General features: G+C 39.4%; 4 protein-coding genes across 11 annotated transcripts in view; 2 read left to right on the forward strand and 2 right to left on the reverse strand.

Annotated features, from left to right (window-relative positions):
• fip1l1b (FIP1 like 1b (S. cerevisiae)) overlaps nt 1-3,686 on the reverse strand; it is a 10,722-nt gene extending 7,036 nt beyond the window's left edge. The window contains exons 1-5 of one of the 2 annotated variants that reach the window (XM_037764711.1): nt 3,380-3,686; nt 2,998-3,052; nt 1,372-1,438; nt 1,070-1,191; nt 8-69 (exon numbers count right to left, since the gene is read on the reverse strand). In XM_037764711.1, coding sequence (XP_037620639.1) covers nt 8-69; nt 1,070-1,191; nt 1,372-1,438; nt 2,998-3,052; nt 3,380-3,458 — 385 coding nt within the window. In that variant the 5' untranslated portion in view covers nt 3,459-3,686. The remainder of the gene's footprint in view (nt 1-7; nt 70-1,069; nt 1,192-1,371; nt 1,439-2,997; nt 3,053-3,379) is intronic. The other variant, XM_037764713.1, reaches the window with a different exon arrangement.
• Nucleotides 3,687-16,557: 12,871 nt separating this feature from the next.
• kitb (KIT proto-oncogene, receptor tyrosine kinase b) lies at nt 16,558-37,015 on the forward strand. Of its 2 annotated transcripts, XM_037764704.1 has the most exons (22): nt 16,558-16,612; nt 19,460-19,738; nt 19,830-20,114; nt 22,696-22,835; nt 23,395-23,563; nt 25,023-25,212; nt 25,294-25,409; nt 25,507-25,621; nt 26,523-26,713; nt 26,970-27,076; nt 27,718-27,844; nt 28,582-28,686; nt 29,719-29,829; nt 30,508-30,649; nt 30,753-30,820; nt 30,924-31,015; nt 31,646-31,768; nt 33,319-33,430; nt 33,673-33,772; nt 34,900-35,005; nt 35,315-35,474; nt 35,509-37,015. In XM_037764704.1, the coding sequence occupies exons 1-21, from the start codon at nt 16,558-16,560 to the stop codon at nt 35,456-35,458; spliced, it is 2,877 nt and encodes a 958-aa protein (XP_037620632.1). In that variant the 3' UTR covers nt 35,459-35,474; nt 35,509-37,015. The 2 variants fall into 2 exon arrangements, with proteins under 2 accessions (XP_037620632.1, XP_037620631.1); XM_037764703.1 differs by having other exon boundaries at nt 35,315-37,015.
• Nucleotides 37,016-38,725: 1,710 nt separating this feature from the next.
• On the reverse strand, nt 38,726-59,435 carry LOC119485258 (circadian locomoter output cycles protein kaput-like). Of its 6 annotated transcripts, none has more exons than XM_037764710.1 (24): nt 59,311-59,435; nt 55,951-56,042; nt 55,254-55,406; nt 54,655-54,743; nt 53,447-53,506; nt 52,890-53,038; nt 52,166-52,257; nt 51,147-51,236; nt 50,823-50,943; nt 50,122-50,235; nt 49,881-49,999; nt 49,686-49,768; nt 48,773-48,879; nt 48,516-48,663; nt 48,218-48,293; nt 47,640-47,778; nt 47,348-47,445; nt 46,985-47,155; nt 46,057-46,215; nt 45,179-45,382; nt 43,874-44,067; nt 43,130-43,259; nt 42,304-42,438; nt 38,726-42,090 (listed from the first exon to the last, which is right to left on the reverse strand). In XM_037764710.1, the coding sequence occupies exons 4-24, from the start codon at nt 54,669-54,671 to the stop codon at nt 41,806-41,808; spliced, it is 2,691 nt and encodes an 896-aa protein (XP_037620638.1). In that variant the 5' UTR covers nt 54,672-54,743; nt 55,254-55,406; nt 55,951-56,042; nt 59,311-59,435; the 3' UTR covers nt 38,726-41,805. The 6 variants fall into 6 exon arrangements, with proteins under 6 accessions (XP_037620638.1, XP_037620637.1, XP_037620633.1 ...); XM_037764709.1 differs by having other exon boundaries at nt 42,304-42,435; nt 43,874-44,115; XM_037764705.1 differs by having other exon boundaries at nt 43,874-44,115.
• A 9,722-nt stretch (nt 59,436-69,157) lies between these two features.
• On the forward strand, nt 69,158-71,901 carry si:dkey-245p14.4 (uncharacterized protein LOC563576 homolog). The gene is made up of 3 exons (XM_037765111.1): nt 69,158-69,659; nt 69,882-70,066; nt 70,877-71,901. The coding sequence occupies exons 1-3, from the start codon at nt 69,539-69,541 to the stop codon at nt 71,144-71,146; spliced, it is 576 nt and encodes a 191-aa protein (XP_037621039.1). The 5' UTR covers nt 69,158-69,538; the 3' UTR covers nt 71,147-71,901.
• The last annotated feature ends 6 nt before the right edge of the window (nt 71,902-71,907 follow it).

The raw sequence follows: 71,907 nt of genomic DNA on the forward strand, positions 1-71,907 counted from the left end.
TAGATACCTCCATAAGGTCTGGAGCCTGTTGTCTTTATGTTGAGATTGACAGGTGGAGCTCCATAATTTCTGGGAGGAAAAAATATAAAAACATGTCATTGATATCACATGGTCTATATCTATCTATATATATATACAGTATATATATATATATATATATATAAAAAATACCATAGGCAAGTAAAGAATAGGAACAGTCAATTCTGTGGTGAATAAGCTTCTTGTGTACAATGACAAGATCAATGCCAGCTTCAGTTACTTTTGTATGTTGCAAGCTTTAGCATCCTCAGACCAGAAGAGCTATTTTTGCCTCATGTCGAGGCACCAACAAGCTTATAAAGTACAATCAGAGGAAAGATTTTCTGCTGGTCATGGACAAACATCAATGGGTTAACAGTGTTCTGAGCCCATTTCTGAAAACTACCTAAAATTTTAGTGTGGAAAAACCTTGAATTCTACAGTACTGTATGTCTAAAGGTTCTTTAATTTGTGGAGGTTATATTTATTTGCGCATGTTATTCTCATCCATAAAAACTACAGAAAGTTTTGAAATCACTTCATTTTGACATCAGAACATTTGAATTTGAATTTGAACCCACACATGATCAGCGGTAGTCGTTCTGTGCCGGCTGTGCCATTGTTTTCCTATGGGGAGAGCGGTTCCGCCCGACTAGGCGGAAGCACTACCCTTGGTGTGGCACACTGCTTGAAACTGCCACCGAGCGCTGCACTCAATGTTAAAATTATTTCAACTCTGATCTCGGTTGCCGCTGACCTTTCAAAGTGCAACCAATGAGAACAGCTGCAACTGTTGTTGTTGCCCAGAAACAGTGAATGGTGTTCCTTGCGCTCTTTTTGGTGACATATTATAACAGCTGCCTCTGCAAGGCTCTGCGCCCTACCTCGTGGTGAGTTAAGAGCAAATTTCTTATCATGTGAAGGCAGCTTTAGAGCTTAGCTTTATGAGTCTGGTAGGAACACACAAGTTTTCTTTGTTTATAACCAAAATTCAAATATGAAGTTTGTTTAAAGTAACCAATGACTGTTTAAATAATCTGCAAAAACCTACGTGTACTGTGGTGCTCCAGTTTTAATGTCTCCAATGGTGACGCGGACATCATCATCGTCATCATCACTGTCGCTGTCACTGTCGACATCCTCAGCACCTGCACCTTCACCATCACCCGTCGCCTGACAGACCGGAAAAAAAAAAAGGGATGAGACATGAGCATTTCTCAGAGGGACAGAAAACAACTGTAAGAGGAATGAAAACTGTGAGCTGAGCAAGCACATAAACAAAAACAAAACAGACAAAAAAGCACAGCACAGGTCACAACACAGACTGTGACTGTGTGCATGCACGCTACCTACCTCAGAGGCCACTCCATTTCCTGTAGCGTGTGCAGCTCCATCCTCTGTTGAGGCATCAGCGGGTGCACTGTAGATGAAATGAAGCATTAAACATAACATTTCTTTAAATTACAGACAGCAACATATAACAACCAAATATTCACATAACATCCTCAAACAACGCAAATGAGTTAATAAACACCCAGAAAAATAGCCTCCATCTAAAAGGCACATGATGTCCACATCAAAACTGTGTAGGAATGGGCTTTCAAAGACCCAGTGAAAATGTATTTTAACCAGTGCTTGAACAGCATATAAGCACAGAGTACAAAATGTGTTGCATATCAACACCTGCATGCTCTTAGATCTCTATAATTTCCCGGTCACAATGCAAATGTAACACAGGATTAAAAGGTACGACTCAACACAAAACAACAACTTAATCCAGGTATTTTTATCCAGTTATTTCTTTCTGGTGCTCTTAAAGGGTTGCTTACACCTGCAATTATCAAAAAATGATCTAATTATATTAGATAAGATAAGATAGAACTTTATTAATCCCGAAGGAAATTATCGTGCCAGAGATTGCTCAAAAATACAACAAGTTCAAGTGTATAGAATAAAAATGACTATTTCTAGCACCAGTGCCTAAAAGAATAACAATTAAGTAAGATACATTTAGTAAAATTAGTAAATAAGATAAGTAAAATAAAAAAGGTAAAGTAAGCTAAAAAACAGAAAAGGAAGTAATATTGCATGTGATGAGAAACGAAGTAATATTGCACATGTTGGACATTAATATTGCACACAATGAACAGTGATATTGCACACGAGAATGGAAAAAGTAGTGTTGCACATGATATTATTGTTGTTGTACAACAATATATGTGTATTCAACTGTAATTTGTATATGTTGATAATTCATCAGTCAGTCCATCAATGCATTTTTCCTTGAAACCTACAAATGCATACCTATGAATGTGTAAATTAAGATGGGTGGTTTTATGCTTCTTTGAGGTTTCTCTTTGTGCTGCTATGAATTAGCACACCAGAGGATGTAAACAGGTGTATTCTGAGTTTTTAAAACCACTTCAGAATCAGAATCAGAATCAGAATTGTGTTTTATTGCCAGGTGTAAGAGATTTACACTAGGAATTTGCTTTGGTTATGTTGGTGCAAGTCAAACAGTATAATAACAAAATAGATAAAAACTTTAGAATAAAATAGAATTAAAAAAAATTGAAATTTTAAGAATATACAATATACAAAATAAGCTTTAAACAAAATAAACATGATATATACAGATAGTGCAAATATTGCCGGAGTGCAAACAATCAGGTATCAGAGGGAGAGAGAGGGATACAGTAGGGGGTGTTATTTAGAGTGTATGAAAGAGGGGGAGAGCCAGTGTCGGCGGGGCAATAGTGTGTGTGTGTGGGACGGAGAGAGTCACAGGGGGGCAGAGGGGCTGTTGGAGAGCCCCACTGCCATGGGGAAAAAACTGTTTTTATGGCGTGAGGTTTTGGTCCTGATGGACCTTAACCTCCTGCCAGATGGCAGAGTCTGAAATAGATGGTGACCAGGATGGGAGGGGTCACTTACACAAAGGCCAAGGTGTTTATGTGGGTGAACACAGATGTTAAATACCTGACTGCAGCATTCAGTTTGGCTTCCTCGTCCTCATCTTTGCTCTCAGACTCATCTGAAAGATGAAAAAGAAAACGCATATATTATTATATTTCAAACAACTCATTCATTAGCTTCTGTGCACAAATCACAACAGAGAACAACAGGTGCAATTACCTCATGTTAAAGGTAAATATACCACGTGTTTAATATGTGACAGAGACACATTTAATACATTTTGTAAAGTTATATTGAGCTGCAAAAGGCCGGGGAAAGCACTACAGCTAGCTTAGCTCCCAGGCTAACTCTGTAATTAACAGTGTTGCTGATTAGCAGCTCATTAACAGAGCAGCTCACACACACACTGGTCTCTTTCTGTCAACAGGAGGAGAGTCTGTTTTACCTCCATACAGCCATTCCTCCTCCTCGTCTCCAGCGCTCGCGTCAGTGGTTTTGTCTGCTTCCTCCGCAGCAGCAGACATGTTCAGCTAACAGCTAACACGTTAACACGATGAACTCACTAAACACACGAAACAGCAGCTTCACACCACAAACACAGTGTTCAACAGAGCTTCTAGATGTAGATATGTATCCCCTTCAGCGGGGAAACGCGGTTCTGTATAAATATTAAGCTTTCTTTAGACTCATTAGATTCATCTCCAAACCTCTCCAGTTAAGAGTGGAACCCGGAAGTGGTTGTTTGTTTGTTGGCGTCCCGCTAAGAGAGCTGAAGGAGCTGCAGAAAACACAGCGCCCCCCGGCGGCCTGGACACGTCATTACAGCTTCATACACATCATCAATACTGAGATAATAAACAATAAACACGCATTAATCGTCGTTATATATTGTTTTGTATATTGTGTGCTTCGGTACATATCATCAACTAGTGGGATTCCTCACCATGGATTTTATCATTAATAAATAAACCCTACAGTTAAGGTTAAGGTGCACATTAAAAATGGATATTAACCAGCGTCAGAAAACGTGCTAAATCTGTTTAATATGATTTACATATCTATCATAAACAGAAAAATAATAATAATACACAGAACCACATCCTTATTGATAAAGTATGAACATTCACATTTATGTGGGGTTTCTTAAATCTGGATTGAAACAGCAAGATGTTTGAACTGGATGGGAAGTTAAGTGCTGACTTGACGTGACTAAATGCCCAGAATATGTTTTTTAACTTGGATGGTGGGTACACCGTACTGTAGGCCTATGAACACAAAAACAGCAGAATAAAGAACAACATTGTTGGACACTGAACCAGTGTATTACTATTATTATTTTGTGCATTGCTTGTTTGATTATGCAACCCATCAGGCTTCACAAAGGCTGCTGACAGTTAACTCAGTCAAATTTAAAATTTCATACGAGCCTGCTTTATCTCCTTGTCTGTCAAGTATCAAACTAAAAAAAGGCACCGATTCCACTGTTGCTGTCACCTGCTCCACAGCGACTAGCTGGTTTTAAATCTTTTAGTTTACCAGTAATGTTGAAAAACTGTATGAAGCCGTAGGTTTAATTTTGATGACGTTTCTGAACTGCTGATAGTGAAAACATATCGACCCCACAACGATGATGATTTTAATATCCAAAAATCTGTTTTTAATTATGTGGTTTTGGTAGAAGTGAAATTGCCTTGTGCACTAGAGCTGCAACGATTAATCAATTAATTAGTTGTCAACTAGTAAATTAATCGCCAACAATTTTGATAATTGATTAATCTGTTTGAACAATTAAAAAAAAGTCATAATTCTCTGATTCTCAGCTTCTTAAATGTGAATATTTTCTGTTTGTTTTTTTTACTCCTCTATGACAGTAAATTGAACATCTTTGAGTTGTGGACAAAACAGGCGTCATCTTGGGCTTTGAGAGACACTGATGGGCATTTTTCATCGTTAGTTGCAGCTTGGTAGTACACATAAAAACATAACCTTTAGAAGAGGAGGTGAAAATAAAATACACAAAACACACTTATCTAAATATTTCAGTATACAGATCAGTATATGGTGCAAACCCTTGGTGACAGCATACATAGACTATGTACAGAGACACAGTAGGTGGTGGTGGAGGCTGTCAGTAAGGGCCCACAGCTCAGTATTGCATCAGGACGCCTGAGTGGATTCATCTCATGGATGTATTAAGATTCATCCGGCCATGGCCACGAGAGTAAGGTCGGGCACTGACGAGCAATACTCTACTCAGAGTGTACCTAGGACACGTTTTGAGACTCGGGGAAATCGTGCTTTCCAGTCTTCAGCCCCTTTGGAATATTCTCCCAAAAAGCTTGAGGTCTTTGAACTCTGTGGACTCTTTTAAAAAGCTGCTAAAAACCCATCTTTTCAGACTGGCAGCATGTGGAATTTCATGTTTTAACTTGTGTCTTTCTTTCTTGTATATTTTATCCAGTGTTTTTATCTTTTATTTATTTGATTCTATTTGATTTTATGTGACTTTATTTCTTTGACTGTGAAGCACTTTGTGACTGGTGTCTGTAAAAGGTGCTATATATATATATAAAACGTATGTAAAACTTTGCCTGCTTTGCTTGAATTTGGGCGATAACACTTGCAGTGCAGTCCAATTCATCCCAAAGGTGTTGTATGGGGTTGAGGTCAGGGTTCTGTGCAGGCCAGTCAAGTTCTTCAACACCAAACTGAGAAATATTGCTTTATGGACTCACTCACAACAGAAAAGGGACTTCCCCCAAACTGTTGCCACAGAGATGGAAGCACACTACTGTCTAAAATATCATATATGCATGTAGTATTTAGTATCTCTTAGGAGTGCAAACTATAAAAAGCAGCCCCAGGCCAAAAGAAGACAAAAGTATGTGCATGGTATGTAAAACTTTTAAATACAACAGAGAGAGAGAGAGAGAGAGAGAGAGTTAGAGGAGTGCAGTTGTGAGTGAAAAGTTACAGGGTTTAATTGCTAAGGAAGCATGCAAAGGAAATGAAGAAGGCACTCCACCCTGCTCCAGTGGCCAGCATTAAGACATGTGGTTGTTGGATTTACTGAGCAGCAACAAGGTGTACTAATCAATATACTGTAGCTCTATGACTATAGAGATATCTATAGCTGTGTAGATTTAAAGCAGGGCGTTGCTGGAAAAGAGAAAACATCCTCAATATATAATATAGCCTTTAATAACATTATTTGCATACCACTTCTCTTACTGTAACACACTTACAAAGTGATTAAGCAGAGACACTAATAAGATTATACAAATAAAACAAGACTGAATGAGATGAAATGATAGATAATAATGCAATATAATCCAGGAGATATGAAATAATGCAACTAAATGCCAGTTTAAAATGTGTATTTTTAGCTGTATTTTGAAAGGAAAATAGAATAGTGCGGCTTGTGAGCGTTATAGTATCACGAAAGCGAACGCACGGTCACCTCAGGTCGCAAATCCAGACTTAGGAGCTGAGAGAGGAGCTGTTTCTGACCTAAGTACACCCTTGCATGTATCGGCTTAGTGGGTCTCGGAGCTTGGAGCCAATCCATTTAATGCATTATGAGTGAATCTCAGTTTAATGTCTCTAAATGTACTGAATGTGCTGACTTTCTCCACCAGTTTTTGCCCAAAGCCCACACATTCCACCCATCCTGCCCGAGGTTCAAATTGTTTATTTTGTTCTCACTCACAGAGAGCCGTATAGTGCATCCTATATCAACTCAAACTCATCATCAGCAAACAGATTGCTGTTGTGGTTCTGTTTGCACAAGAAGTCACCCCCGTTAATGCAAAGAGAGGATTGTTAATGCATTTATGGCCTTTGACCATGTTAAGTGGAAGCCACTTTCACTTTGTCAGTAAACGACGAGGAAATCTGTGGATTCTCTCGCTCTGTCTTTTCTCCACCACTTTAGCTATTATCACTTCTGTACAGTGGTGATTATTACACAGTGGCGTGGACAACATTCACACATGCTCTGATGGATCTGATGCTTAAATGAAATCAATAAGGAAACATGCACATACACGTGGGTATAGATGCAATCATGCATACACACAGTGGTAATTCTATATTTGTGAGCACATTGATTTCTTCCCACATAGGGGTTCATATCACAAGGATCTACTGTATCATATCATGCATTTGAGCTTTTGTGTGGATCTCCATATGTTCACAGCACACACACACACACACACACACACACACACACACACAGACACACAGAGAGAGAGACAGTAGAGAGAGGGGATGCCAATGGTCTCATTTAAACTAATCATGGAAATTGCATTTATTTCATTCACTCTGCCTCCCCTGACCTCATCTTACTCCTCTCTGTCTTTTACCCCATCTGCTTTCTGATCACAGACCCTCCCCCTTTTCTCTCCACCTCTTTTCCCTCATTTGATGCGTTTTTCTTCCATCTCTCTATTTAATCATCCCCTCTCCCTCTTCCATCATGTGTACTCAAATGTTTCAAATTCCAATTTGTTAGATTGGCCACCCGATTCGATTCGATTCGACAGTTGTCAGGCTATTAAATAAGCGTAATCAGTTGCTATAAACACCATAGATGTGGGTCATTAGGTGCCTACTACGCCTACTATGTTGTAAAAGTGAAAGTGAAACATTTAAAACTGAATGAAATGTCACGTTATAAAACATAAACAAAAAAGCTTCTTTGGGTTTAGGCAACAAAACTACAACTTTTTAAGGTTTAGGCAAAATAAAAACAGTTAAGTTTAGGGAAAAACATTGTGTTTTAGGTTAAAATAACTATGAACACAAAGACAACTACACATTGTTGGTTTCACATGTGATGCAAACTCCGGTCTCCATCGTCCCCAACCTCCACCCCTTATGGAGTTTCATACTGTCTATACCACAGCGTCTGACTTCCACTTCTGCTCCTGTCATAATTACTACGGTCACTAGAGGTTGCTGTTGTGTTCTTTTATACCTTCTTTTGGTGATTTACCATGTGAATAGATAATAAAACCTACTAGTGGGTGTAGTAGGCCCCTATTGACCCACATATATGGGGCGTATAGCGACTGATAACGCCTATTTAATAGCCTGACAACAGTCTAATCGTCTGGATTGGCGTAGCCATAATTGCTGCTGGCTTTTTGGTAAAGCATATTGTACAAGGTTGACATTAAGTATAATAATTCCGACAACACAATAACAAGACAGGTTAAAACTGAACACAGCATCTCCACATTTTGAGATTTTGAGTGAATCAGATAAATTGAAGGATTAAGTGTTTCTTTATGCAGAATTCAACATTTTTTTTTCACTTGCCCAGTCGGGCAGGTGGGTCAGAAAATTACTTGCCCAAAGTACATTTTTACTTGCTCCTATACAAATTGTTTTATTTATTAGAGGTTATCAAATAACAACAAAGAACAAAGTTAATTGTCAGGTTTAATCTTTATTTAAGTGAATGAATCTGGGGTTTTGCCCACATTCTCTAACGCCACCTAACCAAACTCATGTTTTCAGGATAATTGAAATGCTCGTTAGAAACATTCATACTGTAAATCTTGAACAAAATAAATCACTTAAAATCCCATTGGATTATCTGAAAAACGAATTATCTAATTAACTTGTGAAAAGTTGACATTTTGGAGATACATGGTTTTCACAGGACAGCAACACTATACTATACAACACTATACAATCACATCACCACAAGGTAAACTACAATGTAAGAAAAGTATTTTTGCAAACAAATCGTTGAAATAAATTAATATGAAAAGGTATGTTTAACAGTTTAACAGTTTATTTAACAGTTGACGGGTGACAGGTGTTTCTACTACTTTGTCCACCCCATTTATATCATTGAGGGTAGACCAAATAACAGAAACTGGACATTACAACCTTCCTGAAGGTAGGATTTATTGCTGGACTGTATGAGTTTTAGCTATAAGTGTACCTAATAAACTGGCAACTGACTGTACAATACAGCAGAACCGTGCAGCCCAGAACAACAATTTAATGTAACGGTAATGGTGAGAACCAAACAAGAACAGAGGTGAAAATCAAAAGAGGAGTTCAGTACAGTTTCATGTGTTGTCCCTCTGGTACTCCCTCCAGCTGTGACCTGCTCTGACGTACGTTTGCTGCCTCTCATCATTTCTTTTTCCATGACCTCTTCCTACCTCTTCTCTCACTCCACCCCTGTATTTTACCCCTCTGCTCTCCACCCTCTTGTTTACCTTTTTTCTCATTCCTTTCACCCTCCGTATCATCCCGTCTCTCTCCGTGCTCCCTCCCTCCCTGCGTCCATCCCTCTCTCCTTACGGTGGATTAGGGCTTCTTACAGCCTAGTCGATGCTAATCAGGTTTATCCAGACAGAGGGCGATCATTGGGCTATCAGTAATTACACACGCATCATATTAGCTCACTCAGATATTGTGCCTTGGCACATTTTCAATCCACATCATCTCTTTGGATCTAACATATGGTTATCACAACAGCGTGATGCCATACGTGACAGCTTAACAATTAACAGTTTCTACTCTTTTGTTTTGCAACACAAAGATCCATCTGTTGTGAAAATAAATAAATGCTTGTTTGTTTCAAGCTAAAGCCTCAGAATATGATTTACAAATGTGATTACAGAAGCTGTATTTCTTTTTCTACTGATGTGCCATTAAGATTATAAATAATTGATTTTGCTCTGTTGTTTATTGCAAAACAACAATTTAAACAGCTAACATAGGATGTCCCTCTATGATAACGTTTAAAGGACCAGTGTGTAACATTTAGCGGGACTTATTGGCAGAAATGGAATATAATATTAATAAGTACGTTTTCTTTAGTGTATAATCACCTGATAATAAGAATTGTTGTCTTTTCGTTACCTTAGAATGAGCCGTTTATATCCACATAGGGAGCGGGTCCTGGCCACGGAGTCCGCCATGTTGCACCGCCATGCACAGAACTGACAAACCAAACACTGTTGACTTTTCCTGCTTGGGCCGGAGTCGATAATGTTACTCGCTGCCGTCGCCGCCGCTCTCTCTCTCTCTTGCTTCACCACTCCCTTCCCACATACTCCAAATGGCTCCAGAGAGGGCTCTCGCGTCGGCGACCGTAGCTCTCCAACGCGCTTGGCACACGGGAGAAGCTTCGGCTGGTTGCAATCTCCTCACCTCACCTCACCACTAGATACTGCCAGATCCTACACATTGGACCTTTAAAGCTTAAGTTCAACATTTTGGGTAATATGCTTGTTTGCTTTCTGCGGAGAGTTAGATGAGAAGACTGATATCGAAGCTACAGCCAGCAGCTAGTTAGTCTAGCTTAGAATAAAGACTGGAAACAGGGGGAAACAGCTAGCCTGGCTCTGTCCAAAGATAACAAAATCCACCTACAAGCCCCTCTAAAGCTCACTAATAAGCACGTCTTTGTTTGTTTAATCTGTACGGTTTTACGGGCGTTATTTGAGGGACTATTTATTGGCTCTGAGCAGTTGCCAAGGCAACCAATGGATACTCCGAGAAGTTACTGCCAAGAAATAGTCCAGCACTCACATTGTCTTTATTGTACTTTTTTTGTAAAGATTAGAAAAATAAACAGATGTGACAGTGGTATCAATCTTCCATTTAAATCTGACAGAAAGCAGAAAATGTCAAACTATTCCTTTAAGGTTATGAATATAGATCTCTGGATTCAATCAAAGTAAATGACATTAAAGTGACTCTACCTTGTTTCTCTGAGGAAACGGTCTTTATTTCTTTTATTTTTCTGACCCACGTCTTAGTCGGATCTGTTCAATGGGTCATAATTGATGTGTGAAACACCACAATTGAACCATGGATGGACACTTAACAACCACACAGAGTGGGTCAAAACAAGCTCCACTGCACTGACTGTGTTAAAGGAGAGGGGAGACAAATGGACACAGATATCAGGTTTATAATGCCCAGTCAGCAGACAGAGAACAGTGTTGGATTGCATCTGAAAAAAAACAAGGTTATGCTAAGCCTTTGGGCCAATCACTGAAAGGAGAAACGATGAGGTATTCTTTGAGTTTAAATGTGCAAGTGTGTGTGTGTGTGCGTTTTCCTGTCTGTCTCCTGTGGTTTTGTGTGGAAACAGCCAAAGACGGCGTTCGTACGTGCTGCCTGAGGGTGTGAAGATCCATTTGTAGGTGATTGAGTTAGGATATGTGTGTATGTGTATGTGCGTCATTAAAAAGGATGGAGAGAGAGAAGAGGGAGAGAAGGGAGAAAGGGGAAGGTGAAAGAGAACGAGAGAGAGAGAGAGAGAGAGAGAGAGAGAGAGAGAATGATTTTCATTACGTAATCTAATCTAAGTGGCTATTTTTCTTGTATAAAACCTCCGTTGCCCTCTATGAGACCGCTGTCCTCATCTGTCTAAAAGCACTGAGTGAGTCATGCTGTGGGTCCACACACACACACACACACACCGAGTCACAGTGAGTCAGCCAAGATCTGCTATAGACGCTCACCTCAGTGATGAATAATGTAAGAGGGAAAGGCATATAAACTGCTCAAATGACATGTGAACTCAGTGGACAGCGGACATATGGGATGATCCTGATGGACGCTCACATATAAAACAAACACAGTGACATCTTCATAGAGCAGCTGGACTGTGTGCAGGTGAACAGGTGGATTGTACTTTGACACCTTGAGGTGCAGGTTTCCTTTGTCCGCGTGCAGAATATTCAACAGAAGGTCTGCTGCTGAAGTTAATCGGTCACTGAAGCAAAAGTTCAACCTTTTGGGAAATGGGTTTATTCACTTTTTGGTGGAGAGTTAGAGGAGAAGATTGCAGCTGGTTAGCTGGGCTTAGCACTAGGGGTGTCGCGAAATACCGGTTTTGATGATAACCATGATGTTTTAATTCAATTCAATTTATTTTTATATAGCGTCTAATCATAACAGAAGTTATCTCCAGACGCTTTTCATGTAGAGCAGGTCTAGACCGTACTCTATGGATCCCCCAGGAGCAACAGTGGCAGGAAAGAAATCCCCTTTAATGGGTAGAAACCTTGGGCAGACTGATATTTTAAAAAAAAGATAATATTAATATGATGTTAATAATACACATATGATAATATTCTGTAAACAATCCAGCACACTTATGTTCAGTTATGGTTACAGACTCTCTCTCCACCTCCCTACACTTGTATTTTGAGAGTAATTCATTTGCCAAAAACGAGATGAAACGCACAATAAACAAAGTTAAAGATGAATTTGACAAATTTTCTAAAGATATCACAATAATATTGTTATCGTGAATTCTTTTGGCCACAATAATCGTGTAGTGAAAATCTGATATTGTGACAGCCCTACTCATGCAGCACAAAGACTGAAAACAGGGTGAAACAGCTAGTCTGGCTCCGTCCAAAGGGAACAGAATTCCCCTCGCAGCACCTAAAGGATAATGTACAGCGAGCCGGTCATTGTGGCGAAATAAACCCCGCCAGGGTGATGCGAGACCCCTCCGCTTTGCGTCAGGGTCTCGCATCACCCTGAAGGGGTTTATTTTGCCACAATGACCGGCTCGCTGTACATTATCCCACTTATTACACGGCTGCTTACTTAAGAAATCAATAATTTGACCTCAGAACTGCGTCCATAGCAACGGTCTGTTATACATAGCAACGGTCTGCTATAAAGAAATAACAGACCGTAGAACGCCGTAATTGACCAATCAGAATTGAGTATTCAACAAAGCCGTGCAATAAAGTTCACTAATTAACACCTTATATCTTGTTTGTTGTTTTTACGGTTGCTATAGGCTAGCAGTTTCCCCCCGTTTCCAGTCTTTGTGCTAAGCTACGCTAACCACTGTAGCCTTACAGTATATTCAACACATCACCAGAATATGAATAAGCTCATTTCCAAAAATGTGAAACTATTCCTTTAATGTTCATTTTACTGAGGATAAGACCAGAATGATAAACATTTGGGTCAAGCTCTCAGGCTGCATGTCCTTATGAGCTTTTAGATCAGAAGCGTGACCCCATTTTGGGTGAAAAACAACTAAACGTTTGATGGTGCAAATGTGGAATACCCCTTTGAGGCATAACCGTCTGTTAAAAACATCTTTGTCATGCACAGGGTTGGTCTGTGAGAACCCTCCCTCACCCCAGGCTCCTCAGTCAAAACCCTCCTCCCCTCCCTCTCCCCTCTACCAACATCACTCTCCAATAACTCAGATTATTTCATCATAATCAAACAACGTCCACAAATCAGTCTATTTAGCACAATTTCCCTGGAAAAAAAATAGTGCTGACCCAAGTACAGGATCTAACTGGACTGTGGTTTCACTTATCTTTATTAAAAAGCAGGCAGTTGGTCCTTTTTGCATAAACACGAGGAAGAAAAACTGTCCAAAGGTCTTAAAGCTGAGCCCCAGTCTGAACGGGTGTGTGTCTGCACAAGTTCGTTTTTTTTTAATAGATCTGACTGAAACCATTATACCAGTCACATTTTCCAGAGAATTATACTGCAAAAACAAACTGATGAAGTAAAAAAGATCAAATAAAGCGAAGTTCTTAGCCTCATCCCGTCATCATGTGCTGAGAAAGGCATAAAGCCGCAGGGCGACGCAGTAAGGTCAGAGATTAATCATGTGTGGAAATAACACAACGGTCCCAGTGTCCTCTCACATATTCCTAGAGCAGCAAACACACACACGCAGACCAAAAGATAAAAAAAGCACAAAACCCACACGTAATAACCAAACCGATGCAAACACACACACTTAAATATGCAGAGCGGTCCCTACGGCATAAAGGGAATTAATGACTTCTATGTGTTTCTCTGAGAATAGTTTTTATTAACGTATTTAAATTTTTGTTACAGTCGAATAGTCTATCTTCGTCTGGTCTTTGAGGAATCTTTTTAGGATTATGACAAAGAAGGAATGATAAATCCTGCACACTGTTGGTCTCCTGTATCCTCTTACTTTAGGGGAGAGGGACAAGAGGCTTTTTTAGCAGGTTAGAAGCAAGCCTATGCCATTCTAACACATTGTCATTCCCAGGGGCGCCAAATACCAACGCTTTGTCGCGGCCGTCGGCGTATGTTACTGCCGCACAAGGCCCCTTTTAGCACCAGTATGAGACGCACTGGGTGTTCCATTAACTATAATGTAAGCCCATCCGCGACAAACAGTAAGTGCGCCAAGGAGTGTGGTGACATGGTTTAAAGAGCGAAAAGAAACACTAAGGGCAGGTGGGAGGGGAGGTGGATGGGTCCAACAAACAAAAGGCTCACAACCAGGAGATCGCTGTTTGTGTCCCGTGCGTTAAATTTCACTTTGAAGTTACAATCAGCTGTTCGCTCGTGTCCCGTGTTCACAACGTTTAGTTTTATTTTCACTGTACAAACATAGTAGTTTTAAGCCCAACCATGTTGTTTTTTCCTAAACCTAACTACAGTGGTTTTGTTGCCTGAACCTAAGCAAATTAATTCACAACATTAAGCATGTTAAGCATACAAGCAGGGGTCATTAAGCACGTGTTTACTGCGACCGAATGAGTCTGACAAGCGTCAGTATGTGACGAGTTGGGATGAGAATGTGTTGGCCGTGCATTCACCATGCTCATACTCAGTCACTAATTTCAGGGACACCACAACAAATTTAAGATTCTAACAAATTTGGGGGTTCCTATTTGAGGGTTATAGCAAAAATGGAGATTTCGGGGGACTATGAGGGCAAAAAAACATTTGAGGAATAAAGTGTAGTATGCTGATGAAAAGTTAAGTGCAACTTCTGGTACAGCCCGGCCGCTATTTGTCATTTCAGAGGCTGTAGTGGGCTCATTTTTAAAGCTAGAGCGAAGATACTGGCATCATATGAAACTAGGAAGGAAGGAAGCCATTGGTACCAACCATGTCATACTAGCTTGTCGTGAAGGAGGCTAAATAACGCACCAAATTTACATTACATTTTGGCGAGGAAAAACTGGCGAGGCGAATTTCAAAGGGGTCCCTTGACCTCAAGATATGTGAATGAAAATGGGTTCTATGGGTACCCACAAGTCTCCCCTTTATACTGACATGGCCACTTTATGAATTCACCAAGTGTTGGATTGTTCACCCACTAATAGGGAATGTGAGCTGGGTCAGGAGACTGGTTAGTTTTACCCTACTGATGATGTGTTGTTGCAATAGTAATCACTGATTTATTAATTTGGGGGACACTATAACAAAATCAGCCAATTTTATCTACTTTAAATCTTCACTTTCCATAAGAATTACTGTCCAAAACATGTATTGGATGTAATATATGCCTAATTATTGTTGGGGTGCAGGTATTGTGGGGGGCATGAAAATGTTTGGTCTTGCACACCAGCACATTGTGAGCGTTAATTGACTCCTATAGTGGGATATAAAGTGGATTAAATCTGGGAAAAAGTGAGATGATCCTACTGATTAGAGGCGGGGAAATGTGAGACTGCGAAGAAGTGCATCACAAACTGAATGGGTTCCTGCAGGGAAACTCCTGCCAAGTGAGAGCTGTCATCATCACAGCAGACCAAGGAGAAGTGTGAGAAGAGGTTAATGATACTGTACAGAAAATGTCTGTTACAAAACGGAAAAATACTGTCCGTTAATTAACATAAATAAACAGTAAAAAAAAAAACAGTAATTATCTTTATATAATTAGCCTTTATTACTGTAATTTTACAAGAAATATTTTACTTTTAACATATATTTATTGTTAGAATAGTCATACACAGTAAATCTAAGACCATTTACATATAAATCACAAATGAAACATGTAATGTTACGTTGCAAAAGCCCAAATTTACATTAACTCAGAAGTTTTGGAAAAATAAAATATTTAGAATTCCATGAAATCCTTTTCTTCCAACATAAATTAATTGTTAAAATAGAGTCATAAACATCTAAAAAAAACAGAATAATTATCTTTAAAAATGATCAAGAAAAGCTTAAATACAAATAATTATGATTGTGATTACAAAAAATACTGTAAATCTAAGACCATTTACATATAAAACACAAATGAAACATGTAATTTTTATATATTTTTTTCTGTCATTTTGAAATACAGACAAAAAATGTAAAATTTCTTGAAAAAAACTGTAGAAAGAGTGTTTTTTTGTTTTTTTTTTACAGTTTATCCATGTCTGGGATAAACATTGAAAATATTTCTTTGCATTTGTATATCAGCCAGCTCTTCCATTACTGGACATTATTTTTTCTTTTTCGCAATGACTGTGTAAGAAACCCTGGAGCTGGCTTGGAGAGAGCCTCGTGTTGTGTTTTCTTTATTCCAGTAATAACCGACTCATCACCTTGGCCAGTGTCCAGCTAATGCAGGACAGAAAAGGAGTGGCAGGGATCCAGAGCAGAGAGGAGAGGAGAGGAGAGGAGAGGAGAGGAGCTGTGTCTTTAAGCTCCAGTGAAATCCATCAGGAGGAGTCTCAGCAGCCTGCAGGATCATTGTGCTCACAGTGGAGGGAGCTGCTCCTTGTTGCTATACCAGGGTGGATGGATACGCACAGGATGCTTATTCCTGCACTGGAAACGCACGGAGTAGAGTAACAAAAAAAGAAAAGAAGAAAGGCTTCAAACCTACCTATAACCATGGGATGCCACTGGGTTGTTTTGGCCTCTTATTTTGTTTTGCTGCCACTAACAGGTAAGACATTCAATATTATGACTCATGTGTGTTCTTATTAATAATAATAATAATAATAATAATAATAATAATAATGACTTTATTATAGTGACCTCATTTCACCTCACAGTATAGTTTCATACATTATTATAATTATAATTTAATGCCACTATATTCTAATGGACACGAAGAGAGAAGCTTTTTAATGAAGAGTGCTGTACTTTATTATGCTTATTATTATTATTACAAAATCTATATTATTCTCGCATTTTGTATTATTGAGTCTTTTCAGATCACTGACGTGTTCTTATGTCTCCAAATTATTGCGCGTCACTATAATTAAGTTGTTTTTTTCGCCCTTAATTAGAATAATTCCAGTGTTGGAAAGGTGCATGTATGTATCATTGCGCGTGTTTATTATAGGCCTCTATACTGTCTCCACATGGTTCACACACGCACACAAGTTGCGTTTAACGGTGCAAACCTGTCAGCTCATGTCTACACACATCACATCATTTGCATAACTACAACTGTGTGTTGAGATGCGTATAGGAAGGAGATGCCTTTGGGCTGCCTCTGTCTGCAGGCAACAGGTGTGTGTGTGTGTGTGTGTGTGTGTGTGTGTGTGTGTGTGTGTGTGTGTTTGAGGATGATTAATTATTTATCCCACCCAAATAAAGGGATTAGGTTGTGCACCACAGCAGCAGAAGGAACAAAGAAAAGAGAGAAAGAAACACTTCTTCTTCTTCTTCTTCTAACACAAACACACCCAGCAGCACCTTGACATTTAACCACTCTGGCTGCTGTAATGATAGCTCTGTGTTTAGTCATGTAACAGCCTCAGGTTTTGTTTGCAACCTTTTGCAAACACCAAGAAAGCAACTTTAACACACACACACACACAGAGAGAGAGAGAGACTTAACAGCCTGCAAAAAACCCAGATATTGATATTTGCGTTCACATGCTTCTCCTTGGTGCTTTCTCAGCCCCAAAGGCACAACAGTCACATGAAAATCCTGTTCTTGAAATGGCGCTTATCATGTGGGAATCTGCACACACACAAAAAAGAAAAGTTGTAGGGGGGTTGGCTGTTGGGGGTTAAACTGAGAAGAAAATGTTGGTTTAGTTCACTCATCTTAAGGGAATGGATTTAGGGGCCTTAATGCATGATTACTCAGCGGGTAGACAGCTCATAACTATTGATTGTTCCATGGTGGTTTGATAGCACTCTGTCTTAAGGGGCTCTGTGCCAATCATAACATCCCATTTAACCATCACATCATGATCAGCTTTGGTTTTTAGGGAGCTGTGGTGGGAACTTTATAGACTGGACGATTAATGGATTAATCAACAAAATAATCTGAATACTAAACGGTAATGAAAGAGGTTGCTCTGTCCTGTTTTTGCTCTTTTCATTCTCTCAATTCTACCCAGAGATAGTTAATTCATTAACATCTATTGAAAGCAGCATTTTTTTCCCTCTTGGTGCTGGATCTTTACTGATCCCTTCACAGCTGTCAGAAATAGCATTCAGGTCCCCCATACGTCAACGGTGCAACGCGGTGCAACGCGGTGCAACGCGGTGCAACGCGGTGCAACGCGGTGCAACACAGTTCGGTTTGTGTTGCGGTTTTGGATTTCAGTTTCGGTTCGGTTTGTTTTGCACGTCAGGGAGAAGAAGATCGGAACCATGTCTAATGTGTTTGAACTCCAAAATATATAGAGATTGATTGATCGATAGTTATATTTCTCAGGGCTGGCTTAAGGCATAAGCCATATAGGCGGTCACCTAGGGCGCCACCTTCTGGGGGGCGCTGGTCACCCTCTAAAAAAGTAAAATAAATATATTTTTTTTTAATCACAGTGGGCGCCCTTCTTCAATTTTTGCATTGAGGTAACAAATGATCAACTAAATAAAGGAAAAAAGAAATACACTTTTCACCCATGTAACTCTCACTGCAGTGAAACTGACTAAACACTTTTAAGCCAACAATATCAGGGGCCAATTGTTTATTTATATTATAATTAGGGCTGCCAATCGATTAAAATATTGAATCGCGATTAATCACATGATTGTCCACGATTAACCGCAAATTAATCACACATTTTTTATCTGTTCAAATTGTACCTTAAAGGGAGATTTGTCAAGTATTTTCTCTTTTTCTCTCTCTCTTTTGGTCTTATCAACATGGGAGCGGGCAAATAAGCTTTCTTTATACAAATGTATGGATATATTTATTTTTGGAAATCAATTAACAACACAGAACACTGACAGATATTGCCCAGAACTGCATGTGATTATCATAAAGTAGGCCTGTCTGTAAAGGGGAGACTCGTGGGTACCCATAGAACCCATTTTCACCCCTTTGAAAACGGCCATGACAGTTTTTCCTCGCCAAGATTAAGCGCAAGTTCGGAGCGTTATTTAACCTCCTTCTTGACAAGTTAGTAGGATAAGGTGATGTGATATGGTACCATTCGATTCCTTAGGTTTTCTAGTTTCATAAGATACCAGTTTCTTCACTTTTTAAAACTGAGTCCGCTACAACCTTCGAAAGATCGATTGCGTTAAAGAAATTAGTGGAGTCTAGGGCACCAAAAGGGCTAGAGATGGACGACCCTGATATTTCTATATTGAAGCCATAACACTGATTTTATACATGAAAAAAAGGCAGACTACGTAAAGATCAAGTAGGCCTTTGATCAGATAATTGCGTCTTCTATGTCTCTGGCACTACGTCAAATAATTAGCAGGCCTGAATTGAATGTTGGTGGTACAACGGTTCAACAAGCCCACGGTTCGTTTTTTTTTATGGTTCAGTTTTGCATCCCTAACTATCAACCATGTTATATGTGCTATATTCCAGTTTGGTGCCAGCCAGTCATCTCCCCCAGCGGGCCTCACGTTGTCATTCCCAAGAGGGGGAAGCTGGAGCTGCGTTGCCGTGACAATGGCACCACGACGTCTGGCGTCCCGTCCAGGTTGAGGTGGCAGAGGGAGAGAGCTCGCAGGCTGGAGGGAGAGGTGGAAGAGGACGGAGTGGCCTTCGTCAGGGTGTCAGCGGCGCAGGTCTACCACATGGGTCGTTATGTGTGTGTCAACAACAGCACACTGGAACACAGCTCCATCTATGTATATGTGAAAGGTGGGTGTTGGAGGTCAGATGAGAGGCATATGATTGCACATGTATCTGTGTACCTCTAACAACAACTATCAATCCCTTTCATCCCCTTCAGACACCCAGAATGCCTTCCAGCGCACCATGGTGAACGTCATCCTGGTGCGTACAGGTGAGAACTGCACCATTCCCTGTCTTGTGACCGACCCCGAGGTCACCCTGCTGGCCCTGGAGACCTGCGATGGACGACCTTTGCCCTCTGGAATGAGCTACCACAGCAACCTCCAGCGAGGCGTCATCATCAGCAACGTGAGAAAGGAATACGAGGGCTGTTTTGTGTGTGTGGGACAGCTCGCTGGAGGCAAAGTGACGTCGAGCCAATACACCATGGATGTACGACTTGGTGAGTGAGAGACATGATGGACAAGGGCGATTTGTAATATTCTTGTTTCCAAAAACTATAATTCATGTTGGTAAAGGGGTATCATACCATTGTTTAATGGTTCTCCATTTGGCATATATTTACTAGATATGTCATTTACGTGATAATTAAGCTAAAAGGGTAAAAAGAGGGATAGAGTGAAGCTGTGTGTGCAGCTGTTGACAACAGGAAAGAAGTGAGGGAGAAGCGTCTGTCATCTTTACAGAAGGGTTTTGAGGGCAGATCTATAAAGTCAGAGTAAAAGCCACAAGCTTGTAAAAGGGATAATTGAGTTATCCCTCTTGTGTCCTCCCAGTAATTAGTCAGTGGAAGGTAAACCCAAAGCATTTGTCTTTGGTAATGCCTTGGGGAAGCATAATGTAAATGTGTCAAAGTAAACTGTGAAGTAAACACAAAGTAAAGTTGTCACTACTCACAACTGCTTGTTTAAATCAACAAAGCTAGGGCTGGACAATGTGAGGAAAAAGTAGCCTAATGTTTAATAGAATATCTTCTTCTGATATCAGAAGACATATTATCATATGAGTTAAGAAATGGAAAATTATAAGTGACGTTGGCTTCTTCTTTTTATTATTATTATTATTTTGGCATTTTGGTGTAGAAATAGGAGGGGGGGGGATTGACAATGGATGTATAAAGAGAACTGGATACAGCGTCGGAGCCGGGGCCTCGATCGTTTATTCCTATAAGAGTTGCTCAGTGGCACATGAAGCAAAGACATGGCTCGACTTCCGAGTATAAAATAACCCAGATCATTTGGCGATCTTCCGCATCCATTGGGCCCATAGAGCAGGCGCAGTAGCATTTCCTTTAAGTTCACCTCCCAGCCCTCGCTTCAGCTTCGATTTCACATGAACGGTGGAAGGGAAATAACTCTGGATTCGGCTATTAGTGCATTTTACAACTTTTAGGTTCGTACTGGGAAGCTAATTTACCTAAAGAACAAAATTACAGGCGTCTCTTTCCCAATGTAAGTCTATGGGAAAAAAAGTATTTTTTGTCCCAAAGGCATCACGTGACATACATGGAAGTTGTAGTACCACCGTTTGGCCACTTTGAAAATTTGCTTCAAAGCTCGGCGCACTTCCTGTGGGCTTGAGTATGACACACAACAAAGGTCCCAAGGCGGTTATATATGGCATGTGCTGTAACCAATCGGCTACCAAAGGCGCTCCTGAAGTTGGCTTCTTGATGTTCATCGCACAGTAAAACTCTAAAATAGTAGTTGCTTTGTGGTGATGGATTTGTGATTTATGGACAAATGATATCCATACATACGTAAACAAGACTAAGAGTCTGCAGCCTATGCTGGCGGCACTGTGAGGAAGTGGTGCTTTGATGGATGTGTCTAGAAGGGAGCACAAAAATTGTTAAATTTGATCTGAGATCTGCAAAAACTTGCAAAAACTCTTGTGAGACTCATTGGCCGACGACCTATCCGAACCTTAACTACGGTATCCAAGGTCAATGCCTAACTTTAACCATCTCGCAAGAGTTTCCCCAGTTTGCTGGTTCCTTTCTAGACACAACCATGTCCGCATGCTCACAATGACTATATGCTATCTTCCTGGTATAATGTTTATGATGTTCACCATCTTAGTTTAGTATGTTAGCATGCTAATTAACTAATAAGCAGTAAATACAAAGTAAATAGTAGGTAATGTCATTAGTCTTGCATTGAAATTGATCACCAATGTCAGTAGGATTCATCTTCTGGGGACCATTAATGTCCGTACAAAAACTTCATGGCAATCTACAAACTAGTTGTTGAGATATTTCCGTAGTGGCCCAACAGACCAGCAGAGCTGCTATAGCATGGCTGCAAATCTTCATAAGAGTCCATAATGCATCCTGGCACAGATCAGTTGTAGTCACAGCAACTATCATTACAGATGTGTTTTGGCAGAGGAGGGTTAGCTCATAGCTTTTCTTATGAGCTATATTAATAGGAAATGTATCATAAAGGCATTTTAAGTGTAGGCTACGTCAGATCATATTTCTATTTGTCCCTGCACTGCATCAGCATAAATTTTCAGCCTCGTCTGCAGTGGAGAGAAGACTAAACAGAGACAGGCTGGGAGGAGCCGGGGCGTAGCGTCCTTCTTCTGACTGATGGAGAGAGGGATGTAAGACAGGAGACGTGAGGGAGGGAGGAGCAGAGGGATTACAGTCCCACACGGAACAAAGCTTTGTAACGGTGCATGAAGGCTGTGTTTGGGGCAAACAGAATTAACGCAGTCTTCTTCAAACACAGACTCTGACGTCAGCAGGCGTTTAATGTCGGAAATTAATCATCCGGTTTATGTGTGTCTGCATATGCAAATAGTGTACTTGTGTGCATTGTCATTAGTGAGTGTTTGTCCTCTAATGCGATCCCTGGCACTCAGCAAACTGGAGTCACACACCCTTAAGGGTCTTTTATGACTGCACGAACATCAACATTTCCGACTGGTAAATAACAAGCAACCAATTGTGATTGTAAGTGAGCTAGTTTGTTATATCAGTCATGATGATAATGTTGCTTTTGCATCTCTTGATCCAGTGCCAGAGGTGCCTCCAATGATCATGCTGTCCCAGAAGGACACCGTTATCCTGAGGAGAGGAGAGCGGTTTGAGATTACCTGTAGCTCCACCAACGTCAACCCGGATTTCAGTGTCAAGTGGGATTTCCCGTCAACAGCGGTGAGATTGATGAAGGGATTGAGTGGCTTCTCCTCGGCCTTTGTGTCCGGGTGACTCACTGTCAGGATGTGAAACTTTCTGTGTTTCTACCTGGCTGACTGGCCAGGACATTTATCAATCCAAGAAAGAGCCAGATATTTACACTGAAGTTAGATAGAGGACACCGAGGTCATATCCTTTGTAATATTTATGGGGATTTATGGGGTTTAATGACACAAAAAGGAGTTTACATTACATACAGTTCACACTTTTTTTTGGCAAACGATTGTACAGTTTCATTAGTTTTAGTAGTAATGATAGATAGAGAAGGCAAGGAAACATAATTTTAGGAGATATACTTTATAACATATAATTGAACACTTAAATTAATACATAATGTGAAATATTGTGATTTCTTAAAACACTCTGAAAATTGTATTGAGTTTGGTTGGTGACGAGTAAAGCCCTGGCTACAGCCCTGGATTTTCTTTCTCACTGACCTATCTGAAGCATGACACCTTGAAAACAGTGGATCTGTGTGACATTACACCTGCTCACCTTTGCCCCTGATGCCCCGCAGCATCCCGGTGAAACTCACACCTCGCACATCCTGTCCGGTTCCCGCGGATACCGACGTGCCACCTCGCTCTTGATCACAGCTGTCAACCAATCAGACTCTGGCACTTACCGCTGCCACGCCCACAACGAGAGAGGCGCCAGTGCCACTGCGCTGCAGCTGGATGTCCGAGGTGAGTTTTGGAGGTGGTTAATTGATGTTTGTGCATGCATGGCGTCAATATACAGACACACACAATGCCACCAACTGGATCTAACCAACATTGTCTGGGCTCGTCTAAAAACCACTACCACCCCTCCTTCACAGTATCCACAGGAATGTTCCATGTTCAAAACAGTGATTAATGCTTACTACAGTGGTCACACCAAAAGTACACTTTTTTAGGACTTATGATCTCTTATTTGCATAGTATGCAAATATGTAGACGCCTCGGGGAAATAGCTGTCATTATTCAAAGTGTGTTATTATAGATCAGTGAGAACGTCTGAAATTAGTCTAGACATGATTTACGCAAACACTTCAGACACACAAAAAGGTGCAACAAAAGACAAAAAGAATGGAAAAGATTTTCGATATTTGCCGTTTGTGATTTGTTCTAGTTGTGTCTGTGGATTTGTTCTGTTGGTCTCATACAAATCAAACAAGAAGGGTACAGTGTGTAGGACTTGGTGGCATAGTGGTGTGGTTGCAGATTGCAACTGAGTACCCCTCAACTCACTCTTCCCCTTTCAAGACTGCATTAACGTGAGCCGCCGAGTGCAAAGCCGTGGTAACGCCGTTCGCCTCACTCAGAGGCCAGCCATACCATAATAACACTACTTTAGGAGCATCGGAAGGCAGAAGGCGGCTGACGGTACCACGGTTTTGCACTCTGCGGCTCACGTTACCGCAGTTTTATAAGTGTGTCGGAGAACTACGGTGGCCTTCACCTAACGCAAAATTGCGAAAGGCTCTCGCCAGAGCCAGTGTTTGGTGTGTCTGTTTTGTGCCACTGTAGAAACATGACAAACTAGAAAGGATTCTGGGTTGGAAATTGCCCTCAAGCAAGACCTTTAACACCCAACTAGAGCTTCCCAGTGGACGGCAGATCAGACTGTGGTTGCCTCCGGGTGGCATATTTTACTCAAATGCTCAACAACTATTCTGTTACAGATGGGTGGAAAAGTTAGGAAAACACTCACAGAAATAAAGGTAGACAGGTTGAAGAAACACAAGACATTAAACTCCAAAGAATCTATTTATATATGTTCCTTTATTTATTTTATACAGTTTAAAGTTACAGGGACACAGTGCACATTAATAGACATTTCTGTAAATGTGCCAGTTTAGCCAGCTTGGCTAATTTTCAACTGCAGTTCCTGGGCAGGTGTAGTGACAAAAAACACATGAAATACTTTGAAACGAGGACAACAATAAATAAAACATAAAACAAAGCACACTTCAGGTTATTTACAGAGTATGGTCACACACTTGATTGTCTTTTAAACATGATTTTGAATTACTTTTAGATGATTTTTAACACATATTGCAACTATAATCTTTGCTTATCTGCAACACTTAGATATGGACTACAGCATAATGTGTACAGGTGGACTTTTCCTTTAAGTATGTATATGTGTGATGTCCTCCAGATCAGGGGTTCATCACCATGTTAGGAGGCCCAAGTCCAATCCAGGCTGAGGTTAAAGAGGGGGAGAGTCTGAGCCTCAGAGTAGAGTTCAACGCCTATCCTGCACCCAGTTCCCTGTCCTGGTCTTACAATGGCAAACAGCTCCTCAACACCACAGAGCACGTCATCACCATCCACCGCCGCAAATACAGGTACAGTATATATTCCACTGCAAGTACAAACATACATGTGTGCACACGCAGAATTATAAGCTTATGTTTTTGTTTTATCAGACTCATCAGCGAGCTCCGACTAGTGAGGGTCCTCGGCTCGGAGGGCGGGATCTATAAGTTCTCAGCCAGCCACGAGGACACATCCGTCGATCATTCGTTCCACGTGTACGTCAACAGTAAGTGTCTCTCACTGTTGTTATATTGCACTCAAGTACCTTAGCATATACAGTATATGTTTTCTATAAATATGTGTGTCACCTTTTTCTCTACAAGGCAAGCCGGTAATCGTCGCCCAGGAAGGCCCTGTTGATGGACAGGTGCGGTGCGTCGCCGCTGGTTTCCCAGTCCCCAAAATAAGCTGGTACTTCTGTGAGATGCCCCACACAAGGTAAAATATATCGCACTACTTTCATCAAAACAGTGTTACTATGTCAATTTATTTACTTCATGAGATGCTCACGTCAGAATAAGACACAGCTACTTTATCATCTTGAGCTGGATGTGAATCTTTAATGTTTTATCTTGCTGCTTTATCAGCAGCCTTGTTTCATTCTTTTCTTTATTTATGGAGTCATTATTCACAAATGACATGTTAAAAGGGAATCTGGCAGGTGGAAACAGATGAGAAGAGTTGAAGAAAGGGATGATATAATAAACGTCTCTACAAATGGGTCAGAATAAGCGATTATTGTGATAAATCACTGCAGCAGCCGAAAGACAAACCTCAACATCCTTCCTATTTCATAGTCAGTTCAAGTTCATGCCAATTTTTTAATATAAACAATGAAATGTAGAAATAAGAAATTATTTTTATGCATTTTTATAAAATTTACTCATCAATATATGATTAAAAACTCCTCGGACTCGTTGTTTTTTATGCTGCTCATACTAAAAGCTGTAACCGAACAGCAGTGTGCACTTCAGACCATTTTACTCACAATAATCTCCAACACCTTCTGTTGTTTTGTCTGGCAGTTCCTCTGAGAGCAGGAGAGGCTCATGGGAGATGGAAAAAGTTGGTTTATGTCGTCTCAAATGCCTCATTAGTATTCAGACAAATAAACTGGATTTTGACTGTTGGTCAACACAATATAAGCGTTTAGAGCTCTGGTAAAATAGGCTTTTGATATATTGTTTAAATTTTATTTGCTAAACAATTAATTGATATATTGCCAAAATAAAATGCGCAGAAGCTGAGAATAATTATTTTATTGTGCTAAACGTTGCTGTAGATGTAGAAGAAAGAGAGGAAAATATAACCTTAAACAACTTTTATAACCCCTCAACAGGTGCTCACACCTGCCCAACGCCACCCAATGGGAAACTCCGGATGTTGCCATGGAGACAGAATCTGCCTTCGGTCGTAGCGAGGTGGTGAGCCGACTGAACGTGAGCAAGGAGCACGCACACTATCACACCCTGGAGTGTGTGGCGGCGAGTACGGAGGGGGAGGAGGCCTACACACTGTTCTCCATCAGTGGTACGACACACAAACACAAACATCTCATACGTCTGCAGAGGCCAGTTGTGTGGTTACTGGGTGCAGATTGAATAAGATTAGTGTATGCTGACTGTGCAGACTGGGATTATATAGTGTAGACTCGCTAATCCATGTCACACACAAACAAACACCACTGCTGCAGCTGTCTGTCTTAACGGCGAGGAAGAGGATGTAACTGTGTTGTGTATTTTCTGATTACTCTCTGGTGTGTGTGTGTGTGTGTGTTTCCTCCCAGAACGCATCGTCCCACATAAACTCTTCACTCCTCTTCTAATTGGCATGGTGGCCACTGGCGGCGTCCTCAGCCTCATTCTAGTGGTGCTGCTCTATAAATACATGCAGGTAAGGCAGGAAATAAATCACATTACAATACCATTACTGCAATAAAAGAATAGCATTTAATCTGAGTGAGAGTAGGGTCATAAATCTCACATAAATCACATAAATCTGTCGCCATCAATCGCATTCAAACCCCGTTTTAGCATCTCAGACTTCAATGTGAAATCAAGTTCATCTTCCACCATTGATATGCAGTTTACAGAAAAATAAATGGCTGCTGGCAAAAGGCCCACTCTCATTTACTAATGACTCACGCCTCCATCTCGATATGTTAAAGTTAGAAGCCTCTTTCCGAGATCAGACTAGTTTTTTGGTAACGATATTTTAGCAGATAAGAGTGTCTGCATGTCCTTTTAATCAATATGAATGTGTTCTAATGAATTTGAAATGAATCAATCAGCCATTCAGAGTGCAGACACGCTGTAGTTAAAGGCTTTATTTTTTTTAATGTGCCCCCCCTCCCAGCATGCTGCTCTTATTGCACTCAGATGAGTCAGACTCCTTGAGAACTAGTTTATGAATTCGCAGTGGGATCATCAGTCTTGACAGTCAGTCTCAGGCTGACGACTAAAGTGCATCGAGTGATATGAAATTGAGTCACTTTCTCTGTATAAATGCCGTATTTCCTCTCCGAACTTGAACAGAAACCAAAGTTCCAGATCCAGTGGAAGGTCATTGAGAGTATCCATGGCAACAACTACATATACATTGACCCCACCCAGCTGCCGTATGACTCCAAATGGGAGTTTCCTCGACAGAAACTACGATTCGGTATGAATGCATCCACGTTTGAGAAGCTATACTGTATGTTTACATGTGTGAGAAACCACATCTGCAGACATGTTAGTGTAGTCATTAGTAGGGCTGGGCAATGTGACGATATATATCTTCAAAACGATATATAAAAATGTCTATCGTATATATTTTTCTATATTGTTTCTATCGCAATACAGACTAGGTCTATATTTATTTCTTATTTCTCTATAATTTCACTTAAAACTGTTATGTTCATTTTGCAAATACTCTGTAGTTTTCATTTGTAAAGTATTAAATTCACACAGGAGTATACAAAAATAGGCTTTACTATGTGGTTATTTCATATTTATTTATTAAATTGCCAGAAAACGTGCTGTATCGTGATGTATATCATTAGAGATATGAAATTACCTATATCAGGATAGAAGATTTTGGCCATATAGCCTAGCCCTATTATTGTGTTTTGTTTAAAGTCCCCAAACACACAAATGTTTTTCTTATTGTTACTTCACTTGGATGTTTGAGCTTCACTGTGCAGATTGATGTACGTGCAGAGTTTGACACTAGAAGATTGTTTACACATTTATCTGTTGGAAAAGAAGCAGATGTAATATGTTTATCATATTTTTCTGTGGAAAAACTATATGACAGATATTATTCAAAGCAGAGTAGTTATTAAATGTCTTAAATCATGTCTGGTGGGGATCTTAAATTAACTGTAAAATTAAGTTTGTGTGTGTGTGTTCCCTCAGGTAAAACTCTGGGCTCTGGAGCTTTTGGAAAGGTAGTGAGGGCCACAGCGTACGGACTCTGCTCTGCCGATACTGTTACAACCGTCGCTGTTAAGATGCTCAAACGTAAGTGTGTGTGTGTGTGTTTTTATCTCTTTATCTGTGTCCAAAACCACTCCATTGTTTTCTCCCTCTGTTATGACGGGTAAAACCCACAGAGCAAAAACAGAACTCAACAGCACGACTCAAACAGTCTTTACTTGTCTAAACAGGTTCAGTACGCAGGTGAGCGCAGGTGTCAGAAGGGCAACCAGAGCCGACAAGGATAAAGCAAAAACGTGGTCAGGAAAGAAACAGGCAGAGTTCAGAAAAACCAGGAACACCAATACTAGAAATGGTTGAGACACTTGTCTCGGGGGACAAAGACGAACTGGCACAGAGACAGGGAAACACACCGACTAAATACACTGGGGAGGTGAGGCTAATTAGGAGCAGGTGAGGATGATTAGGAGCAGGTGAAACCAATCGGGGAGGGGGAGGTAATGACGCAGGCGGGAAACACACAAGGGCAGGAAGTGAAGGAGAGGAGAGGTAATGGTGCCTTCAAATGAAACTCGTGAGCTCATGTTTACAACATGGGAAGGTGTGTACACGATATGCTTGGCGTTCAAGTGGTTAAGTCATGAGAACACCGCTGCTAAGCAACGGAACTATTAACGTTACTGACGGCATCTTGAAACCACAGAGGCTAACAATTTAGCAAGCTGGCAAGCGGGTAACATAATGCAGTAAATGCAAAGGCATAATGACAGAGGAGAAAGATGAGGTCGTTGGAAATATCAACATTTTCCTCAGACATATTATAAAAATTACAAAGAAAAACAATATACGACTAAAATAACAATATATTAACTTATTATGCATCGAAAAATTAACTTCCATGGCCTCCGCCATTTCTGACGAAGTAGTACACAAACACATGTAGTTCACATCTAACAGCATTTAAGCTTTACAAGCAGTAGCGAGTGATTTGCAAACTTTTATCAATAGTCACACAATACACAAGCTGCTAAAATAACATTTACATATGTTGCTTAATTTCGGACACAGCCTGCGACACTGTAAGAGTTTATAAATGTTCTGATGATGTCATCCCAGCCAACGCCCATGCTACGGAGAAGGAGGCGCTGATGTCAGAGCTGAAGGTGCTCAGTTACCTTGGAAACCACGTGAACATTGTCAACCTGCTGGGGGCGTGCACTGTCGGAGGTGAGAGGAGCAGCTTCATCACTTTTTATTTACATGCAAGTGTTTTTTGGGCTAAATTTGGTCTGGATTTTGTTTGTTTGCTGACACTATTATATATATAGCCCTCATGCATTTAGATGTTTATTATATATTTATTGACTGAATTTGTTTTATGGTAATAGGTTGATGTGCTGACTTGCTGCTATGCCAAGCCAATATCGACCTCTTATTAAAAATCAGATATTGGTCAGTCAGTACCACCCTGCTCCGATATGAAAACGTGATGCAGTTTGACTCGTCACAAATTTACTCTGCAGTCGATCCATATTATCCACCTGACTAGACCTCAGCATTGATTATAATGCAGCATTTAGATTGGATTCACACACAAGTATGCATGAGTGTGTCATTAGGAAAGAAACGCTGAACACTTTGGCATGACAAAATCCTCATTTTAAGATATTGACACAAATTTGTTCAACACAAAAATATTGGCTTTTAAACACACATATCTGAATGCACTACACGTGTCCTGCCTTGAAACAGTCAAATAAAATGAGTTCCCTACAGTATCAACCTGACACCGTCTTCTTTTGGCTCATTATTAGAGCTTTGTGTGTCTCTTTTCATTGTTGCACGCTGTCATACGGTTTCAAAATCAGCGAGTGAGGTTTTCTTTTCATCTCTGCATCCTGCCAGGCCCAATTTTGGTGATCACAGAGTACTGTTGCTATGGCGACCTCCTCAACTTCCTGCGCAGAAAAAGAGAGTCCTTCCTAAACTCCCAAGTTGGCGATGGTTACTATCGCAACGTCTCGAACCAAACGGAGCCTACAGCAAGGTGTGTATGTGTGTGTGTGTTCAAAATTGTGATTGCAAACGCAAAAATGGTTATCTTGTCTAACATGTAATGCTTATATGTGTCTCTGTGTGTGTGCGTGCAGCGGAGAGGTGACTGGTACAGGCTATATGCCCATGCGTCCCTCTGAGAAAGAGAGGTCTTCCCAGTCAGGTAGAAAGTCTCTCACTCCTCATTTCTTATCGAACATTTCATCAACACACTGAGTGCCTCCTCACCTACTGTGGAAGTGTCTGACGATGTAATCTTTATCTAGTCGACGTAGAGGAGCTGTCTCTGGACGCCGAAGATCTCCTCAGCTTCTCCTACCAGGTGGCCAAAGGAATGGAATACATTACTTCCAAGAACGTAAGGCCTTTACAGACCCGTGTGCTGCTTATTTATAGAGTCGTTACAGAAGAGATTTAAAAGTGCTGCTGCTAGTTTATAAATCACGCTTTGGCTTAGGGCCAACATGCCGTAGATTGCTGTGAGCTAATAGTGCCGGTACAATCAGAACCAAACATGGCGAAGCTGCATTTACAGATTAGATCACACACACAAGGAGCCAGCCTCTTCAATCTTAAATAATAGAATTTGAATTAAAACAATCCTGATTCAGTTTCTTTTGCTGCACTTTTGTTGCTTTTATTAAATAAGGCACTATTGTCCAAACTGTTATTCCCCTGAAACGGTACTAAAACTATATTGTTCTTTTGTATATGTTTGCATTTAATTGATTTAATTGTATTTGTATTTGCCAAATATATCATTTTACTGTATCTATGTATTGTGTAAAGCATTGTCAATTTGCCTTTTGTGTTTGAGAGGTTTGTAACAAGTTTAACTCGCCCCGCCTAATGTGTGCATGTGTGCTGTGTGTCGTTCGTTCACTGCAGGAACCTGTTACAATGTCAATACTCACTTTTGTGTGTGTGTGTGTGTGTGTGTGTGTGTGTGTGTGTGTGTGTGGGTGTGTGCGTGTGTGTGCGTGTGTAGTGTGTCCACAGGGATCTTGCAGCCAGAAACATTCTGCTGACTCACGGCAGGGTGGCGAAGATCTGTGACTTTGGCTTGGCACGAGACATCACCACTGATGCCAGCTATGTGCTCCGAGGCAACGTGAGTCTGTCTGGCACATTTTCTCGCTGCCCCTTTGTCCTTGCATCCTTCCTTCCTTCCTTCCTTCCTTTCTTCCATCCATCCATCCATCCTTCCATCCATCCATCCTTCCTTCCTTCCTTCCTTCCTTCCTTCCTTCCTTCCTTCCTTCCTTCCTTCCTTCCATCCTTCCTTCCTTTCATCCATCCTTACTTCCTTCCTACCTTCATTGCTTCCTTCCAACCTTCCTTCTTTCCATCTATCCTTCCTTCCTTCCATCCTTCTTTCCTTCCATCCATCCATCCATCCATCCTTCCTTCCTTCCTTCCTTCCTTCCTTCCTTCCTTCCTTCCATCCATCCTTACTTCCTTCCTACCTTCCTTGCTTCGTTCCAACCTTCCTTCTTTCCATCTATCCTTCCTTTCTTCCTTCCTTCCTTCCTTCCATCCATCCATCCATCCATCCATCCTTCCTTCCTTCCAACCTTCCTTCTTTCCATCTATCCTTCCTTCCTTCCATCCTTCTTTCCTTCCATCCATCCTTACTTCCTTCCTACCTTCCTTGCTTCGTTCCAACCTTCCTTCTTTCCATCTATCCTTCCTTCCTTCCTTCCTTCCTTCCTTCCTTCCTTCCATCCATCCTTACTTCCTTCCTATACCTTCCTTGCTTCGTTCCAACCTTCCTTCTTTCCATCTATCCTTCCTTCCTTCCTTCCTTCCTTCCTTCCATCCATCCATCTATCCTTCCATCCATCCATCCTTCCTTCCTTCCTTCCTTCCTTCCTTCCTTCCATCCTTCCTTCCTTCCATTCATCCTTACTTCCTTCCTACCTTCCTTGCTTCCTTCCAACCTTCCTTATTTCCATCTATCCTTCCTTCCTTCCTTCCTTCTATCCTTCCATCTTTCTTTCCTTCCATCCATCCATCCATCCATCCATCTATCCTTCCTTCCTTCCTTCCTTCCTTTCATCCATCCATCCATCCATCCATCCATCCATCCATCCATCCTTCCTTCCAACCATCCTTCCTTCCTTCCTTCCAATTGCTTGTTTTGTCCAGTCAACACTCCAAAAGATAAAGATTAAAACAAAATTAAAATCATATGAGACAAAAAAAGAAGAAGAATTGAATACCTGGTATTAATGTACAGTTTAACATTTTTGCTTGAAAAAATACATTGATTAAAAAGATTTATAATTTATGAAAATAACTGGTTTATTTTTCTGTCGACCCACCAATCGATTAATCAACTAACTGTTTCAGCTCCAGAAAAAAAATATTACAGTATACAGAGTATTACATATGAAAGAAAGAAATGCACAGAATATGCCATATCTTCAAACAGGATCTCAAACAGAGCGTTTCAGACAGAGGGATAAAAGAGGTGCTGCAGCATAGCTGGTGTGAGAAAAATAAAGTGTGTATGGCATATTAAATCATGTAAACATGTTCAAGTAGAAACCCAAAATACAAGTATGCACCAGAAAGTGAGCTTGATATGTCCTCTTTAAGAATGAAAACAAGGGAACATGGTCCATACCGCTCTGGTAATCATGGCTCTCCCTCCTGCAGGCTCGTCTGCCGGTCAAGTGGATGTCTCCCGAGAGCATTTTCGACTGTGTCTACACCTTTGAGAGTGACGTGTGGTCCTACGGCATCCTGCTCTGGGAAATCTTCTCTCTGGGTAACATTTCCAGTTAGAGCTGTGCTGTTGCATCAGAGCCATTATTAGTGTTGTCCATTTGAGCTGACTGGGGCCTTATTAGAGGCTCTGATGATGCTCCCAAGCAGCAACATCACTTAGTGGGGTTAAATGTACAAAATCATATTGATTATGATACATAATGTAGCTCCAGAAACCAATGTCATTATACGAATCCATGATTTTTACTTAAAGCGTGTGCTTACTGTATGTCTGTGTTACAGGTAACAGCCCGTATCCTGGGATGCAGGTCGGCTCAGTGTTTTATAGGATGATTCAAGATGGCCACAGGATGACCAGGCCCGACTTTGCTCCCATCGAGATGTAAGTGTGTGTCTGTGAGAGTGAGTGTTCCCATTATAACTATAGGGCTGCAACTTATGATTCATCTGCTCATCATTTTAATGCCTCTGCGCCGGTGACAGCCGTGGCCGGACGCATTACGTTTTCGCGTTGTCCGTCCATCCGTCTGTACGTCCAGTCTTGTGAACACGATATCTCAGGATCACCTTGAGGGAATTTCTAAATGTGGCACAATCGTCCACCTGGACTCAAGAACTGATCAGATTTTGGTGGTCAAATGTTAAAGGTCAAAGTCACTGTGACCTCACGTCCGTCCCATTGTTGTGATATCTCAGGAACGCCTGGAGGGAATTGTATTACGTCTGGCACAAACATCCACTTGAACTGATGAACTGAACCATAACTCAAGTATTCCTATGCTTATTATGACAATTTCACACAAGTCTCATCGGATAAAATGATGAAGTGATGACATTTTGGACAGATATGGATGTAAACTGCAACTAGACTGGTTGGCAGAGGCACACAACCGCAAGGCAGTAATTCTAGTTTCAATTAATAATTTTTCAAAAATATTGAATAAGGTACAATGTGAAGTCATCGAATTTATTGTTTTGTTTGACCAACAGTCAAAAATCTAAAAATATTCAGTCTACAAGGACATAAAAATCAGATAAAAACAGCAAATTACACTGGAGAAGATGAAACCAGAGAACGTTTGGCATTTTTGCTGAAAAAAAATTACTTAAATGATTAGTCAAAATAGTTGATAATTAATTTTCTGGCTAATCAATTAATTGACTAATCGCATTCCTCCATGTTGAAACTTTTTTTTTTTTTTTTTTAATAAAAGTACAAAATACAAAATCAGTATACGGTTGACAGTATACAGTTAAAACAGTAACAAAACAAAACAGCGTGGGTACAAAACACTAGACAAAAATATTATTAAAAAAAACTTAATTAATTGTCTTAATAGCCTTTTTGTTAGTCGAATTATAAATTAGTTTTCCATATAGTTTTACATCCTTCACGAAAACACCAAAACAAAGTTTATTGTTGCTAAATTTACATTTATGGATAAAATATTTTAGTAGGATTATCATCAAATTTATTGTTAAAAACTAATCTCAGTCTGACCTCTGTAGGTATGACATGATGTTGTCCTGTTGGAACCACGATCCTTTGAAAAGGCCGCCCTTCAGGAAACTGGTGGAGAGGACCGAGCTGCTACTGTCAGAAAATACCAGGAATGTGAGTAGAGGAAGCCTCTGTCATTATTATAAATTACATGTTATTTCTTGTTTCAAAGATCTCATTGGAGAACAACAGTGTAGAGATCCAGACAGGAAACAAATGGAGCACAAGAGATAATATGTGTAATAAAGATCCACAGCCGGAATCGAACCATGGACGTCACATACTGTTTATGATATTGTGATTTGGCTTGTTATTATTCTCATTACACTACAGTAGACTATTTCTTTTTTTTTTGCAAAAACAGTAGTGTCATCAAATCATCCAAATACCACAAATGTTGTTGTTGTTGTTGTTGTTCATCAGGTGTACCTGACACTGAGCAACGCTCCAGGTCATCCAGATCAGCAGAGGGCGCCGTCACGGAGGCTGAGCTCAGTCTGCAGCACAACAGCCCCCACACAGCCTTTGCTGCAAAGCACGCCTGACGTCTTCCTGGACTATGTCTGACACACACACACACACAAACACACGCACACACACAAACACACACACACACACACACACACACACTGCTATAAAACATACAACCCCCCCCTACCTCCCTGATCATTCTCTCCTTTTATCGCACAAACTACAAGAGCCAAATGCACTCTGTAAACTACTAACAACACATTCACTCAAACTAACTCTCAAATGCTGGCCTTCCTGCAACACATACACACACACACACACACACACACACACGCACACACACACACATACAGATACTGTATATATGCGACCCTGCACTGGGCTCTCAGTATTGGCCTCTATCTAATCTCCCCATTGCTGTATTGATCTCTGTGGTAGGTATTTCAGATGCACGTCTATATAAAGTAGACTCCAGCACTAACCGCCCATCAGATACAACATCATCTCCCATCAGCAGCAGGAGGAGTTTGGCTCACATTCAGCCTTAGATTGCATCTTAAGATGCTTTGGGGAAAACAAGAGACCTTTGACTGAGGAATAGATAAGCACAGTTGGTGCTGTGATGAGTTGACTGTTTTTTTGTTGTTGTTGTGTGAGATCTGTCTCCATTTTTGCAGGAATATTTTGTCTTTTTTTTGGGGAAATATAAATAAATACAGCTTTCTTGCAGAGAGTTAGATGAAAAAATTGATACCTATCCTATAAGATATATGTGTGTTAGAGGTAAAGCCAACAGCCGTTTAGCTTAGCTTAGCATAAAGACTGGAAACAGGGGTAAACAGCTAGCCGGGCTCTGTCCAACAGTGATATAAAATCTGTCTACCAGCAGCTGTAAAAGCTCACAAATGAACACATTATATCTCATTAGTTTAATCTGTCCCAAAAAAGGACAATTTGTGGTTTTAATGGGGATTAAGTTTGGGACTATTTCTTGTCCGGAGGCAGTGATTTACTGGAGTGTCTGCTGCTTGGACAGTCATACTTCTCATCTAACTCTGCAAGAAAGCAAATAAGTGCATTTTAACATCAAACTATTAAAAATCTTAATTTACTGCAAGAGTCACCAGATTAACAAATACTGAGTTGTCAGCAAGTCTACCTTATAACTGGTTATGACAGGGCTTGAATAAAAGAGACCTTCCGATGAGAGACCTGAAGTCTCTTTTACATTATAACAAATGAGCCAAAGCAAAGTGGCATGCAAGCGATAACTCCTAATACATCATAAAGCCATAAGTTACAGAAACACTGATTCCCACCTGTGCGTTGTAGCTTTGAATACTGTGACTTGTAAAAGACTAACTGGTGTATTGCTGTATGTATTTTAGATTTAGCTTTAGTTTAGTCTGTGGCCAGGTGTTTAGGACTGACTGTGTGCTCTTTTTACTTGATTTATGTCCAACATGTATGCAATGTAAATACAATAGAGATGTGCCTTTAGATTTTTTTTAGAAAAATTACTGAATGCACTTGATTGTGACAGTTATTGTTGAGAGCCAGAAGAGAGTTTCTGTGTGCTGGTTTTGAGAATCATGCCGTTTTGATACAGTTGGTTGACTTGTAATAATAAAGAAAGTACCTGTGATGGTAGGAGTGACTGGAAAGTGTCCATTTAATGCATCTGTCATTTTCCTAATTGTGTGAAACAATTGTTCGTTCCGTTGCAACATCAGCGCCCACGTTTCCACAATTTTGGACTACTGCATGCCAGTAAAGCGTCCGCCGTACAAAAGTAAAACAAAATTATTTCTATTCTATTGTCATATTCTACCAAAACAGCCTGTGTTGAACAATAAAATATCATAAATATAATAAGCCTTTTCAGTCCAAAATGGCGGCAGCGGCTGTAGTTTCATCTCTTTGCTTCTTCACTCTTTGACAACGTTAACATGTTGATGTTTCGCAGGTATAGACCTTTTCATTGCCATTCTGTTGCTAGGGCAACAGCGTTGGTCCAAGTTTACTTCCTGTCAGCTACTGCATTAACAAACATTGCAACAGGAAATACAAAGGGGTCCATTTAGAATGATTATGTTGACAAGTTTGAAAAGGTCTATAATGTTTATCACGATGATCATTAGTTTAGCATTTTAGCATGTTAACATTTGTTATTTAGCACTAAACACTTTGGCTTCGTCCGAAATCGCATACTATGCACTACGTACTCAACATGCGTATCGTTCAACACACGTTTGTGTGAATAAACAGTAGTATGGATCTTTTCGGACGCACTGAGCAGTAATTTTCGTCGACACTTCCTGAGAGCCTCCTTGTGTAACCATGGTAACCCGTGCCAACCTCATGTGACCAAAACGACGGTTTGTGAGAATCAAAGTCTGAATTAATTTAAAATATATTACGTCTAGCAAAGTGAAATCTTATTCTCACAGTTAAATTAAAGCGTTATTGACGTTACAGAGCTTTCCGCCATAGTTATGAACGTTGTTGTTACTACAGTAATTTTCGTCGACACTTCCTGAGAGCCTCCTTGTGTAACCATGGTAACCCGTGCCAACCTCATGTGACCAAAACGACGGTTTGTGAGAATCAAAGTCTGAATTAATTTAAAATATATTACGTCTAGCAAAGTGAAATCTTATTCTCACAGTTAAATTAAAGCGTTATTGACGTTACAGAGCTTTCCGCCATAGTTATGAACGTTGTTGTTACTACATTGCAATGTGGTTTATTTATTTTTTAATTTTTTTATTTATTAATGCTGCCGTAGCGTCCAGCCGGCGTTGCATACTGTTAACATTTCACCTGAAATAGAATGCAATTTGCGTACTACTGGTTTCATACTAAGGTTTCGGACATACTAAAATATCTCACTTACTGTTTTAGCATACTAAATAGCATGTTAGGATGGAATCTTCGGATGCAACCTAAGTACAGCTCGGGCTGATGGGAGTGTTATTAGCTTTGCAGATATTTGGATGGTACAATTTGACCTGATTGTGTCGCTAGATGAAAAGTCAGGGGGAACACTAAACTTATTACAGTTAGGAGGAGATGAATGTCTGCACAAAACTTAATGGCAATTCATCCAATAGTTCTTGAGACATTTCACTCAAACCACAAATGTCATCCTCATGGTGGCACTAGAGGAAAAGATAGGGGATCACCGAAATCATTAGGATTCATGACATCTTTACAAAATTTCATGACAATCCATCCAACAGTTGTTGAAATATTTTAGTCTGGACCAAAGTGGTGGACTGACCCCGGATCACCCTGGATCTGCAATGGTAGCGTGGTTAATAACAGACTAAAACACACAAACAAACTTGCAGCAGACGTGTGTCACGTATAATATTTGCAACTGTTTTTATTTTCAAATTGACCAATAGGGGAGAGAGGGATTATAATAATAGCAAACATTTTGCTTCAAAATATTGATTATTATTACATTTGACTTTGGGGTAGATAAAAGGAGCACAGTTCAAGAGCAGAAGAAGGGATATACATACATACAGTACAGGTAAGCATAGCACCGTTTTACACTGAATACTGGTGTTTTTCACTTTGTGTATGTGTACAGTATTATACTAGGACTAGGACTCTTTAGAACCAGATTGTGTTGTGGAAATGTGATGTGTGTGGAGGGGAGGGGGGGCCTCGCCGTCTTGTCCTACACCTCATCTTTCAGCACCTTTTAAATTCTTTTTCCAACCAAAAATGATTGTTGCAAAAACAGAAACAGAAAGTTTGTAATGGTGAGTTTCTTTTACAATGCAAAGCCTGTAAATAAAATTGCATGTCTGATTCTATATGTGGATCCTTGTAGTGAGAAACATGATTTTCTTTCACACCCCTTGTTTTCCTTCATCACAAAGCCTGTCAAAGGTTCTCCATAATCAACAGTTACAACATCCATTAGTCTCTTTAAAACACCTTTACATTCTTTGGGCTGGGTATCAGTGACACAAACTATAAACATTACATCATTACCCTTTAGAGTGACGCCTTAAACACAAACTAGTCTATAGAGGATCTATATTTGTTATGTGATGGGTGGAAGACCTGGTTCAAATAGTAAGACCTCTCTTCTATTCCTTATTTGTGGACAAAGTCAAGAAGAGCATTTTGTCTCGGCTTAGTCGCACAATCTAAATTAAAAACATAAATCTCAGAGGGTTAACCATTTGAGACCGGTCTGATGTGTAGTTGCTGTGATAAGTGTTTGTTGAGCAGTCTGTCATTGTAAAACAATAACACTGCCCATCTTCTTTATAGCCTGACAGGTGACCAATGCTCTGCATTGCCTACCATCCATTCTTTTCCAGTCACACATCTGTTTCCATATGAAAATATAACGGGTTACAGTGACAGTAAACATGCATACAAACTCTCTCACTCTCTTTCTCTCACACGAACATGTATTCAAGTTGAGCTGTCCCACACACGAGCTTGCAGAATACTGAGCCCAACTGGAGAGGAAGTTTCTTGAATATTACAATTATTTCTTTATACTGCAACGCAAGAACTGATTGGCTATCGCCAGGGGAAACCAATGCTGACCCCCTGAGTGATACAAGAAGTAGGAGATGCTATATTCACACACACACACACACACACACACACTGAACTACACTCTGAGACAAAACAACACATTCTAAATGCTCCTTTGCCAACCATCACACTCCCTCCAATCCAAGGCGTTTTCTGTTTGATATGGCTTACGACTGTAGTAGAGGGGCTGAGCCCATACCCATCCATGCATTTGAAATGGACTGGGACCCAGCCCTGGTTATAACCAGAGACAAGTGAACTGAACTGCATGAGGGTTTCTGAGGCCTAGGAAGAGATAGAAGGATGAAACACTGACGATACAGAAGACCACGAGACAGTGAGTAGAAATGCAGGTTTGCTGGTACAAGGAAGTCAATCTATTCCAATCTGGGTGAATAGATGAAAATTATTTTTCTACATTTTCTACGGCATCATATCTTGTCCTCCTGCTCTTTACAAAAAAAAAGCCTTTTTTTACTGTCTTTGGAGAGTTCTCCCTTCATACTATTTTGATAAGGAAATAACAAGGAAGGCTCTAAGAGATTTAGGTCAAATTTGATTCAGTCGCCACACCCTTCACACTTCCTCCTCTGGTCTTTGCAGCATCACTGTTTAATCCTTCCTGGTCTGGTTCCAGACTGAGGCAGAAGCAAAAAACTTTCCACATTCCTGAGAATACAAGTACCATCCAGCAACTTCAAACCCTTACTAAGTCAATTATTGTAAGACACAAGGGGCAACAAGCACACGCACACACACACACACACACACACAACCAACCACAGACACTCTCATGCCCACTCATGCACACAAAGATTGTATTCCCAAAAACACACTAGCTCACAGAATCACACCACAGATTACAAACGACTAGGTCTTGACAGTGATTTACTGTACACAACCACATCAAGTGCTAAAGTTTCAGGAGGTTGAGGATATACTGTTTGTTACTTATAGGGCTCTCTGACTGTTAAAAAATAATCCCTACTATATACACACGCACTAACTTTATTTTGGGTAATATCTTGTTGGAAAATATATATACGCCTTTGAATAGTCTGCTCAAAATAAAAAAAACAAAAAACATAATTGACTACGTTATTGGCACTTGGAATCACTAAACCCGTTAGACGTACAGTGATCATTCTGCAAAGAATTCAGTTATACTGTGATCTAGTTTCTTGCCAAACATAATTTGTTATAAAGTTAAAAAGAGCCATTTTTGTCTCAGAGACACAGTGTTTAAAAACACAACTTCCACAAGAAAACCCAAGCCCAACCAAACTGACACAACTTTAAAGCCTTATTTGATTTTTTTTTTTTTTTAGAGAAGTGGGGAGAGAAGACTGAGAGAGCACGTCGTTGCTCCATCTTTGACCAGAAAACACTTGAACAAAAGTAAAAATCCATTTTTCAAAAGCGACTAATAAAAGCTTACACAGTTATTCTTTCCATGCAATCATATAAAATACTACATTTTCTTTTTCCTGTTAGGCTATATTGGATATTTACATGTTTTTTTGTATCATACAGTAAATCTGTACAAGGTCAGTCCACTTTGACAAACCTTCAAAAAAAGTCTGTTGTCACTGGGTTTCCACAGAGACTGGAGCCCCCTCACAGCTTCGCCTCTGGCGAAGGAGAGGGGGATTTTAATCCATCCTGTTGCCTAGTGACAATCTGTGGTGAGTTCCTCAAGGACTCACAGGCTTTCTTCTTTCCTATGATTCGTTTCTTTCAGATGGAGGAAGGGAGGGCAACGATTTTGGGGGAAAAGGAAGTTTGTGACAGCCACACGACCAAAACAAATGTACGCAGCAATCCCTTAAAATTCCCTGTGTGTTCCGACTGAACACGTTTTCCCCCAGACTTTACTGTGGTTGGCTGCTGACGCTGTCAGTCCTGTGTGATGACGGAGCTTTCTGCTGTTTCTGGGGCTGTGGTTTCAATTGCTGCTGGTGCCTCTGGTGGTGAGATTGTTGCTGCCGTTGCTGCTGCTGCTGCTGCTGTTGTTGTTGTTGCTGCTGCTGCTGCTGTTGTTGCTGCTGCGGTTGCTGTTGGTGTGTTGCCTGCGTGAAGGCGCCCTGTTGTTGTAGTGGGAACGCTGCCTGCAGAATTAGCTGGGTAGACTGGTTACTATGGAGAAGACGAGTGCCCTGACAGAAAAACAGTGCAAGATCATTAGAAAATGAAGCTGTTCTTTAATGTCAATAAAAACCTCTTCTCACATACAGTTTAAACTGATTCTATAAACAGTAGATATATTATTTCACTCATTACTCACTGCAGGATAAAGACACTTCATCAAAATAAAACATATGAATGACTTGATATTTTGTCAAGATGTCTCTTCTGCCCTCTACTGGTACCTGTAGGAATTGCTGTTGTTGCTGCTGCCCTTGCTGGCCACCCTGAGCGACTACAGTGGTCTGGTTTTGGCCGTCGGGCTGACCTTGGTTCGGTTGAGCCGGTTGCAGAGTCAGGGTCTGCGTTTGCCCTCCCTGCTGAATAGACACGGGAGTTAACACAGAACAACAAAGGGATGCAGTTATATGACTTAATCATATAAGAAATTAAGTTTCTTTTGGAATATTGTAGGCCATTTACTGCTTTAAGAGAGATCCATCACATTAGACAGACAAATGAAAATGGACGAAGTCTATTGTATAAGTAACAATAACAAAACTGCACCTGTTTAATTGACAAAAAAATCTAGTAGTCTTTGGACCAGTTAGTCTTTTGAGTCCTCTTTAGGCTTCAAGGACAAGACAAATGTTAAACAACTTCAAACAACTTTGTTTTAAAAATTCATAAAACATTTTGGGATTAATTTGAATCGATCTGTGATCTGCTTTCAGGCTTAGACTTTAAAATATTGCAGTTTTCTTTGCGTAGACTCCATTTTCATTACCTTCTTTTCATTGTCAAATATCAGCATCAAATACAAAACGTTTTTTCATTAAATAAAATGGGGAGATGCCGAGCAAACAAGCCAATTTTCCCCACCAATGCCATGGTTTTTATTGTATTTTATTCAATAGTTTCACACTATAACCACACTCTCTCAGCACTGAGCAGCTGGCTGGTTATGTGCTTCACACATGTTCGCTTAGATGGACTCTCTTTAGAGTAGATTTCTGGTCTAAGATACAGTTTCATTAGCTGCTCTATGACTCTTAACGGCTTTGTCCATACCTGTTGTCCACCAAAGGGGTTGTACGCAGTGACCACCTGTCCCATGAACATGGAGGTGGGCACCATGACGGCTCCACATGCCATTGGAGCCGTGACAAGCTTGGTAACTAGCTGCTGCCCCGCTGGGAACCTGGGGAGAGTGAAATGGAGGAAGGGGAAAAGAAACAGGAAGAAAAAATTAATTACAGTAACCATGAATTACACTAGATGTCTGCTTGGTTTCAGATGGGACTTCTGCTTACTAAGTAGCAGTACTTCACAAGGTTACAAGGTTCATTTATTTGTCATTTCATAACACAAGTTGCACAAAGAAATATAAGTTATAGCCCCTTCACGCTACACACACACAGAAGATTTATATAAATATTGAAAGAAACTTAGAATAGAATAAAATGAATTACACTCAAAATGTTGTACACGGCTTTGTTGAATACTTGATTCTGACTCGTCAATCCCGGCGTTCTACGGTCTGTTATTTCTTTATAGCAGACCGCTATGTATAACACGATTTTTGTGTCAAATTATTGATTTCTTAAGTAAGTAACCGTGTAATAAGCGGGATAATTTACAGCAAGCGGGTCATTGTTGTGAAATAACAAAAGACTGGCTCGCTGTACATTATTCCTTACACATAGAGTTACTTATATGCAGGACAAATCCTTCTATGCATATATACCTGGAGAGACTTTGGTTTAGTGGGAATGAGGGTAGTTTGAGTGTCAGTTTTGGTTGTTGTTGGCCTACCGGATCTGTCGGTCCTGTGTGAAGGTGGCCACTGCGGTGCCTTGCTGTGTGTTGGTCTGCGGCAGGCTGGTGCTGATCTGAAGCACGTTGGGCTGTCCTGGCTGGGAAATCATCATGGTGTTGTATAGTGGAGCAGATACAGAGCCTTGGGTCTGGGGCTGAGCCTGGGGAGGTTGCTGGGGCTGACGCTGGGGCTGCAGAGTGGTAATGTGGGGAAGGAGGGATGGACATGATATGAATTCCTTTAAAAACAAAGTAAACTGATTAAGGGTCTTTTTTGGTTGATTTTGCAGTATGAGGTATGTCGAATTTGAACATAGTTCTGCAGAGTCAACATGTCTGCCAGAAATCTCATTCACCAAAACAGTAACGTTAAAGAGTTGTTTGTATAGTTAGATAAATACGTACATAAAACACTGAAATGAGGCTTTTATTATTTGTCAGAAGTGTACAAAAATGACAGTATTTCCTTGACGGATTACCAAGCTCCTGGATGAATTATGAGAACAAGTGCCGGCTCGTTATAACGGCAGAACAGCGTGCTGCAGGACAGCTTTAAAGTAAGTCGCTACATCAATCCGTTACAGAGATATTATTAAAAGTATGAAGTGATTGCTTTTGCAAATGCAACTGGTGCGACCCCAGAGACCCCCAGAGAGTTAAATTGAAAAATTCACATTCTGCACATTGTTTTCATTCAGTGTCTACATAAAAGGTGGTGGACTAGAAGGTTGTGTTTACACCGCTTCAAGACTTGGAAAAAGCCTCATATCGACACTAATGGGTTACAGTATGCTTGTTTTTGATACATTATATACAAACATGAAGTGAAATGTGCTGCTTCGGTTTCCCTGGCTGTTTTAAATAAACAGTATTAATACATGACAAGATAACTTAGATCAACATTACTCAATAGTAGAGTACGGAGGGTGTCTCTAACCAAGGTAAATATGATGGTTTGTCCATTTTCACTGAGTTTTCTGGGAAGCCTCTCACATGATTAAACACCAACAGCATGCCCTGTGGCTCTTCCTGTCTTCTGAATTAGATGTAAACATTGCAACTTCTCAGAACAGTACTATGTTTGCGTAGTTTGTGAAATTCTCCACACAAATGACCAATAGTGTAAAAGGTTCACACAAGCTTAGTGTTCTAACAGCACCTTGACTATTGAGTACATAAATATTGTTGGACCTTTTCTATTAAAAGTTACAGATAATGCCAGTTTATCAGAGATTAAAAAACAAACGTTTTGTGTGATGTGTGATGTGTGTGTGTGTGTGCGTGTTTGTGTGTATGTCCCACCTGTGTGAGGGCATTGGTCTGCTGCTGCTGTAGGCTCTGTTGGGGGGGCGGTGCCTGCTGCTGGATGGTTAGCTGCTGAGTTCCTGAATGGACGGGGTTAATTGTTGTTTGCTGGACCTGACTGGTCAAAGTAGTTGTTTGCTGGACCGGCCCCACCTGGGGGAGTTGCACGTTCATCGCTCCACTTGGCTGCTGCAGCAACATCTGTTGGGATGGAAAAATTAGATGTCAGGCCACAGTGGTCTGTGTGTCTAGGTTTACACTGCATGCACATATTTTTGGACATCATTTGCCTTATCTAAACATGTGTTTATTTTTATAACAGAACAGAATGATTTGATGAGAGTAAATAATCTTTACAGGGTACACACTCAGCTAGTGATATTGCTGTTTCCTCTGAATAGAACAAAAATAATACATAATGCATGATTGTCATTGGGATCTAGGTCAGGCACAGCCAAGTAGAACACAACAGGAAAAGACAAAGCACGATAAACCTACTGATCTGTTAAAAAAGAAGAGAGGTTGCATGATAGTTTTGTTCAAATAATCAGCTTCCCAAATTTGGAAACATCATGGGGAGAAACCTGAATGCCACTGCTTTTCAAAAGGTAAGTATGCAATTATTCTGTGAGTAAAATGAACCCTTTCAGTAAACTGAAGTAGCTCTCTGGTTTGAATATAATTAGTTTTATTTTGCTGTAAAAAGGTCAGCACAGCAAGATAAAACAGATGTTACATCTGAGACAATAAACTATGGATTAAATTTAATAAATAGATAATGAGCAAACTCAACCTAAATTTAACTCCTATTTGTATGAAAAGGTTACATTTCACATTCTAAAATTCAGACATTCAGGTGTGCGTCTTCATCCTACCTGTATGCCCTGTCCCTGGACTCTCTGCAGCTGGTCTTGGATGTGTCTCAGCTCGTCCTGCTGCCGCTGGATGTTGGCTTGGATCAGTCTTGTCCTCTGTTCCAGCTGATCCTTTAGATGCTGCATGGCATTCACCTGCGCTGAGAACTCCATCACCGGCTGTGAGGAGAGAAAAAGAAGAGGTCACTTACTTAAGCAGTACTGCCTAATGCGTGCAGCTACTGATGTTCTAATGTTCATTACGAAACACTGGTGAATGGACATCCCAAAGTCCACAGTGGGGCAGCAGCTAATGATTATTTTATTACTGATTAGTCTGACTATTATTTCCTCGATTCATTGATTTATCATTTTGGCCTATAAATAGTCAAAAATATTGAAGAATCAAAGTTTCCCAGAGCCCAATGTGACGTCTTCAAATGTCTTTTTTTTTTTGTCCGACAAATTGTCCAAAACTTGAAGGCATGCAGTTTACTACCAAAGAATACATGGAAATCAAGCAATTATTAACCTTTAAGAACCAGGAACGACTGAATTTTTGGCATTTACACTGAAAAAAAACACTTACTCTATTAAAGGAACAGTGTGTAACATTTCGGGAGATCTGTTAGTAGAAATGGACTATAATATTCATAACTATGTTTTCATCAGTGTATAATCACCTGTATCTAAGAATTGTTGTGTTTCCTTTAGCCTAGAATGAGCCCTTCATATCTACATAGGGAGCGGGTCCTCTTCACGGAGTCCGCCATGATGCTCCACCATGTTGCTACAGTAGCCCAGAACGGACAAACCAAACACTACTGGCTCTAAAGAGATTAAACGATTAATCTATTGTTGATCTATTGAAAAATTAATCGACAAATTGCTCCAGCTCTACTCCACAGCACATTACGATGCCTAAGTGCTTAAGTACCACCATTCTCACCTGTACGTTTGTCTGTAGCTGCTGTGGTTGTTGTTGTTGTTGTTGTTGTTGTTGCTGTTGTTGTTGCTGTTGCTGTTGCTGTTGCTGTTGCTGCTGCTGCTGTTGCTGTTGCTGTTGCTGAGTGATCATCCCTACAGTTACACTCTGGTTTGTGGTCTGAGAGCTCATAGACTGCAAATAAACAGATAATCAAGAGAATTATGATAACTGAAGTATAAGAGTTTGTTGTATTATATTTTCTTAACCAAACAGCATTATAAAACAGCATTGAGTAATGAAATCCAATCTTTATTTTGCATTACTCGTGGTCACAATAATCAGTATCTGTCAAAACAAAAGTCCTAGTTTGCTATGTGTTCTCACCTGGCTGCTGATGGATGAGCGACGCTGTGATGTCATCTCCATGGTGGAGGCCACTGACTGCCGAGGAGGTGAGGCCGTGTCCATGTGTAGCTTGGAGGCTGTTGCCGCAGAAACAGAATTATTGATGAGTAAGAGTCATACTGCTGATGATATCGTATCATCTTACTGCAGAGCTTAAACTCCTAAACTGATGTGTCACTGACTCGTCTTTATAGAGCATTACGTCAGGGTATAACTATTTTATATTATTTATGTACATCTAACTGTGTGTGTGTGTGTGGCGTGTCCTTACAAGTGCAAGTGTTGTCAGAGACAGAGGACTTGCGAGAACTCCGTGAGGAGGTTGAGGCTGTTCGGCTGCGGTCAAATCGCTCCAGAGCCTCCTTAAGGCTGGACGTATTTAGCTGTGACTCTGAGCCAGAGTCCTGACTCTAAAAACAGAGAAGCAGAGGAAATATACACTTGACAGCCGATCCTTTAAAAATAAAAGTCAGACTGCATACAGGTGAAAATTACAGGGCTGATGGGTAAATGAGCAAAGGATCATTCACAGTGGGCAAATTTGGGGGCTTTATTTTGTGATCCTTTCAACATATTTAATAATATGATGGCTCTTAATAGGGCTAAATAAATTATTTTGTATATTTAATACATTGTCACAAGGCAATTTCAGAAAATCAAGTAGTTCAATTACACGACTAAGTTTAATTTTGTTACTCAGGCTTAAAGAACAAAACTACAAATTCAACCACAATGTTTTTTTTAACAATTTGTCCTCCATACTTGATATATTGTGATACCTTTAATTATTGGGCTCATGCATTGATGAAAACAGAGGAGTATAGACCATTTCTAGGTGTAATTTCTCACCTTATTTGCAGTAACTTCTGGGATAGCCTCCTCAATGCCCAGCTCTCTGCGCTGTTCTGCCCTCACCTCTGCATAGCTGCATTTTAGAGAAAAAAGAAGATTTTATGGGACAAGACAAGCAGGAAGGTGGTGTGCATCAGAGATGTGAAGAACATTTAGAAATGCTGTGTCACCAACAGATCATAGAAGTGCATATGAGGAGCTGTTTATTATCACAGGCTCTTAACAATGGTATGGAAATGAACAGAACAAACAATCTCTGTACCATCAGTAAACAGGTAGAGGGAGGCTGCAGTACCTGACTACTGTGTGCGTACAGACAATAAACTCAGGTCGGGAGTTCCACTGGTGATAGGTGATGTAGTAGTGCGTCTGAAGCCAGATCCACTGTTGACCTTTAGTCAGGAAACGATAGTAGCAAGACTTCCCTTTACCGTACTGCATCACTGAACAGGAGAGAGAAAGAGGCAGACAAGAGCAGAGTTGTCAGAAACAACGAGCAGACGGGGGCTTTTACAAAAAAAAAAAAAAAAGAGTGTAAATACGAGCCCTCACAGTGTTCGTGACACTTGGCTAGTGTCTCTAGGTCGTCCACATGGTAATAGTCGTACCCCGATGTTCCCAGAACCTCGAAAGGCAGGTATCCTATGATAGGTGGAGCTCTGAAAAGGAGAAATGGCATCATTATCAAATCGAAGAAAAGAAGGTAGGCTTCACAAAGTCCTAGAGGGAGAAAGTGACCTGGACCAACTGGGTGCTCTTAGCTTTCAGTAAAGTGTATCCAAAGAGGACAAACTTGATGTGGCTAAAAGGTACACATCTCAAAGAAATTAGTATTATGTAAATGTAACGGTCGTGTTATGCTTGAAGAGAATCATACGAAATGTTGGGTTCTGTCTGAAAGGGACGGAGACGGAACGGGGGGACAGAGTTGTTCCGCCGCTCAGCTGGCAGTGGAGACAAAGCCGAGCCGATGTGTGTGTGAAAGAGACAGCCGGCACGGCAGGACTACATGCACACACGAATCAGACACCGACGCTGTTGTCTTTAACGTCACGACCCTTCTGCTCCCGCGATGCCGGCGTGCTGTCTAAAAATCACACACCAGAGCGGCATTTTGTTTATTTGTTGGCCATTGTTTAAATATGGTGATAGCAGCACACATTTTCCAGACAGTCTCTCCCTGAAGTCACTTACAGTGTTTCACTTGGTTGTTCACATGAAAAGTGACAGAGATAGTTGTGTGAAGAATGAAAAAAAGAGAGCTTGAGAAGTTAAAACCCTGGCTCCTTTCACTTCCACAAAGCTGGCTAATCACGGTGTGAATGACAGATTTCGTAAATTTACAGAAATGGTTACAGACCACCCCCCCCCAATCAGACATCAGGAAAGTGCAACCATATGCCAAGCATTTCTGAGTGTACTGGTAGCTTAAGTGTGCAATGCACAATTAAATGTGTGTGTTTACCTATGGTCTAAGAAGAGGAACTTCCATTCTAGACTGTGCCTAGAGGTGAATTCTTCATTGGGCTCCTCCACTGTACACATCTCCTATGAATACAAAAACAACAGAAGAGAGAAGGTATATTAGATAAAATGATTAATTAATGACTCAGTGTGATTTTACTTTTATGTGCGAGTGTGTGTGTGTGTCTAAGTCTACCTTGATAAACTGAGGTTTGGCCAGGCGAACAGTGGCTACGAAGCACACCTGGTCATCGAACGCAGGTTGTAGTGACCGCTGTAACACCCCTGCTAGACCATTCCTCCCTGCGTTGGGAACTGCACAACACAGAGCAGAGTTTGCCATTGAAGGAAGGAATATACAGAATTCCTTAACTTCTACTTAAAATGAGCTTTACACAGATTGCCGTGATGAATGCTATTTACTGTAAGTGACATACCATTGTTGAGTGACTTGAAGTTGCCAATGAACTTTACATATTCGTAGATAGGCGATTCTTTGGGGTCAATGGTCCCTCGCAGCATATGGCAGCAGAACTCCATGTGGTTCTTAGCTGGAGTAAAAAGAAAAAAAAAATACAAAGTTAGGTCAAAAGTACAACTGTTGTAACATCCAGTAAACACATTGTTCATGTCTTTAAATGTTTCATGGTGCTGTAAGGAAATCAAGACAAAGCAGTGATAATGATGCCTGAGCATCATGCAAAAAATACACCAGTATTTTCAGACTTTTATTTGAGCTATTCCAGTCTGAGGATATGGCTCACGGCTATAATCATTTTATATCTGCCAAATCGCTTCCTTATCGACAAGACAAACAGGACAGAATTTAAACTAAACTAACAAAATTATCTACAGAAATATATGTAATAAGGTTTAATATAGTCACTAGGATGAATATGGGTTTCTAGTTATTTTGTTTCCGTATCATTTTCTTTGGATATTAAGGCCCAAACACACATTTGTATGACTTTAAAACTCAGATAACAGCCGCAAGCTGTGCATCGTGAAATTCACAAGTAAATATTAAACTGAATGATATTCCCATTTAACCGCCGAACACACTATTCAGTACAGTGTTATTGGATAATGTTGAAACAAGCAGCAAGTATGGGGTAATATGATTTGGGGTGTTACTGACTCTTCAGGTAATCGGAGCTAAGGTTCTCGTGGTCGGTGGGGTGCGTGGACAGAGCCTTGTACACATCAGAGTGTTCCCCAATTGGCAGGAAGTTTAACAGGTTCTGGTCCACCAAGTCCGTCTGAGGAACACAGATACATACATGCATGGGAAAACAAACAAAAATCAGAAGAATGGCCAAACCTGTTTTTCAGCACACACACACAAGTCATCCTAGCATGGTTAATCTGAGCTATTCACACAAAAAACCTGGTTAAAGGTTGTTCTACAATACAGTGGATGACTAATACATACCAGTCAAAAGAAAGAACCCATGTTACTCACCGGTAGGTGTTCTAGTAGTGAGGTGACACTCTCCGAGACGTAGAGGATGTTCCCGTCAGTCATTATTGCTATAAAGAACCCATCAAGAGCCTGATAATGCAAGACAAGATAAAAGAGAAAACCCGTGAATGTTGTTCTACAGCTGTAGAAGTAAAAGGCTGTCATCAATTTGTTTTTTGTTAAATATCAGTAAAATAAACAATGAGTCAAATCTGTTGAAATAATACAGCAGTTTTTGTTTTCAACTTCTAGAAATAAAATTTGAATTCAATTGGATTTGTTGAGGTGAATTAAAATTAATCTTGAACCTGGTCCTGAAAAAACCTACAAGATTAAAATAATAGGGGTGGGCGCCTGGTTAGCTCAGTTGGTTGAGCGGGCGCCCATGTAACAAGGCTCAGTCCTGACTGCGGTGGCCCTTGTTCGAATCCGGCCTGTGACCCTTTCCGCATCTACTCTCTCTCTCTCCCCCTTTCCAAGACTCTATCCACTGTCCTGTCAATAAAAAAAATGCTAAAAAAATAACTTAAAAAAATAATAGGGGTGGGAATCACCAGAGATACAGAAAAATGTTGCAATATGCTGAGTGTTACAATAAGATAAATTGCGATTTATTAGCTTTTTTCAACTGCAAATTATGCAGTTTACCAACATTTGTTTTATGTAATTAGTGGTTTTCACTCTGTTCATCTCAGAGTTTTCATTCACATATCTTGGAGGTCAGAGGCCTTTGAAAATGGCCATGCCAGTATTTCCTCGCCAAAATTTAGCTTAACTTTGTAGTGTTATTTAGCGTTCCTCTAAGCTAACATGATATGGTTGGTACCAATCGATTCCTTAAGTTTTCTAGTTTCATATGATACCAGTATCTTCAGTTTAGCTTTAAGACTGAACCCGCTACAACCGGTACAATGTTGGCATGCTATGCTGAATAGATTTTTTTTCCCCACCTCTATAAAATAACAGTGGATATGACACCTAACAGACAGGATTACAGTACAACACGTGTGATTTCTGACCTCCAGCATGAGCTGGGTGAACTCCTCATTGCTAAGAAACGGAGGCTTCCAGTCCTGCCTGATCTCACTCGACTCCGACTGGGCTGCGATCTCTGGTGGAGGAAACAGAAAGAAAAAAAAATTGAATTTTTGAAAAGAAAAATCAAGTCTTTCAGGAAAAATGTCAAGTAAGGAAAACACAATGTGGTAACAGGACATACAGTTAAAGAAACAACACAAAAAGAAAGCAGCATGGTACAAAGATGTATTGATAGTACAGGGCTCAGAGTGACAACAAGGCACTTAAACAGAACAAGAGATAACACAGTTCACCAGTGAAGAGGCAGCTGAGTAAATGATCATGCACGGCAGTGATAAGAGCTAGGATTAAAAAGAATAGTAACACATGCGCAATGATTAAATGTTTCAGATTCAAGAGAATCACAGTATTCAAGTGGTGATCAAATAAGATTATGAGGGGAAACAGAGTAGAGGATGGAGGTGTAAAGTAGCTCAACCACAGAAAAGGCAGTCATTAAAGTATGGTATAATTATTAATCATAGCACATTAAGTCAACTATACGCAGTTGAAAGGTTCAAAATAATTAATTACACTTCACAGGTACAATACCCATGCCTCTGTGTAATAAGCTCTAGTAATGAGAGTAAACATGCACAGACAACAGTGTGCACAAAAACAACTAAATATAGAACAAGAAGTGTCCACCCTGTGACGTGCCCTGACCTTTGTGTTTACACAGGAAGTCGATGCTTTTCTGCAGGATGGTGGACTTGTCCATCTTCCTGGTGTTGCCCGGCAACATGGTGCCGAGTTCCTTGATGAGGACATTGAACTGGTCTCTCCGTTTCTTCTCAGACTTGTTACGGGACACACTACAATCAAAACCACAATTTAGATGTTAAATGTCATGCAGTCATAGTTTATTTTTTGACAAACATTTTAAAGAGATCTTTGTTCTGCTTTTTGTCCAAATTCAGCGTTTTGACACAGAGAAAAAAAATGACTGAAAATAAGCAGTTGTAGCCTTTTTGTCATGTTAGAAGTTAAGACATTATGGCTGCTGTGTACGGTATGCCACAGTCAGTTTAGACATGGTCTATTCTCTACAGGAGCTAAAAATATACTCATCTTTAAATGTGTTTCAAGCTGTACGTAGGTCTGGTCAAGACACAATCCTTTACAAACCATATGATGTTTTATGAAAAGGATTGGTGTATTAATATTTAACACATACTACAAGTAGCATCACTCTAGCGTGTTCATCTTTACATCTTGCTTACCGTTTTGCTTTGTCCTTTTCATCTTCTTCCATCAACCCATCAAAGATGCTACAATCATCCCTACAGGAGAGCAACATATTCACAGTTTTTTCCCATCTCACTTTATGTTTTCCTGTGTGTGAACGTTTGTTGGCAGTTTGAAAGCAGATACGTATTGTTAATAATAGAGAATGATGGATGTTGCTTAATGAGAAGATTCCTACATGCCAGGAGCAGGTTTATTTTTGGGGCACACAAAAAAAGAGAGGGAGACAGAGAGAGAGAGAGAGAGAGAGAGAGAGAGAGAGAAGGAATGTGTTGTGCTTGCCAGGAACATTACAAATGCATTTGTGAAACAGGGCGTATTCTTGTATACATTTTGATGAATGTGGGTCAATACAAATACTTTCATTTGTACCAACCTATATCTGGAGCTATCATTTAATATCTTTAAAAATTGACTACTTTCATGCCAAAAAGGCAAGAAATCGCTTTTTTCTAAAGATTTGTATTGTGGCACGGCACTTCATAATAACAATAACAATAATCATAATTATAATTAATACCAGCCATGACAGTGACGCTGGTATTGTTTTCACCTTGTGAACCTGTGTGTGTCATCATGGAAAAATGTTTGTCCTGGTGACACCTACTAGCGGGTACAACCACAAAAGTAGTTTAGAGTACTTCCTTTGCCAGTTGTTTATATTTCTGTTTATATATATCAGTGGACAGATTTTGTCACCACAATAGCGTCGCAACTGTGCAAGATGCAGTCACAAAACTTTGTCTGTCTAGTTGAGATCATAATGAAGGCAGAGTTCGAAGATGGGTGTAGTCTGAGCAAGGGCGCCCGAAGTAGGGGGGTAGGAAGTTGGGAAGGGGCTATTGGTCCCCCACTTTACGCCCTGGCCTAATTTTGGCATAGCAGCTGGTGTGATTCCATTGCTAGATCGTCTCAAGTTATCATTATCGTTATTGTTGTTATTATTATTATTATAAATTAGGAGCATTTCATTAATTAACATAAACACCGTTCTGGGCTTAATTTTTTTTGCAAAGCTATATATATATATATATACATATAAATATGTATATATATATATGAACATATTTGTTGTACTTAACATGCTTGTGCTCAATGCATGCATAGTCTGTGTATGAATATAATTTATGATTTACATATTGTGTGTGCGTGTGTGTGTGTGCATGCGTGTGTTGCAGTATACCCTATGCTTGATGTCATGGTGGCTGCTGATCAGGGCTGTGGCTGCAGTGATTTGCTCTTTAGGCGTGAGGTAGGCATTTGGAAGACCACCTGGACAGAAAGAAAAACAAGTATTTTATTAGCTCAAGTGCCCCTTATGATTTAAATTTGGCAATTCCGTGGACTAAAAACATGATTGAATGTTTTGACACACAGCGTACTGCAGTAATGTGAACAGACCAAGCTTAAATAATTATGTAAACTTGATAGAAATCCTTGCTGATACAGTAAATGCAATAAGTAAATAAAAAATCTATGTATGTGTTTAAACAGCCAGGCATGTTTAATGTTTTGAATATGTTTTTTCACCCAGTGTGTCATTCTCCAACACTAATCATAATTATCAGCATTCCCACAGGGTTCAGATAACTGGCTTACTAGGGTGGCTCCTTTTATACTTCAATATACAAAAGACTGTTTTTTTAGAGTGAACTTGGCTGAATCCTGATATCAAAGCACAAATGTGAGAAAAATACTTTATTTGTGTAGTCTATGTTGCAACATGTTAAAAGAGGCAAAACCAAACTTAAATGTGTTTGTGTGTGTATGGTGACTTCTCACCCCAATGCAGCTTATGCACGTGGTCAGTTAATGTCTTGTCTCAGGGGTCGTAGAATGGGTTTGAGGTCAAAGCTATGGTCAAAACTGCCGTTGAGGTCATTGGGGTCAGGAGAGGGCAACAGACCATGGGAAAGACATGATGATCAACCAAACCTGCAGGAGAAATCAGAGCAGAAAACTAGGGGTCATGAGGGGTCATTAGGTCAATTTGAGGGCAACTTTAAGCAATTTTCCATCTTTACTGCCGTAGTGAAGAAATTCACTGTCAGAACGACAGGTTACCAGCCAGTGTGGTAGATCACCTTTCCTGATTTATCAACTTTTTACTTATCAACAATTTTACTGTTTCTTTAACCAATTTTACAATGTGTCATTTAGCATATATTAAATTGGACCCTGCTTCAAAAATGGACAGCTGCTTCCAATTAATACTGTCTGACTTTCTAAACAACTTACTAATAAACTAACTAACATATAGCTAATGAAACAGATTCTATGAAGTAAGACTGTTGAAAGGTCTTGACATTCCAATTCTTGCGGAACAGAGTCTTTTAAGTGCAAATAACGTACATCAGTGCAGCGGGGAAACCCTGGAATAAATCAATCATTATGCTTACATTATTAGCACTTCAGACACTCTTTTGGAGCACAGTGACCCAGTTATGAAAAAGTGGTGATTAAGTATTTTTCAACTTACTTTCTGGAATGTCTCTTTGAAGGCAAAACTAGCTGTTTTCAATCCTATCCTTCCAGGCACTGACTAATCTTCATGCGTGAGCCACACCTCACCTGCAACACAAAGAAACCATACTCACTCAAAAACACACCAAGGGGCCTCTGTTCACTATTTACCATGCATGCAAATTCTAGAGGCCAACAAGGAAAATAAATATCAGTTGCTTCAATTTAAAAACAAGAAATTAGGGCTACAACCACGTAACAAAGTGTATCCGACCAGACTAAAAGATATTCATAATACCATATATTACAATACATATACTATTAGGGCTGCTGATGAAACTGATGACTATTTTTATTAGAAGTTAATCTGCCAATTATTTTTGTAAACAGTCTAATAATGTCAAAGCAGACCCAACACCAATCAGACAACATGCCATCACTGTGTCCCAATGACCTAATAAGAGCTGTAAGATATGACAGGGAGGGTACAGTAAAAACCTATGGATAATATCATCACCCTGCTAAAGAATATTTATTGCACTAATTTTAGTGGGAGAGCATTGTGTGAAACCATCTTAAGGACCCCTATGTTTCTCTACTGTGGGAAGCACTGGCCTGACCTACAGACATGTATTCCTGATGGCCAGTAAGTGAAGCCTAATTAGACTGAGCTTCTTCTTCATTGGACGATTCTGCCCCACTGTACACTCAATGAATAAACACCGATATTAACAACATGGTCCACGTTTATGCAGTCGACCCAAATACAGAAATACAGCAAATCATCACAATTGAGAAGCTGTAACTAGGGTAAAGCTGGCATTTTTGCTTGAAAAAATTATATGATTGTTTTTATGTCTGTGTAAACAGTCTAACAATGTCAAAGCAGACCCTAATAACACCAATCAGACAACATGCCACCACTGTGTCCCAATGATCTAATAAGAGCTGTAAGATATGACAGGGAGGCCAGAGAGGGTACAGTAAAACCTATGGATAACATTAACAATGTCAGAAAATAGTGAAAAATGCCCATCACATTTTCCCACAGCCCCAAGGTGGCATCTTCAAAGAGCTTAAAACTTAAATATCCATACTACTATCACATAAGATAAAGAAAGGCAGCAAATCATCACATTGAGAAGCTGTAACTAGGGTAAAGCTGGCATTTTTGTGAATATGTGAATGTGAATATGTTGTTTTTATGTCAAGCAGACCAGACACCAATCAAACAACATGCCACCACTGTAACCCAATGACCTAATAACAGCATTTTGCTGTAAAATATGACAGGGAGGCCAGAGAGGGTACAGTAAAAACCTATGGATAACATTATCACCCTGCTAGAGTTTTTATATTAGTGGGAGAGCATTGTGTTAGACCATCTTAAGGACCCCTATGTGTCTCTACTGTGGGAAAGCACTGGCCTGACCTACAGACATGTATTCCTGATGGCCAGTAAGTGAAGCCTCATTAGACTGAGCTTCTTCTTCATTGGACGATTCTGCCCCACTGTACACTCAATGAATAAACACCGATATTAACAATATGTTCCACGTTTATGCAGTCGACCCAAATACAGAAATACAGCAAATCATCACAATTGAGAAGCTGTAACTAGGGTAAAGCTGGCATTTTTTGCTTGAAAAATTATATGATTGTTATTACGTCTTTGTAAACAATGTCAAAGCAGACCCAACACCAATCAGACAACATGCCACCACAGAGTCCCAATGACCTAATAAGAGCATTTTGCTGTAAGACAGGGTACAGTAAAACCTATGGATAACATTATCACCCTGCTAGAGTATTTATATTAGTGGGAGAGCATTGTGTTAAACCATCTTGTGTCTCTACTGTGGGGAAGCACTGGCCTGACCTACAGACATGTATTCCTGATGGCCAGTAAGTGAAGCCTCATTACACTGAGCTTCTTCTTCATTGGACGCTTCTGACCCACTGTACACTCAATGAATAAACACCGATATTAACAATATGTTCCACGTTTATGCAGTCGACCCAAATACAGAAATACAGCAAATCATCACAATTAAGAAGCTGTAACTAGGGTAAACCTGGCATTTTTTTGCTTGAAAAATTATATGATTGTTATTACGTCTTTGTAAACAATGTCAAAGCATTGACATTGACATATGTCAGTGTAAACAGTCTAACAATGTCAAAGCATTGACATTGACATATGTCAGTGTAAACAGTCTAACAATGTCAAAGCAGACCTAATAACACCAATCAGACAACATGCCACCACTGTGTCCCAATGACCTAATAAGAGCATTTTGCTGTAAGACAGGGTACAGTAAAACCTATGGATAACATTATCACCCTGCTAGAGTATTTATATTAGTGGGAGAGCATTGTGTTAAACCATCTTGTGTCTCTACTGTGGGGAAGCACTGGCCTGACCTACAGACATGTATTCCTGATGGCCAGTAAGTGAAGCCTCATTAGACTGAGCTTCTTCTTCATTGGACGCTTCTGACCCACTGTACACTCAATGAATAAACACCGATATTAACAATATGCTCCATGATTATGCAGTCTAACCCAAACCAAACAATTAAGCTATCAGATATATACACAATAACAATTTCAATATACCATTTTTTGGTGCCACAGGTGTTCGTTATACAACCAACCGAGAAAGAGAGAGAGCTAGCAGGCTAACTAAGCTGGCTAACCGAAGAAAACTGCCCTTTTAACCCAGAGATTTAAACGCTCTTTAACTGACCCCGTTTCCTCTCACGCTTACCACTCACAAGTACTGACACACTTTCTGACAAGGTAACGCGTTTTTTGTGAAATAAACGGGAAGAAATATCAGCCAATATCACGGTAAAAGAAGCTGTTAACCGAGCATCAGCCTCTCGAGCTGTCACGCAAACAAACCAACTGACATTGGATTGAAAAATAACCGTTGGTGCTCAAAACAGCGTGAGCCGTTAAAAGCCTTTTAAAAAACATAACCGTTGTTGCTCAAAAACAAGCCGTTACAAACATAACCGTTGGCCGCGGAGAAGAAGAAGAAACGATGGTGGAAACATTTTTCGCGGCAGTACAGTGTATGTACACACACACACACACACTCTCACGGTTCCCCCGGGCACACACGTACACACACATCACTACACGCATCGCCCACTCGTACACATACACACTAACTGCTCTGAATGTGGGTCACTGGGCCTTGCTCGAGCTCGAGCGGTGCGGAAACGAGTCCCGAAGCCTCCTCCGCGCTCTGCAGTCCAAACCGAAGCGTTTCCACAACAACCGTTTACCGGACCACCACCACAACGGCTGGTGCTATGTTATTAACACCACCGCTTTGCTTTGGCTATGCATTAACAAATCCCCTTACCTTAGTCGACAGCAGCCTCCGTGTTTGTTGCATCGAGTCGGTGGGGGCCAGGCAGGAGGACTCCGCCGGGTTGAGGGAGAAAAACAGGAGGCCTACTTCATATTAACTGACGTACAGTCATGCGCAATGGAGACAGTAGGGCGCACTATTTTGCAAGTACAGTATAGCTGGTAAGAAGTAAATGGGGGGATTCACTGACTGTATTCGAAACCGCATACTGCATACTACTGAGGAGCGCAGTATGCAGTATACAGTACATACTGCATACTGCGCTCCTCAGTAGTATGCACTATGTGACAGTTAAAGTGATGCATTTAGCAGTATGCTAGACGAGGCTTAAGCCTTTAAACCAGCTCTTAAAGCACAGGACAAAAAACAAACTTGTACCACTATTACAATATTATCAAAAAATACAACTTTGATTTTGTTGTTTATGTTATGCTTATATAAAATATTGATCCACAACATTTACTTTACTCAAACTGCTTTTTCAGTTACAGCAAAAAAAAAAAAGTGGACTGATCTCCCTCCAGATATTAGAGAAATGTTAAAAAAGTGTCATGTTGTCTCATCAGGAATCTCTCTGCCCCGTCAGAAGCTGCTCTTTCTCTCGCCACTCTGCTGCTCTGCAGCCGCTCTGTGAGCGCCACTGGCCGGCTCTCCAGCGAGCTACGCCCGCGGGCGATTGTGGAGCTTTTTAACTCGAAAAAAGGCAAATAAACACAGGTTCCTGTTAATTTATAATGCACATCTGTGTTGTGATATTTAAACAAACTATCCGTCAACAAGGAAATAAAAGCCTCTTGTGTACGAGGCCGGAGTGAGCTCCAGCAGCTCATAGCGGTCTCTGAGCGTGACTACCCGGCTTGCTGGCAGCGACCCGGGCAGGCGCTCGCTGGCTGTCACGGTATTCTGTGGAGCTTCTAAACTCCGACAACGGTGGAACAAATGTTCGATTCGCCATCTAACTTTGTAAAACTGCCGATATTAATAATCTACACAGTTGATTTCTCGCCTCAAAAACTTTCAGAAGTGAATTTAGTGTTGAAATAGCTACAAAAAACGTAAAAAACAGCAGCTTCTGGCTGCTGTTTTTTACCCGTAGCCTGTGCGGTTCCAGCGCTTTGCATTGTGGGATACAGCAGGCGAGATAGACTGGTCCGATGCAGACTGGAGAATTTTTCCAAATCAGTACGTCATCCGGGTATTTTTGGCATACTGTAGATTTTGCTTTTGTTCGCATACTGCATACTACATACTACATTTTGGCCAAATCAGTACGTACTACTAGTATAGTATGCGGTTTCGAATACAGCCACTGAGTGATCTTCAGAGGGGCAAATAATGACCCCGCGTGTTGTTGTTGTGGTATTTACCTGCCTGATTAGTCCACTCTCATGTGTAGTTTTTGATATGATATAGAGAATAAGTGTGAACATGTCACAGCCTAAGAGACAACAATACATAATAGATGTAACTCACACTCTGCCTTTTATTTATTCCTCTACTTCATGTTTTGTTTTTACATTTATCCTTTGATATTGCAATATATTGTTATTAATTGTTTTTTATTTGTTTGTTTGTTTTATTGACACAACAAACATTAATAACTTCTTTATTGTATTTTTCTTCCATTTACATGCATGTTCTTTTTAAATATCTATTTTTCCTTGCACGATTAGTCCAATGTCATGTGTAGTTTTTGTTTTATATAATAAAGAATAAGTGTGATTCTCTGAGTGATCTTCAGAGGGGAAATAATAAGATAAGATAAGATAGAACTTTATTAATCCCGAAGGAAATTGCTCAATTTATACAACAAAATTACAACAAGTTCAAGTATATAAAATACAAGTGTATGAAATAAAAAAGGGCCTAAAAGAATAACAATTAAGTAAGATACATTTAGTAAAATTAGTAAATATGATAAGATAAGTAAAATAAAAAAGGTAAAGTAAGCTAACAATATCCTTGATGCAATATACACCTCAAGCGCAACTTTGTTTACATTTTATTTATTACATCTACCCTACCATTCTACAAGTGCAATTACCTCTGTTTACATTACATCTATTTTTTATATTTTATACTTCTAGTGTAACACTTCTGTTTATATTTATTTATTACATGTACTTACCTATTTTATTTACTTTATAACTATGTGTGTTTTACCTGTTATATGTTTTATCTGCCTCGTCTTGTCAAGTATTTGTTTTAAAGCACTGACCAGAAGTGGCAACTGTGAATCTCGTTGTATTTAATACAGTGACAATAAAGCTTTCTATTCTATTCTATTCTATTCAAACAGAAAAACAAGTAATATTGCACATGTTGGACATTAATATTGCACACAATAAACAGTGATATTGCACAATGAGAATGTAAAAAGTAGTATTGCACAGGATATTGATATTATATTTGTACTTGGTGTCCAGTGTTTTCAGCTGTCCTTCCTGCAGAAGGGGGAGGAGTTATAAAGTATGATAGCCACTGGTAGGAATGACTCCTCCTGTTGTTGTTGTGGCTTTTTCCTGCAAGACCAGTCCACTGTCATGTGTAGTTTTTGATATGATATAGAGAATAAGTGTGAACATGTCAGTGCATGTCACAGCCTAAGAGACAACAACACATAATAGATGTAACTCACACTCTGTCTTTTATTTACTCCTCTACTTCATGTTTTGTTTTGTTTTTTACATTTATCCTTTGATATTGCAATATTTTTTTTATGTATTTGCACATATATAAAACTGCACAAAATCCAGTCAATGAAAAAAAACAAGAAATGTGTCAGGAGAGATCAAGAAGCCACAGGCTTATACAAGGGACCTCCCCCCAACCCCAGGAGAAAAAAAACAATAACAAAAAAGGGAGAAAGATCTAAACTAACATAATTTTATAAATACAACAAAAGTTAAACAAAAACAAGAAGTACACAAAATGTGCAGAAAAACCTAACCAAACAGTGGAAAAAAATCCAATAAAACCAATGAAATACATAAAAAAAACAGTACAGAAGAAAAGGAAATGTATCTAAACATATCAAAAGATAATTAGACATCATTAATTAAATGTGATGATAATTTCCTTTTAAAATGTTTTATTGACATAAACATTAATTAGTTATTTATTGTTTTTCTTCCATTTACATGCATGTTCTTTTTTAAATATCTATGTATTGTAATTTGCTTAATGAATTGTATGTATGTATATATATATATATATATATATATATATATATATTTGTTTTTGTTTTTATTTTGTTCTTTTTTCTGTTTTTTCGTTATTATTGAATTGACGCTTTGTCAATATTGTTCACCTGACAGTCATGCCAATAAAGCAAATTGAATTGAAATTGAAATTGAATTGAATAAAAAGGACAAGGTATAGTCCGCGTCCTAGGCTTGCAAATTAATGCACTTTCTTAAAGCGAGAATATAGCAGATACTACACTATCATTTTTTAGTACTTAAAATGCCACCATTTTTATAACACAATTATATTAATATGCATTACTATTTTCAGGAAAACAGGGTGAGAGTGAATGGGGCTGTGAAAGTGACATTGGACGGTGGCCAGGAGGGTGCAGAGCAGAGCAGAGCAGAGGGAGAGGGATGGCCCTGCCTGATGGCAAAGGAGTTTCCCCTTTTATCGACATCCAATCAGAAGCTCTGCAGACCGTGACGTTGTTCCTATACTGTGTCGAGGTTCCCCTTAAATTCATATTATTATGGTTCATAAACAAAAACTTGTGTTAGAAAGATTCAAGGTGGATATTGATTACAAGTGTGATTCCTGTGGACTTTGAAAAAATAGATTATTTCTCATCTATTCTTTCAAATATATATATATATATATATATATATGTATATATATATATATATATATATAAGAATGTTCTGGATGGATGTAGCCAACTTTCTACAAAAGAAACTTAAGATGAGTGTTGAAATAAATATGTTTGATGTAATGATATATTTTAGTCTAGATAAGATTGGATATAACATGCTGTATATAATACAATTATTTATTATTTTTTGGTATATTTCATATCCATAAGAATAAATGGTCATGCATTTTATTAATGGATTTAAACACCATCATAATCTATATTAAAAACAAAAAAGCCATTAAGACTTGTAGATTATTAAATGATTATAATATGATGTATATAACATAAACACAAACCCTGGCATTATGAAATGTATATGTAATTATTTTTGTTTTGTCTTCATTTTTTCCCTTGGTCAACTGTCTGTGTATCTGTACCGTTGTTAATAATCATGAGTTCAATAAAGAAAGCATTTAATATATATATGGTTCAGAAACCTTTTTTATGAGGCATCATGTGGGATTAAATGTTCATCTCCAAACGACCATGTCATTTTTATTACTTTTATTGGCATAACATTAAGTGCATTATTGCTTACAGTTTTTCTCATTCGCTTTGGCTCAATTCTCAAAATGAGATTTTTTTTTTTTTTTTAAAACAATAAACTCAAATCTCTGAAGAAGTAGTTTGTTGTTCACAACAGATTATAATTTCTCATTCATTCAAGCAAATTGCGCTAGTTTAGGCACATGTGTGCAAAAAGTATAATTGTCTACAATTTGCACAATAACCACTTGCACATGTCTTGCTGATCAAAACTGATGAGTTGGCTCTCAATGAGATTGTCTTCGCAATTTATAAACATTCTTTCATCGTTTGAGCCGTCACATGCAAAATTATCCATTCAGTTATCAAAATCTGTCAGACAAACATGTGTATTCCATAAATATCTATGACATGGTTATACGTACTCTGAGGAGGTACAATTTGTTGTTTTTTACTGAACTACTGCAGGTTTTTTCATTGTTACATGATTTATAAATTTCTTTTTTATTGGCATGGATGACATTTTGTGGCAAATTTTCTGTTCACTGTATATGACTTTACACGAAAGCTCAAAGGTGAATTTTCTGTTTACAGTACATGTAACACATTCCTACACAAACACAGTTATTGTAAACACTCATGTACATATCCTGTTTCTGTGTACTATGGTATTGTAGCCTACAGTATTGACTTTTCCAAGTAAACTTGGGAATCTAAAAAGCTCAGTGCATCTAAATATTTTGACCAGTACGGCTCACAGGGTGAGAAAACAATTTTTCATTTTGGTGGCCAACTTACTGACACAATAACTAGGTTTTGAAGCATGAATGAAGTGTTTTGGGTGAGTTACTACCTTTTGCAGAAATGCTATTGAGTTATGATGTCCCGTCAAACATTTGTTACAACTGCACTTAAAAAAGAAAGTTAAGACTGTTTCAAAAAATTAGCCAAAGTGATTGAAAAAAACTGTAAAACAGAGTTTACAACCCCTATCTGGGTAAGTAGCCCATCAGTTCAACATTAATTTACAAGCAATTCATCTATATTAAAATCATTCAATATTAAAAAGACTACCATAAAAATACTGACCATAGATAACTATTAATGTGCTGTGTCTTCTCAAATCCTGATTTTAAAACTAAGCCCAAAACAATAGCTTAATTGTTGCCAAAATCTTTTATATTTAATTAATAGACCTGCTTTGTTTCCTTTGACAGTCCTGCTACATTAGTAGAGGGTTTTTTGGCTGTGTCATCCTCCATATATCAGTACTTGAAATCCTATGAAGCCATTATCAGCTCTAACGAAAGAAGACAACCATTGGAAAAGTTATTTATTTTGTCAACAGCCAATCAGAAGCTCATTTTGACTGTAGACAAATTTTTTTCTCAGGCATGACATGTTATTAGATATTCATCTCCAAACGACCATGTCATTTTTATTATACTTTCACTGGCATAACATAAAATGATACAGAAAAGTAAATGCATTATTGCCTAAAACAGAGGTTTGGTTTACTACCTCAATCAATTGTAACAAAAATTGTAGCTTGCACACTTTGCTATTGTATGTTGTTATTATTATTCTATGATTATATTTTATATTTTCAAAGCTGTAGAATTCTGGTATATTTATAATGTATTCTAATATATTCTTTATATTGTGTATAAATATTATCTCTAATGTTGATATGTATATTTACTGTGTATTTACTGTTCCTGTACATTGTCTGGATAGCTTGCTGCTGTCTATCTATCTATCTATCTATCTATCTATCTATCTATCTATCTATCTATTATAACATATATTACAATTATAAATGAAGTAACATTAGATAAAATAGTTGACAGATGAGTCTGGTCATGTGGGCTGTAGTGGTTGAAGTGATGCAAACTGTATTGTTCATTGTCTTATGGACGAGAGAATAGCATGTTATCAAGACATATAAGAGAAAATAAACAAGCCATACTGTCTCACTGTTGGGGAATTACAGTAAAGCTCTCCAGTCAGGATTACACCACTGTTAATATAGAAAATATCAAAACCATCGGTTCAACGTTCATTTACAAGCAATTCACCTATATTTAAATCATTCATTACTGTAAAAAGATACTGACCATAGATACCTACTCTGCTATGCTTTCTCAAATTGTGACTTTAAAACTAAAACCAAGACAATAGCTTACTTGTTGCCAAAAATGTAAGTTTAATTAATAGACCTGGAGATTGTTATGTTTCCTGTGACACTCCTGCTACATTAGTAGAGTTTTTTTTTGGCTGTGTCATCCTCCATATATCAGTACAGCACTTGATTTCCTATCAGGCCATTATCAGCTCTAACAAAAGAAGACAACCCTTGGGAAAAGTAATTTATTTTGTCCAGCAAAGTGTGTGTAAATCAAGTTTGTGTGTAATGTCAACACACGTTGTAAGCAATACGTAATCTCAACTTTTCTTCATCATCCTCACCGCCCCCTCGAGTATTGTCAGGAGTTTGGGAATATAACGGGAAAAGTGATCTCATACGTTACACGATGAGGCACACTGAAGCTAGAAAAAGGTTGTAATTAATTATTTTATCTTCAGGGAGAAAAGAGAGGGTATAAGTGCATTTGGAGTCCTTTTCTCATATTTAATGTATTAAGGGTGATATATATATTGTTCTGGGCTTTTCACAGCCATCTTTGCTCCAAGATAAGGTTAATTGTTTCTGGCATATTGAAACATGATGTTAGTGTATTTATTTTTCCTTATAAGCCTGGTTGACTGCGTGACTCGTTTTGTGTCATGTCCTGAAAAACGGCTGCTGGAATTCGATCATGGGTTTTGCTTGTATAAACCACGAGTCACTGCTAAACTACCTACCCTGTTTTAACATACTGGGTCACAGGTCACCTCCCTGATAAACTCCCTGAGCCGACTGCATGAAACATGACTGACTTCACGTCTGTCCTCCATTGTGGTCCGTGTTGTAGTTAGATGAGGGGTGAGAATCAGCAGCTAGAATCACAGAGTACAGTCATTATATGATACTCGGGTTGTCCTCGACCAAAGTAATTCTTAGTCAACTAACACTTGTGCAATTTTGTCGACTAACCGATTAGTCGATTTAATCGACAGATCTGTAAAACTGAGTTTCTCCACAAAGAATCACACAAAAGCACCACTTTGAATCGTGTGTTTACCAGAGATGTGCTCATAAGTTTTTAGAAATAAGTCATTCAGCATGAAAAATAAGCATAAAAAATACTAATCGACAAAAGAAATCTTTAGAACAAAACTAACTACTACATTAGTTATGTAATGCATAAAAAAATGAGTGTAACTTACATGTATGGCAAAGACCAAACCCTAAAATGCTATAATTACAGTTTTTCAAATGCAAAACAGTCATGACCTGACAAAAGGCTAAAATGCCAGAAAGAAAAATAGTTCAAGAGTTCTGCAGCAATTATAAAAAGCAAACTCTTAAATCAATCTTTTTTTTTTAATTTGTACAAATAATATGAAAGTCAAAATACTACAATATTAGCACAAAAATGCAAACTGTAGAATCCAGAATCTATATGTTTAATGTTCTCACACTTTTATAATTTCCAGCCTTAGGCTTGTGCATTAAACCAAAGTGTTTTCATTAGCTCTATTCCTGCTTCCTCAATGTATAACAGAGCCAGCCTCATTAATTCCTTCCTCCTGCATGGACTCATTATACCGCTGCACCTTCTCACAATTTCTCTCTGCCTCTTATTCCCTTTTTTCCTCCAATCTCCTTCCTGTCTGTGAACTCAACTTGCCCCCTCGCTTTTCCTCTTTTCTCTGTCATCATTTTCAGTTCTCTTCGGATTAGTCGTTATCTTCTTCTCAAGGATTCCCCCCCCATTATTTTCTCACCTTTCCTTAGCTCAGCACCCTTTCCTGAATAATTTGTGTTATTCTTTCCTTAATTCATCTCCATAACTTAGTCTTTTTTTCACATTCACCTTCTCTTTCTGCAGATCCTCTGTGGTTTTCTTCCTTTGCTTTTCCCCATGCCTTATTCCTCTTCATGTCTTCCATCCTTTCCTGTTTCTTGATATTTTTTCTTGATAGCCTTTTCTTCCACACTTTATTTTTCAGCAGCTTGTTCTTCCTTTTTTTCCCCCTCAACTCCATCCTCCTTCCAGTGTTACACAAATCTTCTTCTCATGTCATCCTTGCTGCCAGGTCCTCTGACCTACTCCTAAACCTTATACACCTCCTCTTAATCCTCTTTATTCATGCGTCCCTCTCTTTCCAAACTCCTCCCATGCAGCTATATGAAACAGTATTATAAATAATTGCTATACGTCTATATCCTGTTGGTTTTACTCACCTGCATGTCTCAACAAGTCAGGGATAATGGCTTTGTGACAAGCATATTTTCTTACAAATGCAGATATAGACACATTGAGGTAGCGTTTACATTGAATACAAATGGAAAATCATTGCAGCCTTTATTCTTGTGCATTCCACCATATATTACAAAAACTAATCTCTTGTGCTGTTTTTTTCCAATTATTGTACAATTAAGAATCCTTTCAATGCACATGAACAGACATACTGGGGTTGAAGTTTATGATAAGTAAGTACAATAAAACCTCATGTGTTATTCATGAGATTCAACACTTGTATATTTCCTTTCTTCCCCTACTTCCTGCCCATCCTGCTCATCTTTCCATCTCAGAGGCAGAAAGCCTTTCAAGAGAACACCCACAAAAACCACCACCACCAACAACAACAACAACAATAAAGCACTTAGCCGTGAAAACCCATCTTTGTTTTCACAAAATGTGACAGATCCAATGGAGACACACACTCTTTCCTGCCAACAAATCTAATCAGAGCTTTGGTCTGGTTCATTCTGGGTTTGTTTATGGAAAAGTCCTGTTTTGACCTGCCTCACAAACTAATTTTTTTCTTTTCGTAACATTATGTCCTGTTGATCAGTACATGTAGTTAATTATCTCATGGAGCCATGCTCCCCGAAGAAGTGTATAGCATCTTTTATGTGCTTGTAAAATCCCTCTATTTAAGTGCTTCACCCCGCTTGTACCTGTTCCCAGAGATTGAATTACTACACAGGGTAATGGAAACCATGCAGAGTGCTGTGGGACATCCTATTCCCACACAACAACCGTTTAATCACAGCAGAACATTGGGCACTTTGCCACATAATATATATATACATACAGTATATATGTGAGTGAGTGGAGACAGAAAGACCACAGAAAGAAAGAGTGTGTGTATTGTGAGGAAACATAACCACTTACATCCAGGGGTACAGTCTTATATGTGTCTATACTTTGGGTGAGACACACTTCACTGAGGTAAATACAAATCCAAGAGTGAAATCCATAGTTGCAGGAAACCTGAGTCAACATCGGTATCTATCAGCATCGTAATGGATCTTAATTGAAGCAATAAAAGGGCAAAATGATGAAGAGACTGGCCTTTAATTGCTCCCTTTCTACTAATTCCCTCCTGGGCAAGTTGGTATAAAGGCAGTACTTTAATGAAAGATTAACATAGATCATCAGAATTGACAGCCTCAGAGTGGAGTGTGTGTGTGTGGTAGAGTAAGAGCTCATTTCATACACGACCACATAGTTTTCACGCGGTCTGACCAGAAGACACATCACCACCTCCCTCCGCACCACTGCCAGGTTTCACTTTTGTGATCTCTCTCTTGGATTTTCTCATCTCTCGTCACTCTTTTGTTGTCTTTCTGCCTTACTGCTGCTGTTTTTTTTTGTTTTTTATTTTTGTTTTTTTTAAAAAAGAAGCTTTTTCCCCCATCATCTGATCTCGATTCTCCTCTTCCTCTCTCCAGTGATGTCGTCTCTTCTGAGGGAGGAGATGCAGAGAGTTTTATTCCGACCTGCAAAACAGAGACTGGTGGAGTTTATTGAAATTGAAGAGCCGACGCATGGAAGACATTTTATCTGTGTCTCAGGTAAAAACAGCTTTCTTCTTGATCAGATTAGAAAGCAGTTTTTTAGGGGTTTAAGATGCTCATTGGAATTGACCTTTACAGGTGTATTACCTTGGTTGTAGAGTGCTATTGTATGAAACATCTATGACGCCTGAAAGGATTCATGGTTTTACTTTTACTGCAGATGATGAAATGTCTGGTGCTGCAGTGTGCTTATGTGTTATTTTCCTTTTTTTTCTGCAGTTTCAAAAAACAAATTGGTGGAGTTATGTATAGTGCGGTGTCAGGTATCTCAGCCGTCCCTAAAGTCGTCTGGATCCAAGAAGTCGTCCCACACCAAACGCTCCAGCTTACAGGAGTGCTACAGGAGGACGGAGGTCTGGTCCCTGTCAGCCTTGACTCTGGTTGATGGACGGGACCCTGATGTGGTAATTAAGCTTGCAATTTCCATTGCTTATTATTGCATTATTTTCCATAGTTTTCAATAGAAAGGATGATTGGCACATAATATATAATTATTAAAATATGTTCTCTAATAACTTAAATCATAATCACACTTTTACTCTCTATGAATGCTTTGAAACAATGTAATTTATCTCAAACATATTGTAATTCAGTGAATTATTTTTTAGTGCTACATATTACTTTTATGATGATTTGTGTGGACCAAAAAAAAGAAATATCAACTGTCTCTCTTTGGGATTTTAAATGAAAACAAATAAGCAAAATGTGTAAGGGAAAAAAGTTAGTTACAACACAAATTTGTCCACCTAGACCTATTTGTTGTGCACAACCACCTCAATTATCTGTTTTAATAATGTAGAATGGGTTTGACAAAAGAAAATCTTAACTTAAAGGTCCATATACTGTAGCTTTATTTGCAGCTTTAAACCACATTTCATTGATCAAACAATACAGTTTTCTCAGTTCAGAAAGCCATTGTTTGAATGAATGTGAAATAGTTGTAGTAGAATTCATGTTTTTATCAGCAAGATTATTTCATCTTATGCTTTATAATATGAATAATATGCTTTATTATCTCCCAGCAGTCCATTTGCTTTCATATATCTGGCATCTCTTCATGGATTTCTTGTCAGATTTATAATCAATTTCCATTGAGTGACCATTGTGTTCTTTTAAATAACATAACATACATCACTGTGTCAGCTCTGGTTTTAAAAAAGAGTTACCCAAAAGGTTTATTAATGCTATCTCATTCTGTGTCTACGTGGCTCCAGGATGACCCCTGTTTCCTGCTGCACTTTGACAAGGTGCGTACAGTGACGGCCGTCAGCTGCTCAGCCAAATACTCGTTTGTGCGTGCCCTGGTTGTCCTCAGCGAACAGAACTATCAGAGGTCACTGAACCTGCGGAACTTTGACTGGGCCTACATCAAGCCCACTTCCTTTTACTCCAACAGAGGAGACTGTGTTGTTCTAACACAGATATGCTTCTACGCATTCAATTTGGTATGTCTGTCCATGTGTCCCGTGCCTCTGGATGCCTAATGTAATGACACAATGATTGTGTGTGGGTGTATGGGTGTGTCAATTTTAGGTGTGTGTGTATGTTAACTGTATAGCAGGTTTACTGTTTATAACTTGTGTTGAGTATAGGTGTGACGTGAATGTAGGCTTGTGTCTATTTTGCATACTCTGCTGAATGTATCTTCATGGCAAATGCAAATTTCAAGCTGCTTTGTATTTGTATAAGTGTGTAAATTACTTTTGTGATCTTTTAATTAATTTTGAAAGTATTCTGTTCTGTGTGCTGTTGTAAAAAATGTGAATTTCAAATGGAGAATAAATAAAACAATTACATGTTTCTTGCCCTTCTCTGCCTTTAGCCTTCTTAAAAGTAATCATCCAATATGGTATCAATTTAGTATAGGCCTAATTCACTGTGGTGTCTGTGGTGTCTTATAGGCTTACTAATGGTAGCTCATGACTTCAGTTTTGGCCTAACCATACAGCTGAATTAACACTTAGTGTATATTTTATATGCTGGTTCCAATATATATTAGAATGTATATATTGATTACCTTTTAGGCCACAAAAAAAGTAAATGAAGGATTCAGTATTACCCTATATTACCCTCCAGAATATTATTCTTTTTATATATTGTTTTGTTAAGCATGTTTTGAAATAGTATATATGCACTCAGTAAATAAAAAATAATTGTATTATTAAGACTTTTTAAGTATCTGGTCAAAGTTAAAGAAGCACAGGGGACTTGGAGTCATGACTATGGTCCTTTCAGTAATTAACAT

The sequence above is a fragment of the Sebastes umbrosus genome, chromosome 3, assembly GCF_015220745.1.
Source record: "Sebastes umbrosus isolate fSebUmb1 chromosome 3, fSebUmb1.pri, whole genome shotgun sequence".
NCBI classification, from domain to species: domain Eukaryota; kingdom Metazoa; phylum Chordata; class Actinopteri; order Perciformes; family Sebastidae; genus Sebastes; species Sebastes umbrosus.

Bases quoted from the DNA above. Each gene is read 5' to 3' on its own strand.
- kitb (XM_037764703.1), top strand. From the start codon at position 16,558: ATGGGATGCCACTGGGTTGTTTTGGCCTCTTATTTTGTTTTGCTGCCA. The intron at 22,836-23,394 runs GTGAGATTGATG...GATGCCCCGCAG, and splicing joins GGGATTTCCCGTCAACAGCG to CATCCCGGTGAAACTCACAC. The intron at 33,773-34,899 runs GTAAGTGTGTGT...TGACCTCTGTAG, and splicing joins GACTTTGCTCCCATCGAGAT to GTATGACATGATGTTGTCCT.
- LOC119485258 (XM_037764705.1), bottom strand. The intron at 51,237-52,165 runs GTCAGAAATCAC...TTGCATTATCAG, and splicing joins TCACCCAGCTCATGCTGGAG to GCTCTTGATGGGTTCTTTAT. The intron at 43,260-43,873 runs GTAGGCCAACAA...CACTCTCCCCAG, and splicing joins ACACAGGACCGACAGATCCG to GTTCCCAGCGGGGCAGCAGC.
- si:dkey-245p14.4 (XM_037765111.1), top strand. From the start codon at position 69,539: ATGTCGTCTCTTCTGAGGGAGGAGATGCAGAGAGTTTTATTCCGACCT. The intron at 69,660-69,881 runs GTAAAAACAGCT...TTTTTTCTGCAG, and splicing joins ACATTTTATCTGTGTCTCAG to TTTCAAAAAACAAATTGGTG. The intron at 70,067-70,876 runs GTAATTAAGCTT...ACGTGGCTCCAG, and splicing joins ATGGACGGGACCCTGATGTG to GATGACCCCTGTTTCCTGCT.